Source organism: Diabrotica undecimpunctata, chromosome 4 (genome assembly GCF_040954645.1).
Source record: "Diabrotica undecimpunctata isolate CICGRU chromosome 4, icDiaUnde3, whole genome shotgun sequence".
NCBI classification, from domain to species: domain Eukaryota; kingdom Metazoa; phylum Arthropoda; class Insecta; order Coleoptera; family Chrysomelidae; genus Diabrotica; species Diabrotica undecimpunctata.
In genome coordinates, this window is record NC_092806.1 from 16,479,266 (window position 1) to 16,551,354 (window position 72,089).

The 72,089-nt window shown below is 32.4% G+C and overlaps 5 protein-coding genes across 5 annotated transcripts; 2 read left to right on the forward strand and 3 right to left on the reverse strand.

The window, feature by feature from the left end:
- Positions 1 to 1,274: 1,274 nt before the first annotated feature.
- LOC140438148 (uncharacterized) lies at positions 1,275 to 7,594 on the reverse strand. The gene is made up of 2 exons (XM_072527855.1): positions 7,472 to 7,594; positions 1,275 to 1,559 (listed from the first exon to the last, which is right to left on the reverse strand). The coding sequence occupies exons 1-2, from the start codon at positions 7,484 to 7,486 to the stop codon at positions 1,332 to 1,334; spliced, it is 243 nt and encodes an 80-aa protein (XP_072383956.1). The 5' UTR covers positions 7,487 to 7,594; the 3' UTR covers positions 1,275 to 1,331.
- Positions 7,595 to 13,034: 5,440 nt separating this feature from the next.
- On the forward strand, positions 13,035 to 21,288 carry LOC140438149 (uncharacterized). The gene is made up of 5 exons (XM_072527856.1): positions 13,035 to 13,334; positions 16,282 to 16,547; positions 17,140 to 17,309; positions 18,459 to 19,052; positions 20,733 to 21,288. Exons 1-5 carry the CDS (start codon positions 13,113 to 13,115, stop codon positions 21,131 to 21,133), a joined length of 1,653 nt encoding a protein of 550 aa, XP_072383957.1. The 5' UTR covers positions 13,035 to 13,112; the 3' UTR covers positions 21,134 to 21,288.
- A 3,130-nt stretch (positions 21,289 to 24,418) lies between these two features.
- Positions 24,419 to 32,085, reverse strand: Rpn6 (regulatory particle non-ATPase 6). The gene is made up of 2 exons (XM_072529021.1): positions 30,900 to 32,085; positions 24,419 to 25,145 (listed from the first exon to the last, which is right to left on the reverse strand). Exons 1-2 carry the CDS (start codon positions 32,017 to 32,019, stop codon positions 25,024 to 25,026), a joined length of 1,242 nt encoding a protein of 413 aa, XP_072385122.1. The 5' UTR covers positions 32,020 to 32,085; the 3' UTR covers positions 24,419 to 25,023.
- A 4,732-nt stretch (positions 32,086 to 36,817) lies between these two features.
- On the reverse strand, positions 36,818 to 58,464 carry Nmdar1 (glutamate ionotropic receptor NMDA type subunit 1). The gene is made up of 15 exons (XM_072529022.1): positions 58,238 to 58,464; positions 54,109 to 54,231; positions 52,697 to 52,825; positions 52,155 to 52,349; positions 50,701 to 50,801; positions 48,764 to 48,937; positions 48,448 to 48,709; positions 44,151 to 44,367; positions 39,833 to 40,125; positions 39,243 to 39,477; positions 38,999 to 39,147; positions 38,787 to 38,944; positions 37,711 to 37,883; positions 37,371 to 37,624; positions 36,818 to 37,246 (listed from the first exon to the last, which is right to left on the reverse strand). Exons 1-15 carry the CDS (start codon positions 58,391 to 58,393, stop codon positions 36,998 to 37,000), a joined length of 2,868 nt encoding a protein of 955 aa, XP_072385123.1. The 5' UTR covers positions 58,394 to 58,464; the 3' UTR covers positions 36,818 to 36,997.
- Positions 58,465 to 63,645: 5,181 nt separating this feature from the next.
- On the forward strand, positions 63,646 to 71,425 carry LOC140439236 (uncharacterized). Its single transcript, XM_072529023.1, has 5 exons — positions 63,646 to 63,690; positions 67,166 to 67,402; positions 67,518 to 67,921; positions 70,434 to 70,715; positions 70,789 to 71,425. The coding sequence occupies exons 1-5, from the start codon at positions 63,676 to 63,678 to the stop codon at positions 71,135 to 71,137; spliced, it is 1,287 nt and encodes a 428-aa protein (XP_072385124.1). The 5' UTR covers positions 63,646 to 63,675; the 3' UTR covers positions 71,138 to 71,425.
- Positions 71,426 to 72,089: the final 664 nt, after the last annotated feature.

Below are 72,089 nucleotides of genomic sequence, written 5' to 3' on the forward strand. Positions count from 1 at the left end.
ACAATTTGCAACAATTAGGGTGGGAGATAAATGGGCAGAACAATAGAATTTTTTTTGGTAGATTGCATGTTTACAATCTACTCTATACACAGAGTAATAAGGAACTCGACCCTCGATCGGATCATAGGATGGTATTATATTATCATCGCCACATAAAATAAATGCATTATTTTAAATGCGAGCGTTCACTGTCAGTGCTATGCTCTAGGCGAGGATACCATGCCATGATCTCCGTAAGCGTGCGTTCATAACGAGGCGCCGACCCTCGCTCGGGCCATGGGATGGTATCATTTAATCGATTTTCGGTAAAATAAATGCATTACTTTAAATGCGAGCGTTCGCCGTCAGTGCTACGCTCTAGGCGAGGAGACGGTGCAATGGTCTCCGTTATGAACGCACCCTAAGGGTGCGTTCGTAACGACACTATTGACAGTGAACGCTCGTATTTAAAATAATGCATTTATTTTACGTGGCGATGATAATTTAATACCATCCTATGGTCCGATCGAGGGTCGGCGCCTCGTTATGAACGCACAATAATGAACGCACACTAATGAACGCACCCTAAGTATTATTGCGGTAGGTCTTCTGGCCATAAACTTTTTTCAATCTTCGTTCGGCAAGTGGTTGGGTGAATAAATTATTTATCAGTTCGTTGTTGTGATCAGTGGTGCCATTTTAATATTTTATTGAGTGATTCTTTATTATGTCCTTAAGTAATGGGATGTCCAGATCATTATGAAGTGTTTGGTTAGATACTTATCATACGGAGTATTTTGGAATAAATTGTTTGAAGTATCTTCGCATTTGAAGGTTTACTATAGTCCCATAGTTCTATTCGATATGCCCAAACTGGTATAAGTATGGCTTTGTATAGAAGCAAGTTATTTTCAAGAGATAACTGAGACCTTTTGTAAAATAGCCAGCCATATGAATTTGCTTGCGTTGCGGGCTTACCAGATTTCGGAATCATAGTAACTTGAGCAAATTTCCATTGTATTAGAAGGTATCGAAGACGTAGTATGCTGTTGTATATTATTGTTAATAATAACACCACCGCTTTTCTTGGCAGCTTCTCAATTTCCTTGATTTCTTCCGTCATGACGTTCTCCTTGGTGATCAGGATCCTTTTTAACATCTTTCTGAAAAAAGCGGTTAGAGACGCCAAAATAAACAGCGGATTAAATATATTTATTAAATCATCACAAATTGACTGATCATCAGGAGAATAAAAGCAGTATTTATTCAGTTAAAATAAAACAAAACTGTAGTTTTGTTGATCTTTATTACACTATAGAATAAATAATACAGAAATCGTAATACATATCATTTTACACTACTACGTAAGATGCAGTATAGGGCGAGTATGCGGTATATCCAGCGCTATATACAGATGGAGCGACGTAACTGCTGTAGGCAACGGGATACGAGTAGGCGGCAAATGGAGCAGCCACTACTGGAGCTGTGTATGCAGCTGCTACAAGACTTGGTTTTGGATCTGCTTTCGGTTCTGGTACTGGAGAAGCAAAAGCAACGGCCAAACAAATGGCGAAGAATCTCTAAAAAAATAATAAAAAAGTAAGAAAAAAGAAGTACTGTGACTCGTTTGGAAATAATATATCAATATGTTTGGATGGGTTGGAGTCAATAAAAAGGGGCTATTAGGTATTAGGTATTGTAACTATTTTTTATACTCAAGCTTTCAATTGTGTTTACAATTATTTTCAGAAAATACAAAATATCTTATAAAGTAGAACTAATAATTGCAAAAAAAGTATTAACTCACCAAATAAAATTAGTTTAGTTAATAAAATTATGCTGCTACACATATTTAAAAAACACTATTTTAAAAAATTAATTTATCTAATAAATGTTTCTCTTTCTTTTTTAAACATAATTTTGAAAAACTTATTTAAACGAAAAAACAATTGAATTTTGATGAATTATAAATAAATTAGAAAAGCGACCAATAAAATTACAAATTTAATAAACCTCAATGTCATAAATGCCAACTTACAGTTTTTATTTTTGACAATTATATTGCCAAAATTAAAATTTTGTTAAATATGATTTTTTATTTAATAATAAAAAACAAGATTTATTTATTACTAACAGATACCTGAAAAAAGTATACGGAAAATTAAATTAAAAATGTCATATTTTACTGGACTGAATTATAGAGAAATAATATAATTATAAATTTTGCTTAGATTTTCAATTTCTGATCTTTTGTTTAAATTATTGTGACTCCTGCTAATATAAACCATTTCTAAAAAAGTCCTTTTGAATTTATTACCTTCATTACACAAAATTTTAATGTTATCAAATGTTTTGTGTGTTATTGTTAATTACAGATAATGTATTCCTGACGTGTTGTTATCTCATTTATATGGTATATTCTTATGATAACTTCTTCTTTCAGTATCGATAACCGGATTCATTTGCATTCTATTTAGCTTTATTTCTTTGTCGGGATTTAGTTAATCCTGTATGATAGTTCCCAAATGAGTGAATTTATTAAAAAAATTACTTTTATTTTTGTTTATTTTCAAAGCTGAACTAAAAATATATATATATATATATATATATATATATATATATATATATATATATATATATATATATATATATATACCTATTGATAACTATGAAAATCGTTTAAATTTATATTTAATAAACTGTCTAGTCGTTCAAGGTCTTTTGCTCTAATTACCTTTAACAAAAATTTTCCGCTTTATTCCAAAATCTATTTTTTATTTTTGTATTCATTAGCTACGTCTCCCTCGGCATACCCGCAAATAGAAAATTACCTTCTTTTTAACCCTGATTGTATTACTACAAAGTTAAAGACGGGCTTTCTATTTTTGGAAATATAATTTTGTGAAACCGATACCTAGTCTGAGTTATTTCCGAAACCAGAAGATAAAGGGCAATGTTCCTTAAATAATAATTTTCCCAATTAGCGAATTTATTTTTATACGAGTAGACAACAAACGCATATATACGCATATATATATATATATATATATATATATATATATATATATATATATATATATATATATATATATATATATATATATATATTGATATGATTGGTGTTTATAGAAATTAATTTATAAGTTACACATTAGATAATATTAGATATTAAATTTGCATATAATTATTGTAAAAAGTTGTATTTTAATGTTGTAAATATATTTAAGTGAGCCATGTGCATAGGCAAACAACTATACAGTAAGTGACAGACAGAAATTAATAATTTTTACGAATATAAGTGGGGTTATAGTTGTTTAAAATGTGTAGTTTATTAAATTAAAATGTTAAGTTACTAATTTAAGTGTATATTCTGATCTGAAAAGCCTAAATGTCAACAAAATTATCAATAGAAAATTAACGAATTCTCCAGAATGCAGAATTTGACCTTTGTTTACGGTGGAACATTCTGGATTAATGGTTATGTCTGTGGATCGAACATATACTGTTTCCAGAAAATTCAGACATGTATTTAATAGAACAAATGGAACATGATTTCTTACCAGATGATTCTGGAACATCCAAAAAGATATAAATACCCGGTGATTTGGATTCAAGAAGTAAGTCAGGCAGTTTAGTAAGAAAGTCCATTCAGTTAGTCAATCAGTTATGAGTTACAGTTACTATGATGGCCAGTTTTAGTATGAAAATTAGTTAGAGGCAGTCAATCAGTTACAATTGTTCAATATAGTGAGTTAAATCAAGATTAAGAAACAGTATAAAGAAAATATCATTGAAGATTAAAAATTATGTTATGTATAAATGATGATAATGGAAGAAGTATTAATTGAATATTAAAATTAAATAATATTTTGATTGAATATTGATATATTGAAAAGAAGAATAAAAATAAATGCTGTTTGCTGGTTTGCTTGGTGGTTTATAAATGCTGTGAAGAAAATATCTTAAATTGGTGGAAGCTAATAATTGGAAAAAGTAATTTCACAAAAACAAGGATAACCGAAGCTGAGAAGAAGACATTTGAGTGGTGATTATAATCTATATAGTGGAAAACAGTTCATTTAGGCATTCAGTGACAGAAAGGTACAAAATTTTGTTAATATAATTTAGTTAGTGTCATAACAATTTCAATTTAAAGATAGTTTATTTTAAATTTACATTGGCTAGGTTAGATATATATGTGTGTTTCATAATAGATATAATAAAGATAATTTAAAAAAGTACTTACAAACTAATTCTTTGAGAACCGCGATAAAAACCCTATATTATTAAAAAATACTCATTGCTCATCATTCAAACAAACAATACATCATAACAATGTATATATATATATATATATATATATATATATATATATATATATATATATATATTAAAGGAAGAATTAGAAGAAACATAAATAAAACAAATTAACCCAGGTTGAAAACATAGTCGAAAGAATTAAAAAACAGAAGAAAAGAAACAACAGTAATTACGGGTCTACCAATAGTCGCAACAGATGAAACAATCTTAAAAATAACGTAAAAGATTTTATACAAAAGCACCTAAAACAAAAATAGAATCTGCAATGAAGCTATGAAGCTAAGAAACAACGTATATTCTGTCTTTTACAAATGAAGGATTATGGCCAAAAAAACAACTTAATGAAAGAGAAAAGCAAACTTAGATTTCTTACTAGAGAAAAGATCATCAACGATGACCTGACCGAAAAGAAAAGGCACATGAGGAAGAAATTTGTAAATAAAGACTAGAAATTAAGAACTGAAGGTAAAAACGTGTAGATAGGGTACAAAAAACTAACTATGGATGGCATAAAATAAAAATGGGTCGGAAATGTTGCTTTCAAACGAGAATATCCTAGAAACATGGACCAAAAAAACGGCAAATAACAGTGGAAAAAGAAAAGAAACCCCCATTATGCGGACGGACCCTAGTGATGAACAAGAAAATGAATTTGAACATAGATAGCGAAACAAAAAGTAAGAATACGTACCTAAATATTTCGAAATGGAATGTACGAGGAGTATTCGAGGAGGGACCATTAATTAACCTGATAAAAGAACTTAAGAAATATAAAGTACACATCATAGCAATACAAGAAACACATTTGACTGGAAACAACATTAAAAAATTAGTCCATACACGTTTTATACGAATGTGTAATAACGAATGGAGGCTTATTATCGCCTCCACTTATACAAGTGGAGGCGATAATAAGAATTTTAAAGTGGGTTTTCTGGTATATGAAGACGTGGGGCAGGTAAAACGATTTGTAACAAAATCTGATAGAATGTCTGCAATTAGAATTAAAGGAAAAGAGAACATGATATCGCTGATAAGTATACATGCTCCAACGGAAGAAAAAAGAGGAGAAGTGAAAGATGAATGTTATGAAGAATTAAAGTCATTGCCTAAAGAAATGCCCAGACAAGATATTAAAATTATTATATGTACAATGCACAGATTAGAAGAGAAGATATATACAAAAACATTACAGGGAGTAAAAGTAAATATATGAATACAAATGATAATGGCCACAGATTGATTTCATTCGCAATTGAAAACAGGATGAAAATAATGAGTACGCATTATAAGAACAAAAAGATTTAGAAAAAAAACCACTGGTTCGATGGCGAATGTAGAACAGATTTAAAAAAAAAAGATTCAAATTTAAGATTAAAAAATTTGCGATCGCAAAAACAAAACAACCTAGAAAGGTATGCCGAACAACGAAAAAAAGTAAAGAAAATCCTACGGGCTCAGAAAAGAAAGCATGTGGGTGATAAAGTAAAGCGTATTGAAGAAAATCCGTAAGACGAAATAAAAAATTTCTACAAAGGGGTAAAATATATTAAAACTGGGTACCAGGTGAGAACCTTGAATGTAAAAGAGAAGCAAGAAAACCTGATGTGGACGAAGACACTATGGAATATATTTCGAAGAGCTGCTAAATGGCGGAGCGACCCGAAAAAAATTATAATGTTCCTAAACCATAAAATAGTAGTAGAAAAAATACCAAAGCAAGCAAGAGAAGACATTGAAGAAATAGTAAAAGATATGAAAAACAATAAAAAGTTCAGGGGAGAGCTGCATTGTGGCAGAGAACTTAATATATGGACGAGAGGTTTTACGAAACCAACTCTGTGAGCTAATAGTAGAAGTGAGGGATGCCGAAGAAATGCCCCATCAATGGAACAAATCCATTATAAATAAATAAAAGCTCCGGCTTCGGCACACAATGTAGCTTTTCCTTAATAATTTTAAAGTGTTTGTTTGTCCTTTTGTAGTGTAGTGTAATGTACAATTATATGTTTATGACATTTTGTTCTTGTCAGATAGGCCGCAATTGACGAAATGCCCCTGAAGATGATCTAGGGATCGAAAGTACTTGGGCAAGATTAAATTAAACTGTGCTCGATATATGCTTTTTATCTGATCAAAGATCAAAAATCCATTATAATTTCTATACATGAAAATGAGATAGAACTGGTGTAAACTATAGAGGAATATCCTTGTTAGAAGTAAAATACAAAGTGCTCGCCATACTAATTTAAAAACGATTAGAAATATATATGAAGAAGGATGTAGGAGACTACCAAGGAGGATTTTGCAGGGGAAGATCAACAACCGATTAAATTTTTATGCTAAAACAAATCCTCAATTGCATTGATTCCAAAGCCGCCTACGATACAATAGGCAGAAATAAATTAATAGAGGCGTTAGGAATTCCAAATGACAGAAAAAATAGTAAGATTGGTAAAAATGACAATTATAAAAACCATTTGTGCAGTGAAATGCAATGGTACAGTCTCAGAAGAATTCTGTATCAGTAGAAAATAGTAAAAGCCACTTGGAATACAAACTGGAACAGTGGAGACCAGCTCTTTAGAAAAAAGTCTAAAACTTAGTAGGGCAAAAATTGTATTTGGAATTTTCATTTAGAAATGGTAACTACAATTTAAATTATATCTTTGGATGGTGAAATAATTGTGAAAAGTAATTGTTTTAAGTAACTAGGATCGGTATAACAGAGTAATGAAGAATTAGATACCGATGCATGCAGTAGAATTGGGGGGATGGATAAAGTGGAAGGAAACGAGTTGTATTGTGTGATAGAAAAATTCCAATGAAGATTAAACGAAAATTGTAAACAGAAATAAGACATATGATGTATGGAACTGAATGTTGGGCAGTTCCATAGTTCCAATTAAAAAATGTACTAAACGCGACTAAATCTTGTAGATTTTTATTGATGGGGGAAGTAGTTCCGTTTTAATTTTGAAACAGGCAATGTTCAGTCTCGTCTTATTTCGTCTGGTTTAAGTGATGGCATATAACTAAAAACGCACAGTTTTCACTTCGTAAATGATTTAAGAAATCAAAAAATAAAAATGAAGGAAAAATCAACAGAATAGATACATAAATATGAAAACCAAACCAATTATAGGTAAGACCATATTATTAACATACATACCAATTTGGCGAACATATTTGAGTTATTTGATTTACTGGATTAGCTTCAACTAAACTTTGACTGATAACGCATAAAATTTTCTAAATTTATTTATATAAAACTTTAGTAAGGTCATAGACGCAGACCTGCAGTGGGGTGTCTTCAAATTGGTGTCAAACCGTTTGGAAACATTTTATAGTAGTCCAAATATACTTCAATGGAAAGACAACAAGTAATGTGAAGGTAAATTACGACGATTTAAAAATTGATATGCATCTAAGTGCGGTCATACACGTGTTTGTGTACATATTTAATGCGAATAATTGCACAGGCTTCAAGAACGTTATCTTACTAAAATATTAAATATAAAATACTCAGCATAAAACTATCAAATGTATATATATATATATATATATATATATATATATATATATATATATATATATATATATATATATATATATGAGGAGCTTAGTATTAAAGACGGACAACTCCATTTTTTTTTTCAAAATTGAGTTATAAGGTACATTCTTATTATAGGATTTTTTCCGAGGAATTCAAATCTAAATTGCTTTAGTTTCAAAAGCGGCTAGAAAATGCAAAATATTGCATTTTAAAACGAGCATCAGTTTCAGAAACGGACAGCTCCAACTTGATTTTGTAGCAGAATCGGACTACTCCGTTACAGCCAATCGAATGGTAGTATTTCCATCACGTTGTCATGCGCACTAGAATAAACCTACTGTGAGTGGCCATTACGTTTTAACTTTGCAATAGTTAACGACGTTATTTTAACCGTTTTCGTGTTTTTTTAACAATATTTTGGAAATAGTCGACAAAAATAATTGGAATCGGGAACATGATGATTAAAAGGTAAGTTAGCATGTCGTCTGTGTATACTAATTTACGTCTTGTCATGATTTATGTTATCTACGAACACCGTTTTTGGTTTTTAAATTACAAATGTATAAATTTTAACTTTTATCCCTGCGAAGATTAAACACGTGTTTTTTTTGCTTCAGGTATTCTGCGAAATCACTACCAATTTATTTGACTTGTAAGCATAGAAGTAGTAATATAAAAGGTTGCCAATTGCTAACTATGAGAGATGTTTCGCGATTCCACTCAGCTTTTTACAACTCCAAGGAGAAAACAAAGCAAGATAGTTTTCTTCTCAAGTATTGCAAGGAATCTGCCCCAGCAAGAATGCGAAATAAGAAACGTGGACCTTCCAAAGCATTCATATACCATTATTTCGTGTTAAATGAGGCCCACGTTCAAAAAGAGAAATGTCTTATTACAGATTTTAGGGATCAAACAGCATCGAATAATAGGTATATTCCAGCGTTTTAAGAAGGATGGTTCTCTGGTGCCCCAAAAAACTCGTGGTGGCAATAGGAAAGAGGTAGCGTTTGTAGAAAAACAAGCATCTGTTATTAATTTTATTAAAAAATTTAAGGAAATTGAGTCTCATTATAGTAAAGGTAAAAGCAAGAGAATTGACCTTAGTTCTGATTTGAACATCAGCAAAATGTAGGCTATGTATGATCAAAGCACAGACGAAAATTGTTTAAAGGTAAAAGAATTTTCCTTTAGACACATTTTTAACACACGTTTCAATGTCAGTTTTTCGTCATCTCTTACAGATGTTTGCTCAACTTACCTTGAGTTTGAAGAGAGAGTAAAACAAGCTACACAAAAAAAGGACACTGATATGATTAATTTATGGGAAACCGAAAAGAAGCTTCATAAAATGCAGGCTCGAGCATTTTTTGACCATTTACGAAAGCAAAGAAATGGACTCTTGACAATCTCTTTCGATATGCAAAAAAATTTGCCACTTCCAAAAGTACCTGATCAAATGGCATACTATAGTCGACAGCTGTACTGCTATAATCTTGCTGTAATTTCTGGTAATTCTTCAACATTACTGAATCCAGACTCTGTCTCAATTTATACATGGTGTGAAAACGACATGCAAAAATCGTCCAACCAAGTTGCCTCTGCTGTTTTTAACGAGCTATGTGAAAAAACTAGAAATGGAGATCTTGCAGAAATTAATGTGGTTCGTTTGGTTGCTTATGGTTGTGCGGGCCAAAATAAAAACATGAATGTACTAGCAATGGGCGCGTTTTGGTTAAATAACTAATAATGCTCCTAATAATGTGGAATATTCAGAACTTGTATTCCCGTTAACTGGTCACTCTTTTCTTCCAGCGGGCAGAGTTTTTGGTATGCTGAAGAAAGAATTTAAAAAACTGACAACGATAATTGAAGTGTCAGAGTACTTGGAGGTGGTTTCCAAATATGGAAAAGTAAAAAAACTGGGTGAGAATTGGACTGCGCTAAATTGAAAAGATGAAGCTAAAAAACTCTTAAAAACCGCACAGGGTGTTCACTTTGCCGTTTCCATGTGCAAACGTTTCCGTTTTGTTGGCAATACAGCTAAAACTAACGTGTTGATTACAGGAGAGCTGGCATACAATTCTGACACTGGCAAGCTGTTGTCGATCACAAAAAAAAAGGAAAAGTTATTTCTCAAATTAATTCAGCTCCAATTACTCTGGGTTGTTCAGTAAATCCGAAAAAAATAGCTGACGTAAAGACTCTTCAAATCAAATCAAATGAAGCAACTGCTGAAATTAATGAAATAATCTTACTTAAATTATTACTTAAAAGTAATTTAATTTTTTAAATAAAGATTTATGATGGAGCGTATTTTTTTGTTCACTAACACCTGCTTTAAAACATGTTAATTACTGTAATAGAAATAATACCCAGTAGAAGTTTTCCGATGTATTGTTCCAAATTTGAAGGTAGTCTAATTTATTATTATGTAGTTTCAAAATCGGACAACTCCAATTTTAAAATGGTCGACATTGGGTTCAAAAACGGACAGCTCCTTTCCTTCTTCGAAGAAAAGTAGAAGGAAAACGAGGACCAGGAAGACGAAGAAGGCACAACACCATTCAAGAAATGAAAAGACTAAATATCGACGTGATGGGAACAGGGAGATGAGATGGCCAGGCTCGGTACAGTACTGTGTGGATGAGCATATAGTGTATTATACGGGAAACGATAAACCACATCACTAGAATAGCGTAGCGGTGATTCTGAGCAAAAAGGTGGCTGGGGCTGTGATCAGCATGCTACCTCTCTGATGAGTCATTCTGATGAAGCTGTAAAGCAGACCCGTTAATACGAACATCATTCAAATTTACGTTCCAAGATTAGAAAAGCCAGAAGCGGTTATCGAGGAGTTTTACGCATTTGTACAAAAATCACGAAAATAAATCAAGAAGAACGAACTTACCATCATCATGGGTGATTTCAATGCCAAAGTTGGCAAAAGCAGAATAGAAGAACAACACGGCTTAGGCGAGAAAAACGAAAGGAGAGACCGACTTATCCAATTTTGTCGGGAAGAAGATTTTACCATTGCTAACACCTGGTTTAGAATTCCCCCGAGACGACTTTATACGTGAAAGTCACCTGCAGATACAGCCAACAATATTATCAGAAACCAGATAGACTTTATTCTCATTAACAAAAGATTCAAGAACAGCTTGACTTTGGCGAAGACCTTCCCAGGAGCAGACGTTTCATCGAACCACAACCCATTAGTGGGCCAGATAGAACTCAAACTAAAGAAACTTATTAAAGTAAACCTAAACAAAACCTGGATTATGACACTCTAAAAGACCCCGTAGTTCGTCAGAACGTAAGAGATGTAATGAGAGAGAAACTAGACACCGCTAAACAACAAGAACAGAGTGTAGAACAAAAATGGAGTTATATCAAAGACGGCATGCTAAATGCGGAAAAAGAATATCTGGGAAAAAAACAAGAGTAAAAAATAAAGAATGGATGACTGATGACATTCTACAGATGATGGACCAAAGAAGATTAATGAAAAACAGGGACGTGAGAAAATACCAAAAAATCAACCAAACAATTAATAAAGAAATACGAAGAGCCAAGGAGACATGGATGCAAGAAAAATGTAAACTAATCGAAGAGCTCCAAGTGAAACACCATCATATAAATATCCGCCGAAAGATTCGAGAAGCCATTGGTCAATACAATAGGAGCCTCGTAAACAAAGACGGAAACCTGGTGACTACAGTTAAGGAGAAGTTGGTGACCTGGAAAATGTACATCGAAGAACTTTTCTGGGACTACCGAGGTACCTTCCAAAAATAAATTGCATGACAGGGCTGTCAATACGAGACAGTGAGGTGAATGCAGCTTTAAAACAGTCTAAGAATGGTAAGGCTACAGGTCCGGACGAAATACCCGTTAAACTTATTAAGTTGATGACTGAAGTAAGCACGAAGGAGATAACTGAATTATTTAACGCCATATACGATTCAGGTAATATCCCAGAGGTATGGCTATTGTCAACATTTGTAACAATACCAAAAAAACGATCTGCGAAAACGTGCGAAGATTTATAAACTATCAGCCTTATGAGTCATGCACTTAAGAATTTTCTTAAAATCATACATGCCAGAATTTACAAGAAAGGCGAAGAAAATGTCGGTGAAATGCAATTTGGATTCCGCAATTCCATGGGTACACGTGAAGCACTTTTCTACAAAGAGTAGGATTGGATGAGAAGGACATTCGGATCATTATGAATTTATACTGGAACCAGTGTGCTCAAGTCAAGGTCGAAGACCAGCTGACCGACCAAGTGAAGATCATGCGAAGAGTAAGGCAAGGCTGTTTGCTCTCGCCGACCCTTTTCAATATATACTCTGAGCAAATTTTTACTGAAGCCCTCACAAACCTAGAGATGGGAATCCGAGGAAACGGTGAATACATCAATAATATCCGCTACGCCGATGACACTTCCAGTGTTACTATATGGAGTTAAAGCCTGGACACTGACGCAAACTACTGAAAAGCGGATTGAAGGAAAACTACTGAAAAATATCGTTTGAGGACCATGTCACAAACGTTGGGGTCCTACAGCGCATGACAAAAGAAAAAACAGTGCTTAATTTAGTGAAACAACGTAAGCTTGAGTACCTCGACCACGTGATGCGAAATGTAAAAAATATCGAATTCTTCAACTCGTTATGCAGGGTAAAATATTCGGCAGGAGAGGACCAGGACGCCGCCGTATCTCGTGGTTGAAAAACCTCCGACTATGGTTTGGGATGACGTCCGCGGAGATGTTTCGCGGTGCAGTCAACAAAACCATGATAGCCTTGATGATCGCCAACATCCAGACCGGATAAGGCACTGAAGAAGAAGAAGTAAAATAAAATAATATAAAATAATGTATAATAAAATAAAATAGAATAAAAGGGCATAAAATGGCAAAAATAAAATAAAATAGAGTAAAATGACATAACATTGAATAAAATAGAATAAAATACCTTTATTTATTTTGCGTCTTTTTGGGTATCAAAATTGACATTTTCAATACTTATGTATAATTTTTAGATGGTCAGTGCCATTTTCGTCTCTGACGACTGGAGTATAGTAACTCATTGACCGTACTATTTATCTAAAAACTTAAAACTTTTTCATTTCTAATTAATGATACGCATTAACGATTTCTCGTTCGGGTACTTTTAAAAGTAAACAATATGTTAACCTATAAAATATTTAGCGATTTGTTTGATATAACTAGGTACATAAGTTTTAACCAATGGGTGAATCAGAATCCCAGCCAGATATCCTTGTTGATATAAATTATATGGATTTGGGATTTATTAGTAGCATTTACAGAAACCACGAACAATTATGTTACGCTAGTTATTGTGCCGCGAACGGCTTTAAAATACTCCATTTGAGATTAAGATGCAACATTAATTTTTTGTCACCGTGTGAATTATGGAAAGAGAATGGAACATTTTTTGTGGTTGTTGAGGTATGGTTCTTTAATAATTTAACTACTTTTCAACTTAATAATATTACTCATTCGGGTCATACCTACTAAAACCCTACACACGTCCATCCAAAACCACACAACTGCCATGACTGACAACGTTGGGCCCGACGATCGGGCCGACCGATCTGGTTGTACAACCTAGACATCCCGACAGCCGGACAGCAGACTTCTCCATTACCCAGCCGTCAAGTCGGGACGTGAGAACTTCTTTTATCGGTAAACAAGCCTACACACACATCAATCATCACGACAGTTGGGTGGTTTAATCGGGACATGGGTAGGGGGTTTCATTTAGCAGTAATGTGTTGATTAAGGCGCATATTATTCATATGCGCTTTAGTTTTGAATTGTATAAATCGTGTAATTTTTTATGATTCTTAGTCATCCTTATTTCTGTGTTCTTTCTCTGTGTTTGTTTTTACTTTTAACGCTATAATCTCCCTTCTCCCTTCCTTTTTCGCAAACACTTCATATTTTTATGCTGTTTTATTGCTCCTTTCACTTGCTGGTATAATGTTTGCATAACCCTTCTAATCGTCTTGGTGGGAAAGAATATACTTAGATGGAATATTACAAAGGATATTCAATCTATAATGCGTTTAAAAACTAACTTTGGTTAACATTGCATTTTTATCTTAGACAACAATTATCACATATTGTATGTTTGGTTGCCTAAGCAATAATAATTCAAATTAAATTTGTTAAAAACTGGTTACAATATGGAACTTCCTGTTGACTAGTTGACTCAATTGTCATGGAGAGGTGGTGACAACCCCTAACAATATTACCAGATCCAATACAGAATGATACGTGATAATACCATCACCCTTCTGGGTGCTATAATATTATCTTGTTAGCTGATGGCAGCTAACAAGCTAAGCTTTTTTCTACCCTCAACAAATCTCAAAACATAATTTTCTGTAGATTTTAGTATCTCAAAACGTTTATCAAATTTTTCAGTGTAATTATTTTAAAATTGACTGAAACATAACACACAAAAACTTAAATTTAGCCTAGCGCCTACCATCACATACATAAGAAAACCAATCAATTCCTTATAAGGTTCCTTGGGATTTCCTACCAAATTTTTATCTTTACCAATTGTCAAAATAGTTTAGTTTGTATTGGAATATCTGATATTTTGCAATTACTCATATTAAATCTGTGCAAGATTTTCTTTATTAATTTCTGTTTTGAAATATAAACTTTATTATTTCTGATTTTACTTATGTGTAAAGTTAAAAATACTAATTTTTCATTTTAAATTTTTTCTTTTAGGCATTTTGGAGCTTTTTTTAAAATATACAATAATTTACTTAAATTACAAATAATTTTTATTTTTTTCATATCTTCCAAGCCCTTCTGGTTGATACATACATATCTAGCTTTTACACAAAGATTATATTCTACGTACAATGAAATTAGTACTCTAATTACAGCCATTCTTGCTACTGGTGCATACACATTTTCAGTAATGTTACACTGTTGGAAGCCTCGAGCTACCAATCTACTAACTTTCCTGAATGTTATTCAGGGAAAGGGAAATAAATCTTCTACTCACAATCTGTAATAGGTTTTTATTGAAAAATGATTGGGCTACTGGTTCTCAATAAACTAAGAATATCAGTATAGAACTAACATCTTTTTAAAAGACTCATTAATATTCAGTTTAGTGAGATGCTATTGTACCCAGGTGTAAAATTCCATAAACACGGGATCTACCTGTTTTATGAAATGACCCTTGTTTATGTAATTTCAAACCTGGGACAAAAGCACCCAGCTGAGCTGACTATGAATGAGTCTCTAGTAATATGTTAGTCCTATACCTACAAGTTGTATCTATGCTATGTAAAATGCTAATATTATTATCAAGATTTAGCCATACGACTCACACTTCTTATAAATGGAAAATTCACTCATCCCAGATACCTACGATATCAAAAGGATTGAGCTCTGGTGGGGCTCTTTCCGTGTTATCGAGCCCTAGGTGACTCAGTATGATGGAGTAACTCCCAAAAATTTTCGTACACATCTGGACGTTGAGAACATTACAGCTTTCTGCATGGTCTTTTAGAGATGTTCATTAAGACCTAGCTTTTTTATGTTTTCTAGGAGGTTCTTCGGAATGACTCCAGTAGTAGAAAGAATAATAGGTATCGTCTGGGTACTTTTCATTGTCCATTGTCTCCTTATTTGTATTTCCAGATCTTTGTACTTGGCGATATTTTCGTTGTATTTAACGTGCAGATTATTGTTGTTAGGTAGGTGTTTGTGTGCTACTGTTTGGTCTGTGAGCACAGTGCGGTCCCAATATAGCTTGAGGTTGTCATTTTCAACCATACTATCTGGGACGTATTGATACTATGGGAGATGGTTTGTTTGTGGAAATCCCACTTTAAAAGCTATGCCTTGATGAAGTATCTTCCCTACTGAGTCATGCCGTTCTTTATATTCAGTTGCTGCAAATGCATGGCAGCCCCCGGTAAGATGTTGGATAATTTCTTGGGCTTGACATCCATATCGGCATTTGCCATTTTATTATTATTATTAATTATTTTTATTATGTGTTGGAGCATAACTCCTGCATTGCAGCTACTTTTTAAACAAAAATCATAGACAAACACAAGTATGAAATAAAACAACTTCACATTACATTGAAAATGCTCGTCGTTACCCTTTTTGTTCTACATTGAAAGTGATAAAAGTTTAAAATTAATGTAAAAGGGGGTTTTAGACCTTTTTTAAGGTAACATATTGCTTTTTGTAGCATTGGTGTGATCACATACATAATTTTTTCAAGTTCATTTTCTAGGTTTTCTAGTTAGTGATTTGATAATATCGATTTGCAATAGTAAGAGGCTACTACGATGTTTTGTAAGTTTTTTTACTGTGTACTTATATAATAATTTTTATCTTTCTTTTTTAGTTTGACACATTTTATGAAATAGGAATTTTCGCTCCGTATATAAGTAATATTAACAACATACACGACGCCATTTATTCGGGATTATGTTATGCAAAAAAGATAAATATTGCTAAATTAATAAAACCAATTGTTTTCAAAACCATACATGAAAGTTTGCACTACTTAATTATGACATATATTACGTCACATGATTTGGAAATTGATCGAGATGAAAGATTTTATATTAGTAAACTGCAGAGAGAAGCTGCACTGAAGTTTTATATTAGGTAAGTATCAATAATCTACGTAGGTATATTAAACACAAAACATATTTTGACATTTTATTTGAGGCAAAATTTGACAGAAAACCAGTTGAACTAACTAACAAGGGTACTATTTCCTTGTCTAAGATAACATCTAAGAACACAAAAATTACAAAAAAAGCTGCTCAAGCACTTCAAAAAACAAGATCCTCCAACGAACATTATAACATTTCAATCTATAAATGCATTGAAAACTAACTTTGGTTACATCTTAGACAACACATAGTATCACATATTGTATGTTTGGTTGCCTAGGCAACAATAATTCAAAAAATTTGTTTGTTTCTTATCGTATTCTACACATAATTATAAATGAATCCCGTTTGTACTGTAATTTTGTATTACCATCTGTAGTATAAATAGGAAATTACAGATTATCTTTCTCATTTCATAAGATTTGATGCGTTTCCTGAAAACTGGTAGATGTGTTTATTTTGTAATTATGATTTGTTACTCTCAAATTTTAGTTTCCACAAAATCCTTTAGGTTAAAATAGTTTTACCTAGGTACTTCCTGAAGGTATTATACCATTTCCATCTTGTCATATATTTTGCAGAGTTCCTAAAGAAGTCGAAATGAGACCATTAAGAAGAGAAAATTGGTACCGCATTCTTCTAAGTTGGCCCTATGATCATAAACCACCCCCAGACTATATCACGACAATGATAAAGGTAAATGGTGGCTACGGAATTTTTTCCAAAGTTACTGGTGATCTTTTATCGTGGGGTAAGTATACATAAATATAGACAAAAGTTTAGAGTTCAGTCGCAAAGAGAAATTGCTATGCGATTGTCGCTTTTAAGCCCCTCAATTATTTCGCTCATAACATTAAATACCGCGTTCGTAGTAGAACAAGCACTTCTGAATCCATATTGTGAGTTGTTAAAGTAATTATTTGACTCAAAATAGGAATAAAATTTTTGTTTGATAAGCTTTTCAATCACTTTCCCAAAAGTAGAAACAATGTTTATGGGTCTGTAATTTCAGTTTTTGAGGAATCACTTTTTTTGTAGATAGGTAGTACTTTTGAGTACTTTAGTACTTCTGGAAATACTGAAGTTGATAAAATTAACTTTAATAAGATGGGTGAAAGGTGTTAAAACTATTTGGTAAGTTTCTTTTAAAATTATGCTATTAATTTCGTGAACGTCTCTACTATTAGAATTACTAAGAGACTTTATTATTTGACAGACCTCTTCTTCCACAACGGGACGAAAAAAAAGGACTTGCTCGGAAAAGAATAATTTCTATAATTGAAGAGGACAACGGCTTTATTGGTCAGAAGAGATGTAATTTTATTCTCTGCAATTGTATTAAAAAATTGATTTATTTCGTCTGGGGGTAGATCAAGTTGTACCAAACTGGATCTTGTGGTGTTTCTTGCGAAATTTACTATTTTCCAGCAGTCTCTAGGTTTATTATTGAAATTAGTAACAAAATTACAGTAAGCTGACTTTTTAGCAATTTGTAATTGCCGATTGTATTCAAATTTTTGTTGTTTATATACTTTGAACAAATCGGGATCCTTAGTGGCATCTGTAATGTGTGTATAAGAGAAAGATTAGATCTGTAAGACCTTAATTCATTATTAAACCATTGCACGGGTGTTTTTTCAGAAGTTTGTCGTACTTTTTTAGTCTGTAAGTAAATAAGACTCAAAAAATCAGGATCACTATTAATATCATAGAGAGTCCATTTTTGTACTAACTAGCGCACGTTTAAGCTTCTGAAAAGATTTTTCAATGTAACTATTATCTTTTATTGTGATAACTTTACTGTGACAAAAGTTTTTTACTTACCTTTTTGACTTTTTTTGCATATTTTAATGTATGTTCGTCATAATTTTATTTTTGGTTTAAAATAGTTTACTTTTAGGTTTAAAAACGATGATGGGGACAATAGAATTCGTTCAAACGTTACCACGAGCAAGAAGAAAAAAGTACGCAACGACTATAATCAAGATGCTAGCGGTGGAACTAGCAAAGGAAAATCAACACCCTGTGGCCACCATAAAAATAGAAAATGCCGCAGCATATTCTTTTTTTGAACATTTAGGTTTTAGAAACGTTGGAGTTTCTCATGATATTTATCTAAAATCAAAAACTGCCACAGATAAAAAAGAAACTTCACGAACGATAAGTGAATACTTACGAGGAAAAACGGCACGATTTTGTGGCCCAGGTCCGTCGCAATGCTGTCCAAAGAGTTTCGCACCTAAAAAAGAATTTCCACGATCGTTAGCTGAATACTTACGATTAAAAACTGCACGAGTTTGTGACCCAAGTTCGTCTCAATGCTGTCCCTCAAGCTCTGCAATTAATAACTTACCTCTTCCATTTAAACGAAGTTCGCAAAGAAACAGCATATCGGAGATATATAAAATGAAAAACTTTAATCTCAATCTTCTAGCGGATACTTTGGAAGGTGGAAGTAGTAAACCTGAGCCGCCACGAAATGAAGATCCACTAGGTAGGTATAATTTTGTTCCACATTTTAAATTGGTTTTAAAAAATATTTTAAATTAAATCTATAAGTATGCCAGTGATTTATTCGGTAAAGTTCTAGATGTCATTAACAACAATATTAAAATTTTGTTTAACCGTTCATTCACTTATTAATATTTTAGTTTACATATACAGGGTGAGTTTTTAGTGCGACATTGGTAGATAATTCCATTATGGTATAGAATATCAAAAAATTAGAAAAAATGTAGGCGATGATATTCTCCATACTTGGAAAATATGTGGAATTCTGCAGGATGATTAATAACCACGTGGTATAGCAAATATACAATGTTTTAAACGGGACACCCTATATATTTTTTAAAATTTATATTCTCATAATTCTTGTTTTTAGGTTTTGCATTATTATACAGAGTATTTAACAAGTTATGACCATTTTTATTTCGAAATCCCAAGCAAACAATAAAATGTAGTTTTTAAATTAAGTTTAATTGAAATTATTGACAAAAATTCGTATACAGAGTGAACTATAAAACAAAATTACGATTTTCTCAATTTTTTTAATGGATCACCCTATATTTTATATTTTAGAAATATTGTATTTATGATACTCTTTCATTTTTATATAGCATTCCCTATATTTAAACTCATTACTTTCCGAGATATTTTTAGTTTTCTTAAAATTTCGGAAATACATTAAATGTTTGTAAGTAGAAACAAGTATTGAATATTGGGTGATAATAGACCAAAATTATTTTTATTTAATAAGTAACTAACATAAACATTCGTGTGAATGGTGCCATATATCTGGATTTTCTAAATAACCATTTGCTAATACTACTGCAAAATGTACCGCTTAATATTCGACAACGAATGTAGTTTTTACACAACGGTGCTCCAGTCCACCACACTGCTCCTATTCACAATCATCTAAATAATAACTTTCCTGAGAGGTGAATAGGCAGAGGAGGACCAACTGTTTGGCCACCGCGATCACCGGAATTCTTCAAAATTGATTTTTTCATGTGGATTTATATAAAAGACCTTGTATACCAGAAGCCTCCAACAACACCAGATGATATGAAAAGTAGAATAAGAGAAGCTTTTAATAAAATTGACTTACAAATGTTAAGAAATTGAATAATTGCTCGGTCATTTGAATATCGGTTACAAACTTGTATAGACGTTGAAGATGGACATTTTAAACATTTACTTTAGACTTATTTCCTTAATATCAGATTAATTGTTGCATTCATTGCATATTATTATGGTATATATTTTTTGTTAGTTAACTTATTAAATAAAAATAAATTTGTTATATTATCACTCAATACTCAATACACCCCCGTTGTTAATTTAAAATATAAATTTTTACTCTTTCAGTTGTAAGTATTGAAATATTTACTTTGTTTACATCCAATAATTATTCTAATAAATTTACAGTTTTTTTTTTTTGAAGAAGTCACAAAATCGTGACGAAATATTGAGACATAAAACAAATAGTTTTATTTCCTATAGACCAATTGCTGGTACTGTAAAACTATATATATATATATATATATATATATATATATATATATATATATATATATATATATATATATATATATATATATGTATATATATATATATATATATATATATATACATTATATACTCATTTATTTATCATTTCCATAAAATATAGAAACACTACGTGGAATGACTACGTCACCGACCTCATCATCAAGCACCGGAACGAGTGAGGATCCGTCGACAATTGACAGTGAGCTCGAAATAGAAGAAAATGACGAATTTCTTTCCACAGAGGAACAAGAAGAAAATACACGAAAAATGAGCGTCTCAAATACTTTAATTTCGAACGAATATCGATCAGTTTCTAACGTAAATATTGCGGGTTCGAACGAGCAGCTACCTTCAACTTCAAATGAGCATTCATTGATTTCGAATGAAGATTCGAATGAGCACCCTTCAGTTTCTAGAGATCTAGAGATGGCAAATGAGCAAAATCGGCCTTCAACTATTAGCCGTCCAATTACACCAACTTCAGTTCTGGATTCGTCAGGGACCATATCGGATAATTCATAGACATCAAGAATAAATGGCAGAGATTACAAATTTAGCAAGAGTCGTTGTTGAAGTTCGAAATAAAATAATAAAAAACCAATAAGACTGTAATCAGTATTACTTTTTGTATATATTTTCATTACTAATTAAAAAAATGTATTTTTATAAAATATTAATCTTTATCTTTTTATTTAAGGAAGTTTGACCTTTTTTACGCTTTTTATGATCCCCCTTGTGAATAAGGATTTCTCATTGAAATCAACGGGGGGACTTTGATGCCGTCCCGTTTTCTGTGGAGTAAGCTTACAACTTTTTTTGTTATTTCTTATACCTTATCGTGGTTAGTATGATAACGTTTTAACTGAAGTGTCGGTGTACGTTTTCGTTAACATTGATTGTGTACACATTTTAAGCATGTAGAAGAAAAATCAAAGAACTGCATCTATAAAATACCCTGTGAATGCAACAATTTTTATGTTGGACAAAACGCAAGACCACTAAGTGTCAGGATAAACAAGCATGAAACATGCATTAAGAATAGATCAATAAATGCAAACATGCCTGGGACAGATAGGATGATAATCATGAAAGAAACATACATAAAAAAGAGAAAATTCAAAGAAGCCGCTCTCATCCTAGTTAATGAAGAAAATTCAGTAAACCCATCAGTAAAATTTAGCAGACCCTGGTTGTCAATCATCATTATCATTGGTGCTACAACCCTATAAAAGAGCCTCGACCTTCCTCAGTCTATTGCGCCAGTCAGTTATATCCATTGCCAACTGTTGCCAGTTTGCTGCGCCTATTTGTCTACCACCCTCATCTACACCATCCCTCCAGCTGAGTTTTGGCCTACCCCTACTTCTGCTTCCCACAGGTTGTGACATAAGGATTCTTCTAGGAGGGTTGTTCTGCTGTGATCTTGTCAGATGTCCTGCCCATCTTAGTCTTAGTATTTTTATAAAGGATACTATGTGTTTACCACCAAACATGGTTGTCAATACTAAATGAAAAAATCAGTAACAAGAATATGCCAACATTAGCGGATTAATAGAAAGTTGGAGGCATATATGTACGATTATACATAATAAATAATACAACACACAATTCATACACATAATACATAAACATATAATAGCAAGGCGCCTTGGCTAAGAAAAGTAATGACCTAGACATGATACTACAGAAAGAGAAAGTGAGTATTCTTTGTGTCACTGAGCATTGGTTGGAGTCTAGCAACATGCAGGTTATTTTACTTCACCGTTTTAAATTAATTTCATATTTTTCATGAACCAGTAAAGAATGAGATGTCTTTTATGTAAAGAATTATGTCTTAAGAGAGTTAACTGCGGATGTTAATGAGTGGTGTGTAGAGGGTGTTGAGATATCTGCTGGAAAGATACGAAATCAAAATAAACGCAGTTGTATATATTTCTTTTGCATATATATATATATATATATATATATATATATATATATATATATATATATATATATATATATATATATATATATATATATACCTCTAAAATCTAAATAAACAGTTTATTACACAACTGGAATCGTTTACATTCAATTTTTAAAAGAATAAAAATCAACTCCTAATTTGTGGTGATGTCAACATAAACTTTCTAGTACGATCCCCTTCCCATATCAGTTGGCCCACCTATGGAATTTGTAATTAAGTAGATTACCATAAACAAATCATACTCTGCATGTTTTTATAAGTTCCCATATTAATTAATATGGCATTTTTATTAATATTTATTAAAATATTACCCTTTGGTTTTTTATTTATTTTCAACAGTAAAAAAAATTCACTAAACCCTGGCTATGCATTCACTTATGTCAACATACGTTGATTTTTTTCACGTTACGTTAAATCCAGAGGTAGCTATAGAAAAATGACATCAAAACAATAATATTGTCAGTTAATGTACAATGTAATGATTGTACATTGGGCATCGAGCAAAAAGACAAAAGAGGGAATCTGATCGTTATGACAAGGAGACCAAAAAAGTGGCCTCTGATGGCGGACATATCCGGAAATGCGAATGCGCCAAATTTAAATTTCGTGACACTTCACAATAATCATACAGTGATGTAGGGGTTCTAATTTATCTATTTATTTGTTATATTACATACTATTAATATTACATAATATTAATACATAATACACTTCAAATACTTTTTTAACACTAGAACACAATAAAGTTGTAATTAAATAATAACAATAATAGTCTAAAATGTGAAATAATTGTTAAAAAACTTCAATAGAAAATACAAATAATCTTTCATGTACAGTTGGGACAAACAATAACATCAGCAATAACATAACCCAACTAAATTTTATTTCTTAAACAAGGAAAGAGTCTCTCTTTCCTTGTTTAATGTGGCCTCTCAAGATGGCACTTCTTGTCTAACAATATTTTTGCCCCCACTGCCTTTACATTCCCTCTTTTGTCTTTTTGCTCGATGACATTGGGTCAAGGTAAAGTTATCGATGAGAAAATTTGTTCAATCGATATTCGATTTTTTAATTCTGGAAAATCCAATTCGGAAATCGCGAATTTGCAATTGTCACGCTATAATAGAAGAAATACAGTCAGAAGATACAAAACTACAGGTTCGGTCGTCACACAATCTAAAAATGTACGAAAAAGTAAAATAACCGAAGCAGATCGAAGGGCATTAAGACGCATTATAATGAAAAATCGATGAGTTAAGCGTTTTATGGAGTGACGTTGTTAGAACACACGTTTCTAGATCAACATGTCACCGAGAGGCTCACAAATTAGGATTTGGTATTTACAAAGTAAGTTTTATAGTTGAAAAAATTAGTACAAATGGTTTTTAATAAATTTCTTATTTTAGACTAAGGAAAAGCCACTTTTAACATTACAACAAAAGAAAAATATACTAAGTTGGTCAAAAGAGTGTAAAGATTGGACTCAGTCTCAATGGGATTGAGATATATCCCTATATAACAAACCATTCTGTTTGAATTTTTGCACACTTATTTACACATATTATGCTATTATCAAGGCGTTATAATATGTTACAGACATTATTGCAAAAATTATTAACAATTAATAAACAGTGGAAAAAAATAGTTTTTGGTTTGCATTTTCGGCCTTTGTTTAAAAAAAATAGAGCCGACCTGACAGTACCTCGAATACATACTTTTCATTGACTATGTCCGACATATGACTTAACATGATCAAATACCTGTAATATTTTTTCTACCTATATCTTTTTCTAGACTGGTGCACTTGTATTTAATTGGAAAGGAGAAAAATAAAAGGCTTGTATTACTTTTAAAAGGAATTTCTTAAGAGAAAAATAAACATTATCTTACGAGTTATTGTAACTATTTGTATTATTAGGGAAAAATTGTATGAAAACAAGCCAATGACACTGATAGTAATAGAGATCACAATGTCTTGGCAGGTTAAAAAATGAATAAATAAACCATACAAAGATATTTATTATAGAAATTTTGTATTAATATTTTCCCAATAAAGACCAAAACTCAATGCCTAAAGTCTCTAAAGTTCAGTCTATTTTTTGAGGCTTTTATTTCATTGCTTGTAAAAAATATTATAAAGAAAATAGTTCTATGAATTAGTTACATATGGATTATGAATCTCTTATGACTTTAGGCATGATATTTTCCTAGATTTAGATAAGCTTTAAGTATCTTAAAAAATATCTATACTGTATTAACAAAAAAACTCCATCACATCCAAAACCCTCAAGCTCCGAAAAATATGAGTTATAAGAATCCTTAAAAAGACAAGAATTAACAAAAGCAAATTAAATAGGTTATATAAACACAGTGTCTACAAAAAATCTAGTTCTGAAAAATTTACAGTCATTTTATTTTCATAACATTCTCAGCTACATTATACCTATGACAATTTCTTTGCTTTTTGATAAAGAGTATCTACTACTTTGCTCATACTCTGGATCGTTTCTAGGGCCATTTCGTAAGTTTTGTCTACTGCACTTTCTTCGAATACTATGAGGACACCTAAAAAAACAAACATATTAAATAGGTACTGTTTAAAATAATCATATTCAATCTGGAAAAGCCAAAAAGATAATGGCTTATAGTAAGATTTCTTTACTCAAATAGCAAGAGTTTTCAACCAAAGGAATACTTATAAATATATAAGTATATAATAGTATGAAATCAAAATATAAATAGTTTTATGTGTGTGGAGAGCAAAAATGAAAATTTCATTAGTCTACAGTATAACTGGTATATAATCCAACAAAAAGAAAACATATTAAACCAAAACCACCACCTCAATAACTGCACTCATGTTTCATTCCCCTTCAAAGACTTTAAATTACATATTTTTGTTGTCTAAATTCACAATTGAACACAATTGCTTATAAAGAGGAAGAAAAAGAAATTCACAATTGAAGGAACAGTCCATTGACAAAGGTTTCGGAGTCATGAGTATTTCTTCCTACCAATTCCTCTTTTTCCGTCGATCTTTCCGTTGAGTATCAACTGCATTATCCTGTATCTGCTTCCTCTCATTATATGCCCCAGATATTCGAGTTTTCTCTTTTTTATCATCTTTATTAAGTCGCCTTCACCTTGACCTACTCTGTTCAAGACTTCCTTGTGTGAAATGTGTCGAACCCATGATATTCTGAGCATTCTACGATATAACCACATCTCGAAGGCTTCTAATTTGTTCATCATGTTAACCTTCATAATCCAGGTTTCACATCCATACAGTAATACAGGATACACATAACATTTTAGGAACTTAATTCTCAGCCGTAAGTTCAGCTGAGAATTGCTCAGAATAGATCTAAGTTTCATAAATGCTCTTCTTGCAATTTCTATAAGAGTTTTAATTTCTTCATCCGGATTTAGTGTCTCGTTTATCCAATAGCCTAGGTATTTAAAATGGTTAACTTTTATTATCGTTTCATTATTGAGAATTAGTTATATAGCGCCGAAGTCTTGTTTACTAACCACAAGTAACTTTGTCTTTGTTGTATTTATGCTTAGTCCGTTATTAGAGCATTCTCTAATAACGGACTAAGCATAATAACGGATAAGCATAATAAGATAATAAGCATAATAACGGATCTCTGCATATCTGATGTTAATAGTTTCTCCCCCGATTCAAACTCCACATTGCCCTTCCAAGGCTTCGTTAAAAATTATTTCTGAGTAAATATTAAACAAAGTTGGGGACAACACACAACCCTATCTAACACCTCTTTGAATACAAATTTTGTCTATGTCTTTGTCGTCTACCAGAATAGTAGCTTCTTGATTCCAATATAGATGTTGTAAAAGTCTCAGATCTTTATCATCTATTCCAATCATTTCTAGATATTCGAACAGCCTACATGTTTAACCCTATCAAACGCCTTCCCAAAATCTATAAAACAGATGTAAATTGGTTTCTGTACTTCCCATGAGCGTTGAAGTAGTATTAGCATTGAGAACAAAGCTTCCCTTGTTCCCAGTCCTTCTCTGAAACCGAATTGTGTATTTCACATTGTGTCTTCATATTTCTGCTAGATTATATTAAGAATTATCCTAAGAAGTAGCTTGAGAGAGTGACTCATGAGACTAATTAGTCTAAAGTCTTTACATGATGATGTATTAAGTTTTTTTTGGAGTGAGATAAATGTAGAGTCCAACCATATTCGTGGCAGTGTTCCAGTTTCGTATATGTGGTTATAAATGTTAGTTCTGAGACGTTGTCGTCTTCTAGAAGTTTGAGCCAGTCTGATGGAATTTGGTCAGGGTCTGGAGATTTCTCATTTTTGCTTTGTTTGATGGCTTTCCCTACTTCTGCTTTGAAAATACTAGGACCAGTATTCGTATACTTTGTGGTGTAAAGTGGTGGCCTCGTATCCAGGAAGAGCTCTTTTATGTAGTTAGTCCATTCTTCCTTTTTTTTTGTTTAACTCGAGAATAATTTTACCTTTGGAGTTTCTCATAAAGTGAGGAGTTCTTTTTCTCTGAGTGTAGGTAATTTCTTTAAGTTTTTTGTGTATATTAAACTCATGTTTTCTTTGTAGTTCTTCCATCTCACGACATCTCTGTTCCATCCAGGCCTCTTTTGCTTGCTTAACCTCGTATCTTATTTGTTGATATATTTCTCTATATCGAGTCTCATCATGGTAGGTAACCCAAACACAACTCCAGATATATTACTATGTTTTAAAAATATTATAAATAATATCAAAATGTACTTGTAACTCCAGATCTGGGCAGTGATCATCTGGCTCTTCAATTTGATTTTAATCTAAATTTTGATCCTAATCATATTAATGAAGTTATGCTGCCTAACATAGCAAAATGTAATGTACAAAATGTGAATGTTGGAATAAAGTAATTTTTAAATGTAAGACATGACATTTGTCCAAATTACATTAAAAATTTCAACACTATAAATAATTTAGACAACAAATTTCAGATGATGGTCACTCATATAATATGGACAACGAAAAATGTAAGAATGTAATGTAAGAAACTTTAGAATTTATTGAGGACAATAATTCTGATAGAGATACCTTAGATAAGGTGGATAATTGGTATAAAATTTTTATAAGAACAATCGTAATCTGAATGCCCTTTGGATCATCATAGAAGATGAATGTGACTTTATAAAAAAAAAAAAAACACACACACACACACCTCTTGGCAAAGATTCCATCAATCATAAAATCCTTAGGCAACTAGATCCTATTATTCATAAGAAAATAAGGAGCATATATGACTATTGTATGACGAATTTTCTTCCCTGATGAATGGAAGACAGGTATTGTAATAATTATTTCTAAACCTAATACTAACCAGAAACTACTTCAAAATTACTGTACAACCCCACCCTTCTCCCAGTAATCGGAAAAATTATCTAAGAAAGATTATAATATGCAGAATTAAACCCACAAATTCCAGCACACCAGTTTGAATTTAAGGAAAAATCATCAACAATCCATCCTCTTTCTATAGTAATATCTTCAAGGACAAGACTGCCAGAGTTTTCTTAGATATTAAGAAGGTTTTGACTCTGTTTGGCATAAAGGATTATTATACAAACTTCACAGGATCAACTGCTCCCCTTCGATGCTATCAGGTGTATAGTCAAAATGAATGGAACACATTTCCAACCATTTTCTATGCTACAAGGAGTTCCACAGGGTTCACTGCTGCCTCCTCTATTGCATAACCTCTACAGCAGTAATATATATGTGAAAATAAAGTAACCAATAGTAATTTGTTATAATTTGTGGATGACAAGGCAGCAATATTTTTTTAAAAATCCTCTAGATCCTTTAGAAATCCTCTACAACATATCACGACAATAAACAATTTTTTTTAGCGTCTCCTTTTATAGTTGTAACCTAAAAGTCTTACAATATTGTGATTAAAACTATTTTTGGAAGCATGGCCTTCTTATCTAGGGCTATAGACTGAAAGCATTGATCGATGCAATGGATGATACAGAGGTGTGAAAAAATAAAAACAAAAGAAACACTATGAAGGCCAGATCACACGACCGACCACTCACTATATGGAGTAGCAAACGCAGTCCCATGTGTGTTCTTAATAAAATAAACTAAAATAAAATAAAATTAAAATAATCGCTCAGTGTGTAAACAATGAGAAAGCTATGCTTCGCCTCCTCGTCAATCCTGGAGTGCCACATCCTGTTTTTTTTTTTAATTATTGTATTATATTTCGTCTTAAAAAATAATAAATTAATATACCTATACCAATTGTGTAAATTGGCTGAAAGAGTTTAGTTGATGCCCTTTTGGTACAGTACGTATATTGCTCTCCACCAACCTTTCTCCTCTTTCATTGTGCTCACCAAGTCCATGTTCTCCAATCAAAACTTGCATTTCCTTTTGCCTACGTAGGCATTGAAATTAACCATTATAATAAATATTTCATGTTTTTTAACACTTTTTAATACCTGTTCAATAAGACCATAAAATTCTTTGATGATCCCTGTTTTCGCTGAGCTGTAGGTGTATAGAATTGTACTATATTCATGTTAACTTTTGGAGTATGAAGTTGTAACATCATAACTTTTTCTGATAGAAGTATAAAGCCAATGATTGATCTATTAGCTAGTAAGTATGAATGTCAGAATGTCACAAATTTTAATAGTTAAAGAGTGTATATGGATGTGACTGATAATAGGTTTATAACTCTACCTGTCTAGGCATAAAAATAAGGGTTATGGACACTGCTAAAGAAATTGGCAAAAGCATTTATCAATTGACTGCAGCTCACTAAAAACAGAATCATTCAACTTCATGCAACTTGAAATATCAAAATTTTTTCTCTTACAATTAACCAAATTCAAAAAAGATTCTATATTGAAGTCAGTGATTCCTCAGTATTTTCTATAAATGACATGAACCAGTCTCTACTTTTTTGTTTATATAAAGATTGCAACCTCAAAACTCATCATAATTGCTAAAGCAGCCTGTTCTTTTTCACTATACATGACAAGTTTTCTTCTCAATACTTCAGGTTATATTATATTCATAGATACTTCAGGTCTCAAACTCATATAAGGAAAATCTTATTTTTAGTGGTGATCAAAGGAACATGCTAGTTTTATATTCATACAAAATATTGAAAAAGATTGCATTCAAATTTAAAAATAATTGATCAAAGTTTATTGATAAAAATATGTTGTTTAATATTGATGATATGGTTTCCAGAGCTCTGAGATTGTTGGGTTTTATTAACAGATCTACTAAAGATTTTAATAACATTCAAGTGATCCATCTTCTATATTGTTAGACTTATCTTAGTAATAACTCTTGAGTTTGAAATCCATACTATGCATGCTATATCCACAAAATCAAATAAGTACAATATACCTAACATATAAATCACACATTCCTCATATAGATAAATATAATTACTATGACCTCAATTTACTCCACAATAAATTCCAACTCTCCTTATTTAAAACGACGATAGATCATGGTGATCTGAAAAATCTTCTTAAGATATTATATTCAATTGTCAACTGCCCATTTCTTTTCAGTAGGATTAATATAGTGGTTCCAATTAGAGGTTCTAGATCACTTAATGTGTTTTATCCATATTTCTCTCACACATAATGTAGGTCATAATAATTCATATATATCTGTAAAGTGCCTCATTTGGCTAATGGCTTACCAGAATTAGATTTATTTACCAGTTATTATCATTTTACAAAGGCTTTAAGAGGCCAAATTTTATTAGTAGGGTAATATCTATGGTTTGTATTTTGTTCTAATATATCTTATTTATTGTTCGCTGCATTTCAAGTGATTTTTTTTGTTCTGCTTTTATCTTAAGTAATTTTGGTTAAAATCATGCTGTATGTATCAATGCAATAATTAAGGTGTTTTGTTCTAATGTTTTTATGGCATGTTATGTATATTTACATATAAAGTTTTGCAGAATGATGGTAAATACCCTTATATAGATAAATAAATATATAATGACACCAAGTTATAGTAAATATGCAACAAAACTATGATAAAAGAGTGAGAATAAGAAGGTAGACCAATCATTAAAAATATTAGGAGAGGCATACCTATGTTGAACAAAGTTTTAGGATGATAAACCTGGATACAATTTTATAAAAAAATAATGACAATAGAATGAACTGATTTGACAGAGATAGTAGCTGGACATATCAGACAATGTCACATTAGTGAAAGTTTATATTTTAGTTAGACATTTTAATATATAATAAATTATTGATAATACTACAAAGTAACTAACCTTCTCCTTGGTCCAAAATTCCATGAAACTTGGCATCTAAAATCATCTGGGATAATTTCTTCTCCACTTGTAGTACTGGGAGCTTTATGGTTTTTGCTACATACTCCACTTGTACCCTAGAATATGGTTCGATAATCCTGCAAAGATTCTGCTCCAACATATTGTCATACAAAGTTCCTAAATGTGCTCTAACAATAACATCATCTTCTAATTCATGTTTAAACTGTTTTACAGCTTGTTGGAAATCTGCTAGGGATCGCTTGTGTGCAGCCTGTGCAACTGATTTCATAGCCTCTATATCTTGACCAGCATATTTAAAGGCCAATTTACCACTAACAATTTGTTGGACATCTTCTGGACTGTTGATCATAATTTTTGACAAAAGCATGTATTTAAGCGCTGTGAGGGCTTTTGGGGATTCAACACTATCAAAACCTTCAAAAGCTTCATAAAAGTAAGAATAAGCTGTTTTGAAATCCTTCTCATCTGCAGCATGTAATACTCCTGATTGTAAATCTAAAGCTGCCTGCATCTTTGGAGGGCAATAGATAGCATTAGCTGTGGTTCGTGCTGAAGTTAGTGCAGCTCTAGCCTTCGGTAAATTACTTAAAGCATGATATGTTTTGCTTTCAAGTAGTTGTACTTCCACTAACAAATTTTTATCATCCAACTTTTTTAACTCTTTCAGTAAGGTTGATTCCAGTTGTAACGCTTCGCTGTACATTCCAGTGTCAAAATAAAGGGCAATCAGCCTAGCTTCAAGGGACTGACGTAGAAAAGTTCTTCTCTCTTCCTTTGCCCATTCTATACATTCTTTGCAGAGTTGTACTTCAATACCAATGCCAGCTTCTAAATCCAGAAAATAATCAACGAGAGACCTTACCAATTTAGCAGCTTTTGCTTTGCTTATTAAACTCAAAAAAGGCCTGGTGGCCTTTATAAGTTCTGCGAGTTCCTTTGCCTTGCCCTCCTTTTTATATTTCTCACCAAGATTAAGGATGTCTTGTTCTTTATTGACAATATTTTGTTCGTCATCTTCTTCATCCCTGGATAATTTTAAAAGCTTCTCGTGTTGAGAAGAAACAGACTGAGCTCTTTCAAATAACATTGCTCCGGCCATATTTTTTCACTACTCACTACTGAACTTCCATTAATTTGTCTGTCATTATATGCTTTTCAAGTTAATATGATTGGATCTGATGACTTATGTCAGTTGTCAACAAAATTGTACCAGTCACAGTAGTCAACCAACGCAAACGAATACGAGATAGTAACAAATGACAGACAACAACTTATGACATTTATCTAACGAACAACCTTATAGACAAACAAAACGCAATGTCATCATCCCGCGTATGACGAGTCTGTTGTTTTTGGACACCAAACAATACAAAAAATAGAAAAAAATACATTATTTACTACTAAAAATGGCAACTGCGGTGCTGCCGGTTTCATAGTATTTAAAGTATTTCTTACGATAGAAAAACTAAATATTTAAAATTGAAATATTAAATAATATGCAGTTTAAATTATTGGCTCTGAGTAATGTAAAAATGAATACGATATAGTATTGTAGAGTTCTTAATCTGAAAAACTTTATTCCTACTCAAATCAAAAAATGTTACTTACACACATTAGAAATATTCATAAATCGTGTTTAATTTTGTTTTCCATGAAAAAATCTGGTGCATATTGTGAAAAGTAATAGGTATCACATTATCAAGTTTTCTTGCTTTTTTATCCTATCATTACTTTAATTAAATTACCAAAGATGAGTGGCGGAATATTTACATTAATGTAAACAAAATTTATTAAACATGAAAACAAACATATATAAAATAGATACTAAGAGGATACTTCCAAAGAAAGAACAGAAAAATACGAAAATACACTGGCAAGATTTGAAACTAAAGATTAGAGGAAATTAGCACTAAAAAGAAAGATCTAAGTAAAATCAAAAAGAAGCAAATTGAGATATCACTTAACAAATGTGAAACTAGAGAAAGTGAACAAAAAGATAAGGAAAGTTCTAAAACCAATAATTAAAAATTATTGAAAAGGTCTTAGAAAAGAATACAGGACCTAAAGTTTTCAATAAAAAACTAAATGCGTGTAAAAAAATTATCAGCTTTGTAGATGGGTAGGTAGATACTATGTGAACTGATCCAGGCAATACATCCATCATATCGATCACCACCACTTTTTCTACGACGAACTTCCTCTCTGAGACCTGAGACCACATTTATCAAGTAATCCGACACATTACCCTTAGTGGAGCACTCATTACTTCTGTAGATTTTCAGATATTGAAAGTATTTCCGATATCAAACCGCTGGACCATAGGCACCAGACGCCCATTTCTAAGCAGCTGCCCTACCGCGCAGCTCCCTCGACACCTGCATCACTACATCCACCATACTTCTATTCTTTTTAAAACATTACCGCCTAAGTCATAGATAGACAGCTTCTGACTCTTCAATTTTGAAATAGCCCTAGCCTTGACATAATAGAAAGAGTTTAGACTGCAGTGGCATGGGATTTGGTTGTGATAAATACGTTATTTGTGAAGACTGAAGACCAATATGTTACCTATAGTAGCGGGGAAGGGAAAGCCAGATAGATTTTGTGTAGAAGAAGCCAGCTAAAAAAGATTACCAAGTATAACGTGATAAAAAGTGAGAGTGTAGCTATTCAACACCGACCGTTTTTAGATTATATGGAGATATAGGTTAGACGAAAAGAAAAGCAAGTAGGACATCAGAGAGTAAAGTAGTGGAAGTTAAAGAATAAAGAGTTGAGTGCTAAAAGAGTTTGAGGAAAAAGATGATGTTCATCCCATCAGTTTTGACTGATGGGAAGCCAACAGCCAAGTGTGGTACGAGTGGGAGAGGAAGTACTAGGAACAACATCTGGTAAAGGACTTCCTAGGGACAAAGAAACGATGTAGTGCAACGGAAGGTTGGGGAGAAGAAAGAGGTTAGAAAGAGGAATGAGAATTCTAAAAGGGAGGAAGATATACACAAAAGATAACAAAGAGGAAAGCAAAACGTGCTGTAGTTACTTCTAAGGAAAGTATTTCTCCAGATATTTGAAGATTTAAAATTGGAATTGGGCCCAAAATAGCGCCGGTTATTCGTGAAAATTCTACGTTTTATCTCGATAATTTTATTTTTAGTGTTGGTAAGTGCATTCATGTATATACAAATTCGTTTACCGATTAGACAGAATCACCTTCTATAGGTAACGAGTGGCCGTAGGATTCGTCTTTTTGTTGATGTTTATTATTAGGTCCGTTTTTGTTGCTGTTTCTTATATAACAGAGAAAAAAAGAAACATATGAAGATTAGGTAGATTGGTGACTATTGCGATGAAGATTATAGAATATACTGGATGAGGAGGAAGAAATATATTAGAGAGGCATATAACCAAGAATGGAGAACTTGAGATGTTAGGAAATAATAATAATAATGTTAAATGCATTTGAAACCATATTTCATATAATTATTCTATTAAAATATTCTAAAATGGAGAGCACTTTGCCTACCTAATTAGTTTAGAGAAAATGTGAAAATGAAAACATTGTAGAGCTCAATTATTCTGTAAATGTGCGTCAACTGTAACTATATTTAGGTAATATGAATGAAAATACAATGAACCGAAATATCTCACAATGCATAGGAATAATAAATCAACCGAAAAACAAGTGTTAACAATTTCTTTTTTAATTGTTCTAAAGGTAAATTATAACTTTTATAATTTAGAATTATTCAATAAAAATCAGTGGTGGGTGAAAAACCTTTTTCATACAAACGTGCGATTCGAACGTTGTACTTGCTGTCCAGACAAAGATCAAAGTTAAAAAGGTTATTTCGGACGAAATATTGGAGATAAACCTTCATTAATAACTACGAAGAGCTATATTTTATTACAATTAAACGCTCAGCTTAAATCAGCAAATCCACTTTTGGATTATTCGGCAAAATGCAAATAAAATTTATGTAAAATATGATAATCTATATAGAATACCATTCCTTTAAAAAGCAGCAAATATTAATGAACTATAAGTATATGAATAGGAACACAAAACACGCTATAAAAACAATCATTTTTAAAAATAAATTGGCTGTAATATAAAATAAATTGTTGCTTTTATGAAACGCGGTATTGTTACTGATGCTTCGATAGAAACTTATTTTGCTAGCCTGCAGACGTATATCGATGTGTGAAGACAAGAGTTGTTGCCATGGAACACCCTGATGCAATGATGAACTATTTATCGACGAAATTGAAAAACGACCATCTTTGTGGCATTCATCATCAGATGATTACAAACAACATTATCTTCTTAATTCTTCATGTAGTGTATATGCGCATGATGATTTTTGCATTATTTATTGGGCGAACAATTATATATTTGACCAGATCACACAGATCCATAATTTTATCAATACACACTTCCTTATTGCGCGGTAAGATGGTCACTGATGGTCAAAAGTTCCATTATGTGCAAAAACCGTGTTTTTACATAATCTGCAAAAATACAGGCTGCAAAATAATTTAATACAGGGCATATTTGAAATATTATTTAATGACCAAACTTTGCAAAATATTTTTAAAAGCTACAAAATCATTGAAAATTATTGTAATAACTCAAAAAAAGAATGAAAACGTTATTTTTCGACTCTTAGGCCGCTTTTATGTACATAAGGATATTTGTATATAACGTGAATTTAGATCTTACCAGAAAACCACTCATACCATCGCATATTTGGGCTTTCAACATTTTATGACAGAAAGAATGGATCAATTTCATTTTCTATGCAGGTTTTTAAACCTGCTGCCGTCTTACGTCCATCTCTCAAAATACTCCAAAAATGTTTTTTATGCCACCTTCATGGAAATATCTGAATACTAAAACAGTTCATCACTGATGGAAAATCTACATTTTTGTAATAAGTAATATATATCTATTGAGAACCGTTTACTGAGATCATCTATTAACTTTCACCTACGATGCCTCTGGTATATGTCTCCATGAAAAATTAGCTTTAAAGATTTTACTTAGATGTGGTATTGTTATATCCTGTCCCTGCTGCAGAAGGACTGGATATATTCCATCGATTCCGGGGGACTTATATAGTTAAAATTTTATTTATAGCCTACATAACCACCTGAGGCCTCGTAATTTCGGTAGCCAGCTTTCATTAAGCGTTTCTGTATAATTGTGGTCTTCTTTTTTTTTAAAACTGACCTGACTCGCTGTAGCATCCCTCGCCAAGACTTTATGGATGCTGCATGCGGGAGTCTCTTCGACTTCCTCGCAGAACCTTCTTTTGGAGCCCCTTTGTCTTTACGGATTTCTTTATAGCATATAAGATTATCGCAGGGTAGTGTGCTATCTGTAGGATCTGTGGACAGTGTTATGCTTCAGTCGCTCCTTATTACCCAAGGTAACAATTTTATTCAGGCTGAGTCGATCTGGAGCCTGTAGATATTTTTAAAATATTTAGATTTTTTCGTCGGATCTGGTCTTCGATCCTTTGCCTTCTATATGATAGTTAGACACCCTACTGCCTGAGATATCTGGCCCTAAGATATTCCAAAGATATTTCTACAAAAATACAATGCATGAATTACTACAATCAATCCTAAACATATCCCGAGTGGACTAAAGTTAAAAATAGTTTTCTTGTATGCTTTTTTTCAAGGCATTTTATTTGTGGCCACGCAACCATGTCGCCTAATGATAGAACCATCCTGAGACAAAAATCTTATTTGAAGATCTTAAATTTTCATAATATTTTTCTTATAAATACCTATAGGGTAACAGGGTAAAAAAAAAACAAAACTTTGTGATGGTTTCCGAAAAATATTTATTAACAATAAAATGAATATTTAACAAAAAATTATTTTTAATAACATGTTTAAAAGAATATATAATATTCTAACATTTATATAATCATATTAATTTAAATTTATTTATATGAGTGGCTCTTAAGGATTAATTTTAATTACTTTATTTTATTTAAGTTGATTATTCGTTTTTAACATGTAGGTAACGTTTATTTATTTTAAATTGATAAACATTTAGATTTACTCTAAACTATTAAGTGAGATACATCTTGTGTGTAGGATGGTAAATAGCGTGGAACAGGCTGAACTCCCCCAACATCGTCCATTCTTCTTTGTCTGACATCAGAATCTCCAGGCCACGTCCGTTCAGAACCATACAAGTGACCTAATCGTTGAAATTTATCAAATACGTGAGAAATTGTTACAGCTTCATTAACTCCGTTAGATTTTATTCTTCTCTGGGCAGTAGAAGAAGCACGAAGCGTTTTCCGTTTCTAAAATTAAATTTTTTTAAATACTACTGTGACAGCACATTTGTATAATTATTTTAAGAAACCTTGGTACATATTTTTATCAAGCCTGCTAATGACCAAAATATTTTCAATACTTTGAACTTACTTCAACTGCTCCTCTCCATTTGTCAGCAGCATGTCTTGCCAATTCCATACGTTTTTGTTTCTTAATTTGATGTTTTTTGTATGCCATTTCTATAACAATCAATCCGATGCCTCCAACTATGCCAGCTCCTACTAAAATAAAAACTCCAGCCATATTTTTCAGACCTAGCGTATTCGGAGTTTTTTCAAACTGTTCACATTGTTGAAAATTGCCTTGGAGTATCCATTTATTATCCAGACTTTCCATAAATCCACCTAAAAATGGAAATAAACTTTAATATTACTAGATCATTTAGTGGTTTTACTTTTGTGCTCATAGAAGCTTTTCAAATTATGCTTACTCTCATGGAAGTCTAGTATAGCTAAAGTTACATCGTCTGACCAAGGAGAACCTTTTTGTAATCCGATTCCATATCCTGAGCGACCAAAAAGTTCACCAGCAGTAACTAACTCACAATCTTGTGCAGCTTCAAATTCCAAACGAGAACTGTCCCATATAAACGCCATAAGTTTCCTAAAAATGTTAACAAAACCATATATCAGATCAAAGAATAATACTACATATATAAAAGCTACTACAATATGTGTAAGAACTAAATATTGTAAAATTAATTTATCCAATTTGTTGAATTTATTATCCGACCAATTATTCTAATAAAAAAAGCTGTATAATGAGTTCCTGGATAGCTTAGGAGAGATATGTTATAACAGAGACTTCAGTTACAAACATACTAATTCTCAAGAGATAATTAACCTGGCATTCGTCTACAAAATTTAGAGCAGCAGGATAAAAGATTTGATCATTCCGGTATTGAAACATAGCGTATAAAACAGTTATTTAAAGGAAATAAAAAAATGAATAACAAAAATGGGAAACTCAAAAGAATAAAGACACTCGACATACCTCCTTATATCATGAACATTTCAGAATAACCAACTCCTGAAGAGGACACTGGGAGAGCAACTCACGACAGAAAATGCACCAAATGACCTGTATCGATTCTTCTTCTTAACATGCCATACACCAAAGTGCGTAGGCGACTATCTCATTACTAGAATTCTGTTCTTGGCGGCGTGACACAGCTCGCCTGTATTGTGTATTCCTGTCCATTCTTTAATATTCCTTAACCAGGATAATTGTTTGAGGCCGGCTCCTCTCCTACCTTCGATCTTCCCTTGTAGGATTAACTGTGGTATTTCTGTATCGATTAGAAATGTCAAAAACGATCAGAAATCAAAAGCCAGGCTTGAACTGCCCCGTAATACAAGAGCAATGCTAGATAGAATATGAACGATGTACTGACAGCTTACATAGATGTAGAAAAGCTTTTACTTCTTAGTATGATTGTTTTTTTAACTAAATAAATAAATAAAAATTGTGTTTTTTTTGTACAATAAAAATTGTAGATTATCCTACCCCTCTTTGACATCCTGTATTGCAATTTCGGCAGTATCGTAGTTGTTAGCTTCCATAGTCCTGTACATATTAGACAATTCAACTTGTCTTCTAAAATACATATCTACAGATGATCCCTTAACTGTAGCACAAGTCAGATTCTCCATTGTGTTTCTCAACTAAAACAAAACATTTTTAGTTTATTTGTACCTTTTTACGTTTAGAAACTTTACCCTAGCATCGTTAATACCAGTAAGTTTAGTTTTCGGTCTTTCTAACACAAGGAAAGCGGCCAAGTTGGCTGTGTATGAGGCGACAATGATCATCGCAAATCCTGCCCATACCATTCCCAGAACTCTAGCTGAAAAGCTTCTTGGGGTTCCTAAAATATATTATACAGATCTGTTAAATTCTATTGATAAATAGCACTAATATGTTTATTAAATTTTCCTAAAATTCTATTTGGGTCACATTTACCTTCTCCTATACCACTGTTAAGAAGTACTCCCCACGCGAACCAGATGGCACTGGAGAGATTTAAAGCATCTTCTTCGGTTCCATCAGTATTTGCTAATTTAAATCTGCCAAAAGGAGAAAATCTATCCAGTAGATAAAGAACCAAAGCTACCACGTGTACTGAAACCATCACCAGTATCCATAAAGTGTTACTGAACGGTTGCAAGAAAGATACAAGTGTAGACGATCTTGATGGCTAAAATATTAATGGGTATGAAATATCAAAATATATCGTTTTATCATATAAGTAGACCGGCATACCTCACAAAAGGTAAAAGTGAGAAAATTAATAAAGTTAGCATTCCGTAATGACATTTTACAAGTCGATACATGTTGAGTTATGTTTAATATACGACCATAAGGTAAAATACTTTTACCTTATTAATAACAGAGTGAAACAACGAGGAATGAAAGATAAAAAATTGATAACCAATAAATGAGAGAATGGACAAACTTATTTAAAAATAAAAAAAAAGCATTAACTTACAACAGAGTATATTCCATGGAGGTCATTGTAATTAGGCAACTAACGTAGTCAAATTTAAACTTACCTTCTTTTCTAAAATTGTTATTCCTTGATACTTAAACGGTTTACTGAATTCAATAAACTCGGCTCTTTCCGGATTGATTGTTAAGGGTGCTACGATCATAGCTGCTCGATCTGCTACCAGTTCTCCTATTAAGCCAGTCCACTCTTTCTTACCACTGCCTGACACGTTACGAATCAGATAGTTCCCAAACTGACCATCTGGCGATAGAGCTAAACTGTATGTGAAGTTGATCTTTTTGGACAATTCTTTTAGTAGATCTATGCAATAGCCTCTGCAGCAGTAGACACTTGAAACTGAAAAATATATATTTCGTATAGTAACTTTTATAATTACATATAGATTCTACAGAAACGGATTTTTTAAAACTTACAAATCCTTATCCGTACCATTTTTATGTCTTGAAAATATGAACTCCAGTAATACTAAACAGAATTAAAATAATGATAGTACCTACAGATGTCATAGCTAAAATTTTATCTTTCCGTTTTTATATTATATTAAGATATTGTACTTTCCTATACAAATATAAATATAATAAGGAGTTCAATAAGGTATTAATGTCTCCCCAAGCCTATCCACTGTAGTCCTAGAAGACATCTTTCACCAACTAGATGGGATAATAAAGGAATTAACATCAATCAATCAATCAATGAAATGAAACGCTGTAACAGTTAAATCAAAAGAAAGATTAGAAACAGGACCAAAACGACAGATCTTACGGAAGAAGTGACCAAAACTAGTTTGAGCCAGGCACGTGGATAGACAATCAATCTCACAACAAATGGGCTGTTAGAAGTGAAGACCAAGACAAAGGAAAACGTTAATTGTCAAAAAATTTACGTTTTTCAATTCTCTAATTGTTTTTATGTCAACGTCAACTTTTTTGACAATTAACCAGAGGCGAACGTTAGAATATTTATTAATTAAATGCGAAACTACAATTATGTTAATATACCTATTTAATCATACAAATTTTGGTTGGATTTAAGATAATTTTGACGAATAAATTAAATAAATAGGGAGTTTTGTAACTACCTAACGTAACGTATCTCCCCATACGTAAAGAACTAACGTATCGAAGAAGATGAACGTTAAATTGAGAGTTTTTGTTCTGCACGTAACGTAACGATGGTGTTGCCATCACCGAATTAGTGATTAACTAACAAATTGTCAGTGCCAGTCTTGTCCTTGCCATTTAACCCTATTTTTGATATTCAAAATAAATAACAAATATTTTTTTGAACAATTTTTAATTTTTGAGATGGACGAAGACATAGAAGATGCCCTTCTTCTCCACATCTTGCACGACTATACGGCCGCTTTAATTTTGATACCATTAAAAATATTTTTCGCTTTTGAATTAAATTCCACCTTTCTGGATGGTCGTAAGGGTGCTTGCCTACGACTTCCTTTAACAAGAACAAATCATCTTCATTGCTGAAGTGAAGTCGTTTTCTACTGCTTTCCATTATTTATAAAAATCAAAACAAATATACGTAACCACAAATGTAAAAATACACGTACCACGTGTGCTTATGAAATGTGGATGTTGAAATTTTGGTAATCGAGTAAGATTCCCTTGCGCATTCGGTTACCTTCGGCTCGATAGGGATGCGTATGAACGTAACGTACCAGCCCGTTACGTTAGGTAATACGTATCTAGATACGTTAGTTCAACCATTAATGCGCATGCTTATATGTCAAAAAGATACGTTACGTATACGTATTTGCTTGCACAAAAACTCTCTAATACTAAAATTCTAGTTTGGCATTAGTTGTCAAAAAATTGACGTTTTTCAATTCTCTAATTGTATTTACGTCAACGTCAACTTTTCTGACAATTAACCAGAGGCGAACGTTAGAATATTTATTAATTAAATGTGAAACTACAATTAATTCATTCGTTCAGCATCGAATAATACGACCATAATGACGATGGCATCGCGTTCTTCGACTTTTCAGAAAAATACGCCAGAAGTATTTTTTCACTCACGCCATTGATATTCTTAATGCTTTTCCACTTTTTAAAATACTGGTATTCTTTCTCATACATCATCCTAGATTTTTGTGGCAACAATAACCTTTCTGCTTCCAACGCTGCATTTTCTACATCTGATTTTCACCTTGTGGTTTTCCTTTTCTTGTGTCAAATTTTTTCCGTCCATTTCGTATTTATTCACTTTGTACACAAAACGCAACAATATTCTCCGCAAAAACCAAAAAGAAACATTTGTTTGACTTGTTGACAGAGTAATTCATATCCCTAGCAACGGAGCAACACAATTGCGATTTTTGTGCTAAAAATTAGAATTTTCTTTGAAATTCTATTTTTCACCTGAACTTGAAGTCTTACTATAGAAAAAAATGTTGTATTGCACACGACGATAAAATCGCATTATCTTCTCGAGCATAATTAGCGTGTCGACTGACGTCTAGACGCTAAAAAACGCTCTCGAAGATAAAGTACAATTTTATCGTCTTGTACAATAAATAACTATTAATATACCTATTTAATCATACTAATTTTGGTTGGATTTAAGATGATTTTGACGAATAAATTAAATAAATACTAAAATTCTAGTTTGGCATTTAATTAATAAAAAAATTCTAACGTCCGCCTTTGGCCATTTGTCAAAAAAGTTGACGTTTGTAAATTCTCTAGTTGTTTTTAGTTTGCAAAAGCGTTTATGTTTAGCTCAATATTAAGTTTCTGTTTCTGCTTAGTTTAGGCAATTCAAGTTTAGTCAAGTTATTTTTAGTTAGTTTTTCTTAGTTAATATATAGTTTAATTATTGTTTAATGAGACGTTAAAATTTTTACAAAGGCAGAATGGTACTGTAGCCGACAAAGTAGCAGCTGTTAATAATTGGTGAATGTGCAATAATTTCCATGCAGCGGAACGTGTTTTTAATGAGAGGTACACCGATCGCCCTACATCGAGAGCTTATTTGAGGAAGCTTCTTTCGAAGTTTAAAAAAACAGGTATTGTTCAAGATGTAAAACGATCTGGTTGACCAACAATTAGTGATGACAAAAAAATTGACATAATTTCAGAAATGGTAGTAAACAGTACTTCTTCTACAGCCCAAGTTGCATCTATCTATGGAATCAGTCAAAAGACAGTAAACCAATTTTTGTCTGAAAACAAATTTCATCCATACAAATTAAAAATTGTGCACCAACTTTCAGATGCCCCGATTTAGCCCGATTATATAAAAACAATTTGTTTTAGTGACGAAAGTACTTTTTCTCTCAATGGAAATGTTAACACACACAATGTGAGGTATTGGAGTGGCACAAATCCTCACGTCTTTCGTGAAACACACTCAATTTCGAAAAAAAATAAATGTTTGGGCAGATATTTTGGGAAACCACATAGTTGAGCCTGTTTTTCTCAATACTAACTTAACAGGTGAAGTTTATCTGGAGATGTTACAAAATGCAATTGAACAGTTAATACTTGAGATTCTGAAGGACAATCCAGATGAATTCGGCAACTTGGAAATAACGTTTCAACAAGATGGTACTCCTGCACACCATTATGGTGCAGTAAGACGTTACCTACATGAGGAATATCGTGGTAGTTGGATTGGATGACGAGGTACGATAGAATGGCCAGCTCGGTCACTGAACCTCACACCATTAGATTTTTTTCTGTGGGCATACTTGAAATCTAAAGTTTACGCTACAGCACCCGATAATATTGACATTTTGAAACAACGAATTGTTGAAGAATGTAGGGCAATTTTCCCCTACACATTTGAACGAGTATGGCAAGAGTTTAGAAATAGGATGCATTACTGTCAGGAAGTAGATGGAGCACATTTTGAAAACTTACTATAAGAACTAGTTGTTTAATATTTATTAATTAAATGAAAAGCTACAATTTTAGTATTTATTTAATTTATTCATGAAAATGAGCTTAAACTCAAACAAAATTATTATGACTAAATAGGTATTTTCAATACCTTTCAAACGAGGTACCACTTGCCATAAGGTCCAATTTAAAATTATCCGTCACAGTGGCGCTGTAACGTCATCTGTCACTATTATGACTAGTTGAGAAGCCTACATCTGTTTATTACCTCCCTCCAAATTTCACTATTATAAGTATAGCCGTTCAAAAGATACGAGGGAGGAACGGCCTTTTGACTAGCACTGTATAATTTAAAAAATTTTTTCGATTATACAGGGTCAGTCTCAACAACGAAATGAACCAAAGTTGTACAGACAATCTTTACACCAGAAAGTATACTTTATAACGACAATTCATTAGACCTTACTATTGATTCATCAAAGTTAAACAATTTCTACTTACTTTCTTCTATTGTTGAATTAAAATGCGGACATTCGATCTCATCAGGATTGCAAGTTTCTTGCAGTTCAGTCAGTTTCCGTACATATACAAATGGTTTTTCTTCTATAGTTAGCACTTTCAGGTGAGTGGGAATTTCAATACCTTCCGGTTTCTCTGTTTGTCTACCAGGCCATATGATGCTATTCTCGTCGACTTTTAAATTCATTTTATTTAATTCCTACAATTGATTTATGTTAATAAAAATATAAAAGTAACTGATACCATGGGAACATAAAATTTTCTTTAAATAAGAGCCAAGTGTGACAAAGTATTTTTGATTCAGTAAAATTTGACTTATTGACAACAAATTTGAGTAAATTTGTTATATGAATTTGGACTATGCAGTATTAAAGGTTTATTATCCAGTTATCTCTATCTCTAAATCATTTCTCAAACATTGGGTACGTTCACCAGCTTCCAACAGCTGATTTTAAGCGAAAAGCGGCTTAGTGGTAATAACAAGCAGACAAAAACCTTCTGAACGCATTGACTCAGAATTTCATTTCAGGAATGACGCTTTGACGAATCTAACATCAAGATTTACATAAATACTTCTATAAATAAATATTCTCATTCAGTATCAAACTGTGCCTACTTCCATTATTCCATTATAATTGCATTTTTTAGATTGCATTCGCAATTTTTAACTGAAACTAAAAAAAAAATCAAAACACATTATTGCGTATCACGCATGCCCAAGCAACCGGTAAGTTGATCTAGCGGAAATAAAGTACAGTAAATTTAACAGCAGCTAACTTCCAGGGGCTTGTCATCGAGGCAACTGCGGCCGAATGCTACCTCTGAGTCAGCTGTGCAGCTGACGTACGCAATAAAACGTACCCAATATAAACGAGATAGAGAAAGAGAAAGACAGAAAGTGAGAGAGAGAGAGAGAGAGAGAGAGAGAGATAGAGATTCGACAACAGAGCAGGTATTACACAAGGTCAATCTAGGGAGTAATCTTGTAAAATATCTATAGTATAAATGTTCTTGAGCATGCAGCTGGCCATTCCGATCGCAGGTTACGCCTATAATCTGTTGTTTGTGGCCTTCGCTAGAATGAACAATGCATTTAAAGGGAGAGTAAACATATCATACAGTCATATCAGTTGAGCAGATTTCAATGTGTGTGAATAAAAACAAAACTGTAGCTGAATCCACAAAAATCAGAAAAAACTTTTAGCTGAATCTCAGGACAGCTGAACACTTCAAACAAGTTGACAAGAGAGCAGGTCCGGTATTGGCCGCTTTGTATAAACTAGTGATGAATCTTGTTGATCCAAGGCAAAAGACGCTAATCGCGTTGTAAAAAGATGTGGAAGTGTTTGCTGGAGTACGGTCAATATTTCTAATGGACGAAAGTGAACAGAATGAGACACTGAAGGTAAGAAAGAGATGGATAAATGGCAAGTAATCTCAACGCATTGATCGGCGGCGAATACAGGGGTACACGTAAACTCATCACCAATTACCATAAATACCCTCGTACATAGTACAAACTCATCACCGCCATAAAAGCAGGGTTTTCAAAATAGACCCTAAGAGATTGGTAAACTGATCACTGGCCTACCTGCACCCCGGATCAGGTATAGACCATAAAATCCCAGCAAATGGCTAGTTTTTGGTAATTTCACAGAATAATCCAAATCCAGATATCTTAAATGCAACTGCAATTTATTGGTTTTTATTTGGGAATTCCACAAAATTCTATTGATAGCTACCTAAAATCATGCGAAAAGAAAAATTTCTCTTCATTTGCCATTGTTTCTTCAACATGGATAGTGAACTGCTAATTGATTATGTCCTGAGCCAACGCGGACAAAAAATAATGGTTATCAATAATTTCAAATTTCAATTGCGAAAGACTCTAAAATAATCGAATTGCCTTTTGTGGACTTGTGTGATGAAAGGGTGTAAGGCTAAATGTCATACAACTGGTGAGTAGAAATTTTATACCGTTTTTGTTTAGTTGTTGCGCACTATTTTTCGCGAATTATCCTGATCAAACAGAAAAAAATCAGCGTAATTAAGTCCTTTAAGTTAACTGTATAAGATGTTTCTTGTAGGCAAGGCATAATATTACTTTGTTGCTGTAGATTACCTTTTCTGATATTACATTTTGAGATTGCTAATTAAATTGTTAAAGTCACATTATTATATATATATATATATATATATATATATATATATATATATATATATATATATATATATATATATATATATGTATATATATATGTATATATATATGTATATATATATGTATATATATATATATATATATATATATATATATATATATATATATATAAGTATATATATATACAGGGTATCCAATTAAGTCGGCACCATATGTGAAACCTTTTTATTTTTAGTTTTATTAATTTTGTTATATAAAATAATTATGTTACATAAAAAGTTTTGAATGATCTAAAACCTAGAATACAATGATCAGATATTAAATTTTTTTAGTTGTATACGCGGTTTGTCAAAAAAATGAATTGTGGATATTTTCAAGTCTTAATAAAATTCATGTTATTTAACGAACCGCGTAAATGACTGAAGAATACTAATATCTGATTCTGATTATTGAAGTTCTAGATCATTCAGAACTGGAGAATACATTTTTTTTTCATAAAACTAAAAATAAAAAAATTTCCATATGGTACCGACTTAATTGGACTCCTTTACTCTTTTTAGTCTACCAAGCTTTCGCAAATCTTTATTTGCATCATCAGGGTGCTACGATAAACAAAATTAGTACAAATTACAGAATAAAAATTATTTTGTATCTTACACTAATTGAGGTTAGTTGTCATGATGTTTATAAAATGATATGAACAACTCATCTGACTCCTACAAATAATGGCGAAAACTAACCAAAAATGTAAAAAAATTGCTTTTAAAAGCACTCTAATTGTGGGATCTTTGTACAAGTCATTGAAAGATAAAGTACAGGAAACTGTACTTAAGCATTTTGATGCATTCTGTCACAATAAATGCATTGCTGTTTACATCAAATTTAAAAATTTCCGCCAATGATGCCATAAAATGCTTTGCACGTGTAAAAAATTAAGTTTCCTTCGACTTCAATGCAATAATAGCACACTCAAGTTTTTAGCTTTTCCTATTTTTTAGACATTTTATATTTACTTCCTGTCCAAAATCGTCTATTATTTTCAGGGTAGTTAAATAACGCCAAAACAGTAAGAGTTAGACCGAATGTATGCTTAACAAATCATTTCGAGAATTCAATGAGAAATATAAAAATGCAATGAAAATCAAATAACGAAGATGGGACTACTTCCGATATAAACAAAAATAGCACATGTTGACAAATATTTTCATTTTAAAGTTCACTATCGAAATACTATGTAACTAAATTCTTAGATTTCAAAACAATTTAGATTGGCAGATACGTCTAATAGGCCACACCGTGAGACATATTAATATCTCAGTTAAATTTTAAAGCAACTCACTTAAAATAATTTCTGAATTTATTAAATTATCACATAAACGAGAAGTATAACAGGTAAGAGGCAATCTTTCGCATTAGAAACCAGGCAAAAATCCCGGTGATGAGTTTACATATCTGCGGTGATGAGTTTACCAATCTCCAAAGGATGCCGGTGATCAGTTTACTATATCTCCGAGGGTCTAATAATTTTATGGGGGGCTATATAGTGATGAGTTCGTACACGTCCAATACAGGGAGGTGAACTACCATCTGACTTCGGTGTTCGTGGGGTCATGGCTGTTTCCATTCCTATCTGAAACGAATTTACTACGAGAAGAATGATATGTGTACATAGTCACGGAGGGTGAGAAGACACTGTGGAGTAGTCTATTGCTAAACGAGAGTGGAATCAGACTCAGACAGAAGACAAAAATGCCTAGTGGGTGTAAGAAAGAAGATACGTGTGAAGAGACTGGTTAAATTGATGCTTTTTGGTGAGAAATACTGCAATATTCTTAAATTCTATGATTGCGAGAGTGAAAAATGAAAAGATACTACATAAGTATTAAAAAAAAGTGTCGAGAATATTGAAAATATTAAATTCAAACTCTACAATAAAATTTATAAACATTAAATTTTGCTGCAGTATTATTTCTTCTACCTGGATAAGAAGTGATGCAGCATTATTATTTAAGACAAATTGTAGACTTATTAAGGATTTAACATCAATCCTGGGTTTAACCACCTCTGGTTTATGGGATTTAAGACTAGAGTAATGCAAAAACAATAAACTAGAATTACCTTATTGAAAAAATATTTTCCAACCACCACTTTCTTCTTCTTTCTCTGTATATTCACAATATTATATTCAGCGTTAATTCGATCACCTTGATCATCAAAAGCAACTTTGCCGGTTTCACCATTTATTAGTACTTGTTTCCGAATGAAATTAAATAGATCTCGCCCTGTATCCCAAATAGATCCCGAATTGTCGCAATCTTCAGGAGCTTCGGTGATTTCTTTCGTTTGATTCATATCTCTCAAAGCTGAAGCTAAAACGTATCTAAAAAAATGTTCATATTAAAACAAAGAATAGGAATAAATTGTAATTACTTGCATGCTGTCTCTTATATGAGCTTTCTCGTTGGTGGCGTTGACAAGTTTTAACCCTAATATTCCTTCAGGAATATTATCAGCTTCCAAAGCTTGTTCTGTTACAATCCAAGCAAATCCCGCGTCTGTCATGTTGAATGCTGAGGCATCTCTGAATATAACTTTCGCGTCGTTTTTGCTAAAAAAAATTTAAAATGGAAGATTTAATTGATTGTATATGCCATTCAATTATTTTTTGCTTGATTTTAATATCTTTAATATTAATATTATTGTGCACTACGTCATTTATACATCGTTTGTTTTTTTTTTTTTCAAACTGTACATATTTTGAATTATCATTACTGATTATATTATATCTAGAGGTGACGAAAACTGCGCAAAGAACATAAAGAATGGTGCGACATGGAAGTCACTAATCGACCGATTTCACACCGATTTGTATCACTCTTGCTAGGGATATAATTTATAACCGACTTCATTTGCAGCAGAATACAAAAAATGCGTACGAAAGCTGTGCTCTTCACCTTTAAAACATATTTTAATATGTCGGTAGGACGCTCTGATGGAGTGCACAAAATCGAATGAACATGAGAATCTGAAGGTAGACAACCATACCTACAAATATGCCTCCACTTTTCCCTACCTAGGCTCAATAATAAATGACAACAACAACATCAGTCAAGAAATACAATCACTGATTCTCAGCGGTAATAAGTGCTTTTATGCATACAAAGACTTAATAAAAAGTAAGTTAATGAATCGTGAGTCTAAGCTGAGAATCTACAAAACAGTAATTAGACCAGTGGTCACATATGGATGTGAAACGTGGACCCTCTCAACCACTGATAATAATCAACTGAGAATATTTGAGCGCAAAATACTAAGGAAGGTGTTTGGACCATCCCAATGCAGCGATGGTTCGTGGAGAATTAAAATGAACCACGAGCTGGATGAACTAATGCAGAGCGCAGATATTGTCAGATTTGGAAAGTCACAAAGACTAAACTGGCTTGGTCACCTAGAAAGAATGTCAGATAATCGAGCTGCAAAAGTAGTCCAGAGATGGAAGCTCCAAGGAAACAGAACAAGAGGAAGGCCCCGTAAAAGATGGATAGACGACGTAGAGAGGGATCTTAAAACCATGAACATCAGGCAATGGCGAAAGAAAGTATCCGACAGGGCAGAATGGAAGAACATTGTTAAGCAGGCCAAGACTCACAAAGGGTTGTAGCGCCATTAGAAGAAGAAGAAGAAGGACGCTCTGATCAAAAAATATCGAATTTTGTCCGTCGTATTGATGCAAATTTTATTTAAAATTTCGCCCGCGTAACTGGCATTCAAAATCACCGGTCGCTTCAAGCGTTGTATAATTTTTAGACGTCAAATCTCTGACAACTGGACTGATCAAAAAATGTGAGCTGTAAGTAAATATTCAGTATTTTGGGGATTTTGCAGGACTCTGATTTTTATACTTTTTGAAAATTCTTAAACCTATAAAAGCTACACATTTTAAATCTTTCGTGGTTTTGTCAAATTACAGAAATTATTTCCGGCAAATTTGAGGTCATACAAATGTTTGTGGTTTGTTCGTATTTTTAGAAAGAAAACAAAGCTGGATTAAGTGTGTCATATATTTTGTCGATTGATATACTTTAATATGTATTTTCAAGATAAAAAAAGCATAGATTTTAGAAAATATCAAAAAACCAAGTATGTAATAGTAACATCTTAACAAAAAAGATACCGTTGTATATATTTTTAGGGTAGAAATTACTCTAGAACTATAAAAATCATGCATGTTCTTTTATCTGGGTCGGTTTTCTCTGTATATATAAGATTATCATCGGTGATCATACATAGTCTGATTTTATTTATGTCATACAGTGAATCCTCATCCAAAAAACGAAATATTGTTATCTCGTGAATGTTATCTTGACTTACCTGGCATACATCAAATATACTCTGGATTGAGCATTCTTTAACTCCAATAATTGATCTCGAAAACTATCCAATCCTGATTCAAATTCAATTACGGACTCCACCTTAAACCCAGAAATGAATTAGAGGATATAGATCTTCAATAATTTGAATAAGTAGATTGCAAACTAAAAAGTTTTGGTGTTCATGTATAACTCGGATTATGTAGTGTAAAAGAATAGATTTTTAGAGAAAAATAACTTATGGGCAATGCTCTCCTGTACTCTGTGATGCATTCTAGATCACATTCAGAATGAGTGAAGAACGCAAATATATCGGTGAAATCGACAATCTTTTGTCTATTCCATATCATATCCCATACATGTCCGCAGATCTTGCTGATCATCGAAGAACGGTGAAGTTGGGTTAATGAAGAAACTCTAAAGTGACAGCTACAGGATGGGGCTTGGCATTATTTTACTGGAAAATAGGGTTTTCTAGTTCTCAATAGGGCAACGTAACGGATTCCAAGACAATATGAATGTAACTCTGAATGTTTACGTTTCCAAAAATAATAGAGGGGACCTACTTTCGTATGTTATGGCACCTCAAATCATAAATCCTCTGGTAAGCAAAAATAACGTTACGTGGTACGTTCCAAAAGCCAAAATTAAGTTCTCACCTTTCTCTTCGTCTTCGGTGATCCCATCTTCGTCCATCGTTAACCAATAGAATAAAAATTCATTACTAAATAGGTTTCCGTTCTATTCCTAATCCTACTCGTCTCATTTATGACACCACTTCAGTTTTGCTTCCTTATGCTTTCGACTCTCTTACTGAAGTCTTCATCAGGAATTCCTGGGACTGAGTCTCATTAGTTCCCATATAACTTCACTAGTACAGTGTTTTCTGTGTACATAGTATGGATAAAAAGTGTACTCGTCGTCCCTTGCTACTTTACATTAATCACACCCTTACAAAACGCGAAATTTGGTCTAGGATTCTGTTTTGAATATTTGTACCATTCGCTGTAAGATATCTGTATTATCTAAGGCTTAAAACTTTAAGATATTCTCAATATTAAAGTATTCCCAAGACTTCTCTATTTCTTAGTAGCTGTTGGATACACTATCTCAAGTTTTTCTTTATAACATCTTCGCAATCAATAAACAGTAATAAACATGATAAATTCTAAGATTCTAAGATACAATGAGATGGAGAATGATATGATATAATTTGAATAAATATTCAAATTAGAAGATGCAAACACAGAGTCAAACATCAAGGTACAAGAAACTTAAAAGTATCAGTGATTTCTACCAGGATTATGAAGAACATTGTTGAAAAAGTAAACTTTCTAATGATTAAAAATAGTTCACATATGTTCTAAACTGATATATTATGTAACGGATAACTGTAACTTGTATTTCTAACATTCTAAACCCAATGTAAAAAATGTGTATGAGTAAATTCCTTACCTGGACTTTGATATCCACATCATCTTCTAAACTTTGAGAAGTAGTCTGGAAGCGTCCCAACAAAGCCCTTCCATCTGTATCAGAACTATGAATAAATATTACCTTTTTGTATTTGAAATGCTTTAACATTTCTACCCATACATCAGCTTGATGGGAGTACGGAGGAACGGTTCTCAAAAATGACACGTGTATATTCTAAAAATAAAAGATTAATTTATTTTTTTAATTCGCGAAACAATAGGCGAAAACAGCTTAAAATGGGGAAAACTAAAAATTTTACGAGGAAAGAGATATTATAAATTTTTAAATAATTTTCGTAGAAATTAGCGAAATTAGTATCGAGCTCGTACAGCTCGTGACGTAGAGCTGTAGAGCTTCTACATAGTCACTCTAAGGAGTACTGATAGGAAGAAATACACATAAGCGAATGGTGCAAACACTACACTGAAATCAAATCTTAACTGTCTCTTCTGTAGAAAAGAATTCATAATAATAACTAAAAAGCTCGAATTCTACATACATGAACTATTTCTTTAACTTACCTTATCAGAAAACGCTGAATCTCGAGACGATATGCCAATAACGGGTATATGGTAGAACCCACTTGTATATGACACCGCAGCTGGGGATAGATCGCCTATTAATGGATGGGAAACAACGACGGCATATACCTATATAATAAAATAGAATATAAATGATGATAAAAATAATTTTTTCATCGATAATTACGGCCTATTTTAGAAAAATATTTTCAATTATTTCGAAGCCTTATTATTAGGTTATTAAAAATAGTTATATTTCAAAAGTTGTCGAGATAAAATACAATTGTGAAGAGGTAATATATAAAATGTTGTACAATCAGAGAAGAAGCAAGACATGCTCTAAGATTACGAAGGATTAAAAAGCTGTAACTAGCTGGATGGACTAGTCATTTAAAGGCATTGCGCAATTGTTCAGCCGAAAGTATTGACGAGAATAGCATACCAGAATCTACTTCTGATGACACCTTGGACTTTTCTGAGGATGGAGGAAAAATGATCTAATTTCTTATAATGGAAAAGTATGGGAGTTGTATAATCCCTCTTTAAATGTTGTTCTAAACAAAATATTCAAAGAGAATCAGATCAAAGGACAATAGTTTATTCTAAAAAAAATAATAAATACACAGTTTATTAGCACCTGATGGCTAATTATTAAGGAAACCATGCTACGTTCTATAATATCTTGCACTAAAGCTAAAGCACATCGACAATGAGTGAAGCTGGACTTTTACGGTAGAAGAGTAAATTGACATTGAAGAACTAAACTCAAACTGACAAATTTGCATTAGCTTCCTATATTTCATATATCGTATTATAAACAATAGCAAGCAATGTTAAAAACTTACATTGAATATTAGTTTCAATAAACAGCTATATCCGAAAAAAACCAGATTCAAATTTAAAAAGTTTTTGTGAATATGAATATTTATTGCGGGGTATAGTAAAGCTTCTGCATTGTTTTTGAGGTATTGGTTCTTGTGTGGAAGAAGCGAAAAGTTAGGAAATGAAGGTTCCTACCAGCAGAACTCTGCATATCGGAAAAGAGATAATGAAATCTGAATGTCACCTGCTACCCAGAGTTGAGACGACCTTAGCTTCCATTCAATCGTTCAATTCCTTTTATTACCAAGTTTTACAGATCTCAAAAGTGTTAAATAAACTCATTTTAAGGAATTTTTTAATGTACAAAAATGCTTGTTTTTTTTAAATAATGCTTACTTTGAGAATATGAAATAGTTACTGGAATATAAAAAATCATTTTTTTTAGACATCAAAACTTTTACGAAACTTACCTTATTAGTTAAAATTATAGTTGCAGTGGTACAAAGTATTATATTGTTTGCACCAGTTATTATAACTATCTTTACAAAAACTAATAGTAAAACTATTTTAAAAGCCATTCGATACTTTACCTTTCTAGATATCAAATATTTGCAGACATTCAGGGCAGTGCGGATAGGGTTTGGATCCATTAATATAGCTGTGTGGTAGTAGGTTACGCCTTTTGGTACATACTGCGAATCAAAGTTTAAATGCTGAAATGTAAAAGACAAAATCAACATTTGTAGCATTTAAATTAATAATTAATCTCCATTTATACACAACGGAAGAAACATAAAAGTTCAAGGGAGAGAAAATTAAGATAAGAAAAGCTTGTTGATGTTCTATCAGAAACAACGCGTGAAATCAATTTCTATAATGGCGTTGTATTACTTTTTTTTGTCTATAGTAAAATGCTGAGGCGAGAGTCACAGAACTAGCGCCACGAGGAGAAGGCGTCGCAGGTAACGTCATATAATAGCGGTTCTTGACATCGATTCACTCCTCTCGATCAATTCGTCTCTGGTCATCATATATTTACTTTAAGTAGCTTTAAATTAAAAACTGCATGAAAAATAAATAACAAACTGTAGACATTCAATGAGAAGTAAAAATTTGAAAGAATATCTGTCACTAAAAGATTCGATTCGTAACGATTGTCAAAATTGTCAAGTCATAAATGTCATCCGATTAATAACAACATTTACACCCTGTTTCCGAAATGATAATCATCGCAAAAATTATGTAATCGACGGTTGACAATAGATTAAAGGCATTTTTGCAAAATGCGGAAACTTCAATCAAAATAGATTCAACAACGGTCGATCACCTGATTTAACAAGCGATTAATCGTTAGTTAACAGTTGATCATAAGTGTTTTGAGTTTCTGAAACGCCGATTAACTAGTTTCGCATGTCAAACGTTTAACGAAGAAATAATTTAAAATATTTTTTTAACTTGCAAAATATGGACATCTCTGACATTTCCGATGTTTCATTGTCGAGCGAGGAGGAAAATGTCGTCCCCATAGATAATCGCAAAACCAGAATGAATCCTATGAAACACTACAATGATACTGAATTTAAAAAACGATACAGACTGTCCAAAGAAGTTGTGACATAATTAGTAGAACTAATAGGTAATATAGAATCAACAACCAAACGCAACAAATCTATTAGATGCCAGCAACAGCAGAGGAGCGCATACGTGCTAAATCTGGTTTTTATGCATTGGCTAATTTTCCAAATGTAATTGGTGCTGTTGACACACATCAAAATTCAGTCAATCGGAGGGCCAACAGCAGAAACAGGCAAGGTTACTTTTTTTAAATATGCAAGCTATATGTGATGCACAGCTAAGAACTCAAGATATCATTTGTAGATGGCCTGGTTCTGTGCATGACACATCTATTTTTAATTACAGGCATTTACGTGCTGATTTTGAAAGTGGTGTGTATGGGAACGACTTTCCCTTAGGAGATGGATACCTGTTTAATATCTGTTTAAATTTTTATAATAATTCTTGTTTTAAATTTCATATAAATACAATTATTATGTTTAAACATATTATTTAATTTATATAATAATTAAATTAACTATCAAATGATATTTATTTATATTTTATTATTAAATTTGGTCTGAACTTGACAGGTTTGTCATAAGTAATCAACGTATGCTTTGTTAATACGTTAACAGATGGCGTTAGGAGCAAACATAATAATTTATTGAATTTGTTTAAAATATAAAAAATAAATAAATAATAAAATTATATTTAATTTTAAATATATTATTTAAATTTTAAAAATACAGAAAACGATACGAAGCTCCGCACTAGTCCGCCTACTATTCCACTTTTTTTTTAAATAAAATTTGTATCAACTCGACGGTAAAAAATCGATATCTTTTGATCAGAGTGTCCTATCGACAAAATTCAAAATGCGCTTTAAAGGTGAAGAGTGCTGCTTCCGTGCGCATTATTTGCATTTTGCCGTAAATAGCAAACATCTTTAAAAGAAGAAAAATTTGAAGAACCGTGTCTTGCTTAAAATTAGTCCTAGGGCCTTTTGCTGTACATCATTTTAAAGGTAATTATTTTTTCTTTCTTGGTAACCTAAGCTATCCTAAAATTGCGCACAAAAAAGTTATAAAAAAACGTTGTTGAAAAATAGGAAATATGATCCAAAAATGGTGTGAGTGACAAACTTCGGGAAATCGTTTCTCGGATAATATGAATCCTAAAGGCCTCTATCAAACGTCGTTAAAAAAAAAGGATAGAAGTTTTTTTTTAACACAATGTCTATAAGTACCTCTATCTTGTGGAAAACATTTATGGCGGTAAAAAAAAAATTGCGTGTTTTCATGTTTTTTGCTTCGTTTTTTTTAATATTTTAAAAAAAAATTATTTTTGAATTAAAAGGTGACATTTAGATAGAGAATTTTATTTTGAACAACTTTTCTGTAGATGTGTATGTACGAAAAGAGAATAGAATTCACCCTAATGCACCCTAGTGTATAGAGACTAATTCACCCCTTTCTCAAAAACGCACCCCTTTAAATGGTAGCACTGCGCGATTTTTTAATTTTTGGGAACCATTAACCATATAAAACAATAAAAACCCCTTTAATGTTGTAGTTTCTATCTAAATTACATAATCAATAGCATAAAATAATAGTAGGATATGAAAGACTAGTTCCTTGGATATGTCTCTAACAGCTAAATTTTTCAAAAGAAGATTTTATATTCCAAATAGCCACTCTCAGGTCTTTGTCTACATTCAGTCAAGACCTATATTTTGTTTTTAATCCGGTTTCACAAAGGTATGATGTTAAAAATGGCAACAATATACGAAATATTCTTATTGTGAATGAAGAAAAGACACCATCCACTTCCGACCGAAATTAAGAGAAATTTATTACAAAATTCTCTTTTAATTTCATTGGTTGCAGTAAAGTATTGGTTGTCATTAATTTCTTCTTCTGCAGCTAAGAGACCTACGAGAGTAGTTCGAAATGTATCCCTAACTCATTCACTTACGAACAAACTGCAGTTGTTACAGTTGAGAATCATTTAGCAGACGACATAAAGATAAAAAGAAGTGTGCGACAGGGATATTTTATGTCCCCGTTATTATTCAATATATATTTAAAACGCAATAGAAACCTAGCGCTAACTGATATGGGTGAGGTTACTTATAAATGCATAATGACTTACCAATATAAGATATGTTGATGACACTCATTTTTGCAGACAGTCTGGAAACTATATAATACTAGATACGGAAAATAATCTAAACACCGGTCATAATAGACAAAATTATGCACACAGGTGATATAATTAAAGCTCATTTAAAAACAAAGATAAACGAGTTACAGTATAGACAGAGAAAAATGGAATGGGAACGAAAAATAACTCCAAGGAAAGAAAAAGAATGATCCAAACAAATGTAGATAAGGTTATAGTCCAACGGATATTAAAAGATAGGCAGTTGAAAATGTATCTAATTTGTAGGTTCCTAGGAAGCATAATATTAGAAGACTGAAACGTTTAAAAGCAATATAAATGAAATTTCTCAGAAAGACTACAAGGAAAACAATGTGAGACAGACAGACAAATTATGACATTAAAAGAATAACTCAACAAGAAGATATTATAACCAAAATAGAAATAAAACAACTTGAATGGTTTAAACATATTGTAGGAATGTATGAAACTCAAGTACTGAAAGACTGGTAGAAGCTAAAATAATGGACAAAATAAGCAGAAACAAAAAGAAAAAGAGAGGAAAAGAGAAAAGAAGAACTAGGACAAAGTAAAAGTTTAAAATAAATTAAATATTTAGCGGAAGATCTTAAAGCATAGAGAAATGGGATTATAATCTCAAATAGATAAGTTCGACACTAACAACGAGTAAACAATATGCCAAAAAGAAAAAGAGTTTAACTGATTCTACCATATATTAATACTGTAACAAAGAGGACTGGTCTCTAAAAATGATCTAAAAAATGATCTCTTTTAGAGCAGTATTCAACCAAACGTGACAGTAACCAATCTACTGTAATAAAAATTTTGTGTGTTTTTGGAATCTCCCAATATATTAAAAAAAATATTGGAAAAAATTTGTAAAACAGATTTAAATTTAGAAAAAAATTAGGCATAAAATAAAAGCAAGTTGTGTAAATTGAAGAATAACTATGATATATAATAAATAATGAAAATATTTACCGCAATAGTCTCCTGGAAATATTTTTCACTTTCATTACTGCTAAGAACTCCTCCGATATTAAAAACCGTTGGATTTGGCCAATCTCTTGGATTTGCTTTCAAAAAAGTTAAAAAGCAACAACAAATCAAACCGTAAATTACAACTTTAAGCAACATTTTAAACGGTAATTAATAAACTGTTTTCGGAAAATATCGGAGATGAGGCCGTCCGCCCTGTTGTCAAGCCCACTGCTGAGATGATATCGATTTTGTACGCAAGGCCTTAAAGCGACGAGAGGATCAGGATGGAGCACGATTTAAAAAAAAATAAAAATATGTGGTTGCGATAATCCATGCTAAATTTAATAGGTTTTATTATGCTGTTAGTTTAATTCAGCATTATAAAAAATGAATTCATATTTCATTCCAGCCTTTCAGTAATTTGACGTAAGATCTTAAGAATTTAGAATCTTTTTTCAGTCATATACGCGGTTTGTCAAAAAATATGAATTTTTTCAAAACAATATCCAAAATTCATATTTTTGACAAACCAAGTGTATGACTGAAAAAAATTAATATTTGATGATTACATTTTAGGTTTTAGAATATGTAGAGATTTTTATAAAGAATATCTGTTTTTCATAAGTCTAAAAATAAAAAAAAATGCGAAACGTTTTTATTTTTAATTTTATGAAAAAAGTTATTCTTTATAAAAAATTCTAATGGATCTAAAACTTCAACAGCAATCATCAAATAATATTAAATTTTGTCAGTTATATACACGGTTTGTCAAAAAATACGAACACAAAAATTCACTATTCTAACAACATCGTAAAGAAATATTTTTCGTTTACATTAAATGTAAAACTATTACATTTAATGCGTTAAACTGAAGGACCAACACCTGAATAAAATCGCCAAAAGAGTTGTAAGTGCTGAACTAATAGTACATAAACGTAGGGCGTCAAAATTTCATTCCAAACAAAAAAAAGTGATTCGTTCATTCGTTCATTCATGGACGAATCATCAGTTTCAGTCTACAAGCGAAGCAGGAACATCTTCAGAAGATGCCAACCCCTAGTGTTGGCGAAACGTTGAGAACTAATATCAGAAGACAACGGCCTAACAGCCCGAACAAACAGTTCAACAAGTTAGACGATGGCCGTGAAAGTCTAACGCATTTTATCATGAATTTTTTGTGTCAATAAAAACTTTACTTTTAATAATGTCTTTTGTTTATAGTCATAGTCATAGTCATAGTCATACTTTATTGATCCTTTAAGACATTCAAAATAAATGTATAGGATACGTCACTACAGAATTTAGTATAAAAAACAATAATGTGGATAATACAATATTCACAGTGTAAAAAAAATTGACAAATCATAAAATATATAAAATAACATTTTTACAAGTAAAATATGAAGCTACTGCAATTTGTCCTCAAGATATTCATTTATAGAATAATATGCTTTTCTTAAGAGTAAATCTTTAACATTTTTTTTTTAAATTTAGAGATAAGTGGTATTTCTTTCACAGTTTTTGGCAAATGATTGTATAAGGTCAGTCCCATATATCTGAAGCAATTTTGAAATTTGGATGTTCTGTGTTTAGGAACTCGTCAAGATTCAGCACTTCTTGTATTGTAATAGTGATTGTCTGAATTTACTGGAAATGTATTGATTTCCTCTTTGACATAAAGTAAACATTTATAGATATATAGGCAGTAGAAAGTTAAAATTTGATGTTTAATAAAAATTGGTTTACAAGACTGTTGATAATCCAAATTAAAAATTATACGGATAATTTTTTTTTTTGGTTAATGAACACTTTGTTACTATCTACTGAGTTCCCCCACAAATTTACATTATATAGCAAATGTGGCTGTAAGCAAGGCTATAATAAACGTTCATTAATGCCGAGATGGGTAGTGTGTTTTTAATTCTAGATATAGCATAAAAAGCTTTATTCAATTTCATGTTCACTGAATTCACTTGCTCTGACCATTTGAGATTACAATCAATGAATACACCCAAAAACTTTGTAGAGTGAGTGGAAGATAACATATTGTTTCTATCTATATGGTTAAGGTATAGTCATATTTAGATGAGTTGTATGAATGAAAATAAATAATTTGCGTCTTGTCAATGTTTAATATTAGTCTGTTGGTATTACACCAGCGTATAAAGCAGTCAACAACAGTCTTCATTGTCATTTTTAATTCCTCGAGTGTACGTGCAGAGACTATTAACGAGGTATCATCAGCAAACATTGATATTATAAGTGCCCTTATGTGATCTGGTAGGTCATTAATAAAAATTAGGAATGATAATGGTCTCAGCATGGATCCCTGTGGTACTCCTTTATTTGTCGTGTATGGTTCTGAGCTTGATTCTTTCATATTAACAACACTCTTCCTGTCACTAAAGAAATTTATTATCCATTCTAGAAATATCCTAGTATGCAGCCATGTGGCTAAGTGGAATCAGTTTTGTTTTAGACTTAAAAAAGTGCACCCTGAAAAGTTCTTTCAGGGTCTTTTCGCCATTCTGAGTGTAGTCGGCTGACTCCTTTTGAAGTGGGGGTATACTTAGAGAGAACTTATTGGAGACTTGACGTTTCTGCAGTTTGTTCAATCTCCATATCTAGGTCCAGTGTATTTTCTTATCACCCATATTTATCGTCCCTTTAATCCTGCCTAAATAATATTTTTGAACATTCCCTGTCAGATGCGGTGTCTGTTATATATAAGCTCTCCACAAATGCTCAATAAACCTCTTATTTGGCCCCGGTAAACCTAGAGCTCTTGTATCAAAATTACATGGAACCTTCTCATGGCAATTGTAAGTTATGTCGAAGCTGCCTTACTATACTGGAAGTTCGTCTGCAGGATCTCTTCCGATTTTTCAATAACTAGTCTCAATCATATTATTACAACAAACACCAATTGCGAATCTGAACCACCATTTACAGTCGAAGAAGTAAAATATGCCATCAAAAGCACCAAAGATGGTAAAGCAGTAGGCCCTGATAATTTTCACTCAGAATTCTTAAAACTTATGGACTATGATGGCATAAAATGGTTGACAAATATATTTAACAGTATATATGATACGGGCGTGGTTCCCCAAGAGTGGTTAGTGTCAACTTTTATAAATCTTCCAAAAAAAACCCAATGCGAGAAAGTGCGAAGACTATAGAATTATAAGCCTTATGAGCCATTTACTTAAAACATTTCTAAAGGTCATTCACAAAAGAATATATACAAAATGTGAGGAACAACTAACAAGAACACAATTCGGATTTCGTGATGCTCTGGGAACACGGGAGGCCCTTTTTGCTGTACAGGTGCTATTTCAGAGATGCAGGGATGTGAATTGTGACATATACGTATGCTTTATAGATTACCAAAAGGCATTTGACAGAGTAAAACATGACAAATTAATGACTCTAATGCAAGAAATTGGAATTGACAACAAAGATCTTAGAATTATCAGAAACATTTACTACAATCAAACGGCCAAAATCAAAATAGAAGACCAGTTAACTGATAAAATTGCAATAGAACGTGGAGTACGACAGGGCTGTATTTTGTCTCCATTGTTGTTGAACATTTATTCTGAATGGGTATTTAAGGAAGCTTTAGACGGTTGTGCGAAAGGAATACTAATAAACGGCGAATGGTTGAATAACATTAGATATGCAGATGACACTATAGTTTTTGCCGATAATCTGAATGACTTACAGATATTAACAAATCGCATAACAGAAGTCAGCAACAGATACGGACTAGCTCTTAACATAAAGAAAACCAAATTTATGACAATTAGTAAAAAACCAATACTAAACGCTCAACTTACAATCAACCAACAGAATATCGAAAGAGTCGAGCAATATACATATCTAGGCACCAATTTAAATAGCCAATGGGACCACTCAACAGAAATTAAACAGCGAATAATAAAAGCAAAAGCAGCATTCGTTAGAATGAGAACCATTTTCAACAGTCGAGACATATCATTAAAAACAAAATGCCGTCTATTGAACTGCTACATATTCACAGTTCTGCTCTACGGAATGGAAGCATGGACACTGACTGTTGCATCTATGAATCGGCTTGAAGCTTTCGAAATGTGGTGTTATAGGCGCATCTTACGTATATCCTGGGTTGACAGAGTTACTAATGTGGAGGTCCTGCGTAGAATGGGGAAAGGATGTGAAATTCTCATGACCGTCAAAACTAAAAAGTTGGAATATCTAGGACATGTAATGAGAAATCAAGAACGTTCCGGCCTTCTCCAGCTGATTCTCCAAGAGAAAGTAAATGGTAAGAGACGACCGGGAAGAAGACGCATTTCTTGGCTTCAAAATTTACGAAAGTGGTATAACACGACTACCACTGAACTGTTCCGCGCTGCAATAAATAAAGTAAAGATAGCCGTGATGATCGCCAACATCCGGAACGGATAGGCACTTTAAGAAGAAGAAGAGTCTCAATCATAAGGTCTTGATTTTGTTTCTTTAGGTGGGTCCTAAAATATGTGTTGATGCGATTGGTTATACAAAGGAAAGTGGAAGAAAAAAGAGGACCGGGGACGGACCTCCCAGTTGAAAAAATTTAAAGGAGTGGAGTGGAAAAACAATAATAGGACTCTTCAGAACTGTTGCACACAGAGTAAAATGGGTTGTGATGAGCACTAACGTCTCTAAAGGATGAAGCATATGAAGAAGAAGAAGGTGGGTCCTAATAATTACTTCCTCAGTTTCTTTTTCGGGTACTCGGTGAGGACTGAATTTTTGCTCATAGATTACATAATTTTTATAATCTAATCATGCTTTTACGTGGAACTTGAACCGTGCTGTTTTAAATTAGTCACAGTACTATCTACTTTGATAAAATATGTTTGCGATTTTTCAAACATTTTGAAATTTTCTTACTTATTTTAACCAAACTACTATCTTGTTCCTTTCAATGTTTTTTTTGTTGGTTTTTGTTTATTCTTAACAGACTCCGATTTATTTCCTACTTTTCTATCTTCTCCAAATTTTAGTTTGTCAAATGCGATCTGTACGGAACCATGAGGTTCATAGAACTCGTGCAAATATCCCAACTTTTTGTTACTTTTCAGGAAGTAACATATTACTAACGGGATCAATAAACCATTCAAATCAGATTAAATAATCCCTGACATTCAAAATTGGACACGCTCACCGCAAAACAATCACCACACAGAAACAAAGCTATTTTCAATTATTTACCTTTTAATTTTATTGGCATCACAAAAGCCAAACCTCATGTTTTCACTCAAGGATAAAAAAGATAATACGTTCTTGTACAATATTAAATTGAAAAACGTCTCTGTTTTCTCTTTACTCCAATTATCATTTCAATAAAACTATAAAAGATTAGAAATGGTCTTTTCACTTTTAGTAAATTCATGAACTTTAGTTAGAACAGTATGACGTATTTTATCGTAAGTACTTTTTCAGTTATATTTAAACTGTAACTTACAAAATTTGATACAGCCCGCTATTTTCGGCGATATTTAGAAACAATCCGTTTTTTACATACATTTTTCTTCAATTTTTTTTACATGCTGCATAGCAGTTTTCTAATTGTCAATAGCTACATAGTCAAATGCATTTTTTAGTACATTAATTGCAGAAGAAGTGGACTTTAATGAAAAGTTATTACCATTAGAAATATATTTTAATTGTGATCATAATAGTTCCATAGGTTTGAGTCTCTGCTGGGATGTTAAACGTTTCATTTTCCATAAAAAAATTTTATATCAAGGATTTAGTAGATTTACTATTTGGTTTTTTCGTATCAACCGGAAATAATACGAGGCGGTATCTAAGCCTTTCTCCACTGAATTCATTTTTACATTTTAGGTACTGAAAAAATTCAATTTTATAATCAGAATAATTGATTAGGCACATTATGTATAATATAATTAATCATAAAATTCTCCTTTGATCATTCCAAGGATATGGAAACTTTGGTCCACAACAATAGTTTTGACTGGGATTCTAAGGTCCCATCAGTAATAAAAAAAGAACACTTATAACAGTTATTTTTATTAAAAATAAGGTAAAATTACAATTGCATCATAAGTTGAATGTTAAAAACACTTTTTGCATAAAAGTACGTACATTGCATCCAACACATAAAGTTTTTGTACGGCTTCCCTCTTTCTTTTGGGAACAACTGAAACGTCTTCTTTTATTGTTAATTTGTTTTGGAACGTGATCTTCAATATTTGTCACAAGTGTTTGCATTGTTGTGATCATACCTAGACGACCAGTAACTCTTCTTTTAATTTTGGCTTCTAATCTCTCCAAACTTATCAACTGCTAAGCTACAGGTACTACATAATCAAGAATAGGAACTTTCTTCCTTGATTCTGAATTTCCAAAAATATTATCCATGAGGGTACTACAAATACCATTAAAAAGTTGTAAGAAACTTTACGCCCCCATTTAGTCGATTTTTTGTCTAAATCATAGGTGGCAATCTTTTGATCAGCCAATTCAACCCCTTCCATATGTTTATTGTAAAATACCATAGCTTCTGGGCAATTAAAAGTATATTTTTGCCCGATTTTAATTTTAATTCAATCTGTGATATAGATGGTGAGTGACACCACCTATATCTCTAAAAGTAGAACTTATTTACTACATAACACCTTTACCAGTGAATCAGATTCGGCTCTAGATAGTTTCTTATCAATAAAATGGGTAGTTTTCTTTTCTTTCTGCGCTTCATATATGTACCAATGCATGGAAACTCAAGATTATTTCAAGATATACTCTCACCAAGAGTCCCATCTAGTATAATTTCTTTACCGGCGTAAATTTTGAAGTTGTAACCAGTTATGAAACCGCATCATTGCTATAATTTGATACCTCTCTTGATTGGTTTGTTAGGTATGTATTGTTTGGGAGATGATCGACCTTTGAATTTTGCAATCGTCTCATCAATGAATTGATCCTTGCCAAGCAAAGACCCTGCTTTTTGAAATCGTGTTTTTAAACAGTTTCAACGTCTTCTAAATAGTAGTTCTTTGTAATAGCTTTATGCGTTTATTCGTACTATCAGTAATGTGTAAAAATAATCTTCTAGGAAATAATTTTAAAAACACATCTAACTCAGAACACTCAGAACACAAGTTTGATTCCAAAAGTGTCAATATTTGTTTCCTTGGGCAATTTTATTCTAGGTATAAAATTTTTCGTAGGTATTTTCTAAGTTACAACATTGATCTTTACATTGGGATTGAACTCAGTAGCTTCACCATTCCCGTTATTACCGTTTTCTCCATTCATCGATGGTGATATAATAGAAAAGTTCCCCTAAATATTATAAAAACTATCGAAAACATCTACCAAAACAATAAAATGGAGGTCAGAATAGATAGACAACTTACAGAATCTATAGAAATAGGTAGCGGAATAAGACAAGGGGATTCATTGAACCCCATGCTCTTCAATTTGATCATGGATGAAATCATCAAAATCGTTAACAAAGGAAGAGGATACATAATGGGAAACAAAGAAATAAAAATATTCTGCTACGCAAGATGAAGATAATCTGCAAAGACTGGTCCACAGATTTAACATAAGAGCAAAAGAATTAAAAATGACAATCTCATCTCAGAAAACTAAAACAATAGTAGTCAGCAAAGAACCAACCAGATGTAAAATAGAAATTGATGGCATCAGTATTGAACAAGTAATGGAAATAAAATAGCTGGAAGTTACACTGTCTAGCTATATAGACCTGAACAAAGAAGTGAGAGATCAAGTACAAAAAGCAAATAGACTGGCAGCGGGTGCCTTAATAACACTATATGGCGACACATTTCACTTAGATGAAGTCAAAAATTTATAAAGCCAGTGTAAGATCAATAATGACATATGCCTCAGAAACAAGAACCGACACAGCCACAACGCAAAGGCTACTGGAAACGGCAGAGATGAGAGTACTGAGAAGAATTGCAGGAAATACGCTAAGAGATCGAAAGAGAAGTGAAGACATTTAAAGAAAATGTAACGTACAGTGTATAAGTGAATGGGCACAAAATAGAAAAAAAAATGGAATAGCCACATAAACAGAATGGAGAAGACGCGTGTCATCAAAATAGCAAGAGATAAGTCACCAACCGCAGAAGTATCGGACGACCGCGCATAAGATGGAATGACAACCTTCCATAGAGGTATTAATCCGCCAATGAACAAGCAGAATTGCTTATAAAGAGGAAGAAGAGGAAGATTGATGGTGTTCATCATCGCTCCTTATATCTGATCCTTCAGTACTGCTGTTATATTCCTCTTCTTCATCGCTATTTTAAATTCCCCCAATTACGTCCATCTTTGCTCTTTTCAGGAATATAGTCAGACCCATCAGATGCTGTAAAGGGTTCTTCTTCTGTATCAGTGATATTATTTACAGCTTCTTTTAACCTTTTTTCACTAAGAAACCTGTTTCGTCTCATTTTTAAAAGAGTAAAAGGTATTAAGGATGAGTAATTCTAATACTGTATAAAATTACGGTAAGGAACAAACAGCCCCATTAGATTATTGTTTGGAAAAACACCTGAAATTTCAATTACTATGTATTATATTTTACTTACTACTACTACTATTATAAGTACCAGTAATACTACGAATTATAAGTATCAGTTTCTTGACATTTCATAAATAGTAGCACAGACCGCCATGAACGCACCACAATATATTGATGTAAGGTTAGGTAATGCCATTGTTTTCTGATACCAGTGTTCCCGATTGGCAATGACTGGTTCGGTTTACACAATTTGTATTACGTGATTATAATCTCCGATTTTAGAACATCTACGTTTCCATTTTTGCTTTGTTTGGTTTTTTGCGTCTACTCTTGTATAGTTGTGTTATAAAATTCTAAAGGAATACCTTTTATTGTTTTAGATTGGAGTCACATGGCTTTGTATGTGGATCGTCCAAGCCCAAAACTTAACGAGTATATTGGCTAAAACCAAGAGAAACTTGTCCAGAGATATTCAGTCTTATGGAGAGTCTAGTTTGGTTTTACCATATAGTGATAGTACGAAAACTTACTATGAACCAAAACATATCAACACTTACCAAGTAAGACCTCTGGCTCTTGTGGATCTCAGTCAACCAGTTAAGGTTATTGAGCCAAAAGTAAGTAATTGTTATTATCATTTAAAGTTTAAGGTTTATCAGATTATAGTGTCTATATTACAATAATAATTTTTACAATATACAAAGTAGCAGAAAGTAATAGATAAATGTTTAGGTTGCAGCTCAACAAGTTTTATACGAGTTCCAACAAACCCCCACAGATGCCGTATCTAACGTCCACGTGAAGCAACTTTTTCAGCCTGATCTGAAACCTCCACCGCCCAGTAACCCCCAGACGCTTATGGCTTCTGAAACTGTGGTACCAGTACAACAATATCCACAAAATAGCGGGCCTCAAAATTTTAATGTCAAGCAGCATCCCCTTTACAGCATTCAGCCTTCGTTTCTTGAGCCCAAGAAGTATGTCTACGGGAAGATCATAGTAGATTCTACTCATCCACAGCAAAGTAATTACCATCATCCCGGAAGTCCGAATGTGTTTTATTCGAATCAGCCGTTCTTGCCCCAAGGCGCACAACATGGGAAACCGATATTGAACTATGTTAACCATTTTCCAAGGTATGTACTAGATAATGAACGACTTTGGAATGTACGTTCCGCTCTAAGATGATCCCTTACAAGTAAATTGTATCCCCCTTTAAGGTAGGCAAAATGCCCTTACTCCCAGAATTTTATTTTTTTTACGTTATATGTGATTAAAAAATAAGACTCAGCGCTATTTTAGCCTACCACCCTTTCCTCCTACTACCAAAAACCTCAATTGTTGGTTTATATTTTTTTAGGTGGGATGCAATCAATTTGAAAAATTCAAAAAATTTACACGCATAGCTAAAACTTGTCTATTGTTTATAGACCCGTAGGTTGGGTGAACATAACCTAAAAATGCATTTTTTATAACTTTTTTTTGAGGTGGCTACAGTTACAATTTTTTTATTTTGTGTATTTGATCAAAAAGTATATCTCTGATTTTTTCAGATTTTTCCGCGCAAAGTCCGCGATCTTCAAAAATTCGAAAAACTGTTTTTTTTTCTAGGGGTTTTTGGGGATTTTTCCTTTTAATTTTGTGTATTTTATCAAAAATTATCTCTGTTTTTTTTTCAGATTTTTTCGTATGATGATCTTTAAAAATCCAAAAAAAAACTGTTTTTTTAGGGTGTTGGGGAATTTTCTCCATTTTATAGACTTCAAAATATATCAAAAATGTTAGATTATGTACACTCAACCTATGGGTCTATAAAAATAAAAAAATTGCGCTAAGTCTTATTTTTTAATTACATAAAAAGTAAAAATTTGACAAAACTGAATCAAGTTGTTTCGATCTCAAAAAATATGATTACCCCCGCCAAAACATTTAAGTTTTTAAGGGACTATCCGTTTTGAATATTGGCGACGATCATGACAATCTGTACTTTGCACACTGTTGCTCTGAAAATATTTGTGGTTGTCGTTGTTACAAAAACTCCAACTTATTCCGATTAAACATGAATAAACAGCTCCGAGACTCATCAATTCATGGTTGCTTTTGTTCTGGTGTGAGAAAACGCGGCACAAATTTGGAAAACAGCTTTCACGTGCCCAAATGTTCGTGTATATTAGTTAAGATAGTTCTAACCGCCCTTTGATAACTTTAGAGTATCGACATCTCTTGCAACTTTACTTTAAGGTTTTCCATAATACTTTTCATCGTTTTCCAGAGCGCTCAGCATCATTGATGTCGGTACGATTGGTTAATAATTGTAATCGATTAAGCAAAACCCCGATAAAACTTTTTGAACCACTGCTTAGTTTGAATGGTATTTTCCCATCACATAACAGTGATGAATCAAAACATTCAATTACCTTCAATCCATTGTTTAAAAAAACACAAAAATATCCTCATTTCAAACACTGTAACTCGGTAAATAATAAACTTCTTATTTTCTTTTTCTTTAGTATATTGGCCTCCACCTACAACATTCAAAAATGTATTAATAATAGCTATATCCTTATCACTACTACCGATTCTTCTTCTTAAAGTTCCTTTTCTTACGGGTGGTTGAATATCAGTCTAGCTCTAAGCTCAGTAGCTCTAATTAGCCGCAGTAAAACTGTTCTCTTCCTCAGCCAGGAAGGTGTCTTCTACCCTAATTATACCTTGCACTATCGTCCTACGCAGCTCATATCTTCTCTAGTTATGGGCTTCAATATTACAATTTTCTTGTTTTTATGGTTTTTAAACTCTCTGAACCCATTCTATTACCAATAGCCTTCTGTAACACCACATTTCGAACGATTTAATGTTCTTTGTGGTATTTCTGCTGCATCTAACCTTCCATTCTGTACAGCAAAGTTGAAAATAGGTACGTAAATTCTGCTACAAATTACACTTAAAATCATCTTCTTGGAGGCATTTTCCGTGAGTTTATTAATCTCAAGAGAATTGTAAAAAATGGCAAAAATTATGCAACGTTTATTAATTGAACAGATTTATAGAAACTTAGTTCATTCTTTATTTGCAACAAAATACAAAAATGTCACATGAAAGCTGCACTTTTCACCTTTAAAATGTATTTAGATTTTTGGTGATAGGACACTCTGATCAAAAGATATCGAATTTTTAACGTCGACTTGATTTCGGGCGCTCAACTAACATTTAAAATCGCTGGTCGCTTCAAGCGTTATTTCTGAGAGAACCGTTCATTCTACAGAAAAAGTGCTAATTAACATTTTTGTTTAAAATCATCTCAGCTACATTTTTTATTTGAAACATTTTTTTCTACAATGTACAGGTTCTTGGTAAATCGATTTTTTTGAGTTTTTACCCCTCTACGAGGGGGGTTTAACTTGAAAGCCCGGGGGTAAAAGTAGTAAACGTTTTTGCATCTTTCTGGGGTCCCAAAATTGATATTCTCGGTAAAATTTAGCTTGTTAGTAATATTTTTAGGGGTCAAATATGACGACTGGACTAAAAAGTAGTTTGCGCAAATAAATACGCCCTTCTTTAGTTTCTAAAAAACCGTTACAATACCTATTATGATGCTGTCCATTTTGAGATATTTTATATTTTACTTACTACATGTTATCGTTTAAGGCATAATAATATAATGCTAACAACGACGGAAATTCCACCGATAACCCAACACAATAAGTTTAGACCTCCTAGCAAAAACCAATATCAAACCATTGACATGCCCTCTCAAAATGTACAAGAAGAAAAACCGAAACGAAGACCGGTTGAAAAGCCAGTAGTAGAGAACGAAGATGATGATGAACGCGATGACAGGTCCAACTATCAAGATGAGGACGAACGCGAAGAATACGACACACCTTTTGGAAAATATTTTGAAGAAGAAGAAGAAATTTCAGAATATGGGTAAGAACTACTGCTAGCTCTCGTATGCAATTACAATACCACACAAATAAATATATTAAACTGTTATTTCTAGACATCACGAAAACCTTGAAGAAGACGATGATGAAGCTGAAGAAGACAACAAACGCGGTTCTTCCAAGCATGTTCCTAAAAGAGAAAAGCATCCTAAGAAGTATAAAAAAACAAAGAGCTACCACTCTAAATACACCATTCCAGAAGATAAATACTTTAGAAACGAAGGAAGTAAACAGCACAAATCGTACAAATATAAACACTCGAAGAAATCTAAATTTCCTAAATCCGAACTGGATGCTAGATTTTCGGAACCAATTCCTGTCACCCATAAAAAGAAAGTTCTAAAAGAAAAATGGTTCCTGTCTAAAAGCTTAGCTGACAAAGAGAGGTACGACCAGGAGTCTTAAAATACCTTTTTATAAAATCTAAAAAATACTAGAAAGCTGTAGCCGTATAAATGGGTTTACAAAAATAGTCAATGGTAAAAATACCCTACATATTTTAGATTATAAGGTTGTAACCATCGAAGCATAAATGATATTGTAATTTATCGAAATATTTATAGTTTGTAAGGAGTTTCTCCAATTAATACAAATATTTATGTTGTTAAACCGTAGGCTTTGTTGTTTTTCCCTTTATTTATTTTTATAGTATACATATAAATTTATAATGTAAATAAAAATAAAAACATCTTTAATTTATTTTAAATAAAATCTTAATCCATATAAGTACCAATCCAAACACTCAGTTTAATAATCGATTATTAAACCGCCAATCATATTCCTTCACCTTGTCGCACAAAATTTAAATGCAATCACAGCATTCGAACAGTTCCGTTCGTTCACAACATTTGCACAGCTACTTTTATCTCCTTCAAATGCGAAAATAGCTTTGCAGTTTTGCTGGACGGCTGCATACAATAATAAAGGAAATCTAACGGTTATCGACGTTGCCACGTTTTAACACATTCTATGATATTTTTCGTAAAAATTAGTGTTTATATTATATCTAAAATGTTTATTTTCTAGATATTTTATTCTGCAATTTCTTTATCATATATAAATATCATAAATTCAATTCAATTAAGTGCGAACAATTTAGCGTGTACTTTTAAGTGATAATTTAGAGAAGGTTGAGTTACTAAAAGAAAACATACCCATATCCCAGTCTATTCTGAACAAATAGTTCTAAATATTTATAAAAGAATGTAATTATATTTTTTATTATATTTATGTCAATCAAAAATATTCGTAGAAATACGTAGAATATAATTACAATTATAATACAATACTATTAAAATTATTTATGATCATTGGGAAAATATAAATATAACTCATTGCAAATTCCCACAATCCAGTT

Coding starts and splice junctions, on each gene's coding strand:
- LOC140438149 (XM_072527856.1), top strand. CDS start 13,113: ATGGGTGAATCAGAATCCCAGCCAGATATCCTTGTTGATATAAATTAT. Junction 16,548..17,139: donor GCACTGAAGTTTTATATTAG/GTAAGTATCAAT, acceptor TATATTTTGCAG/AGTTCCTAAAGAAGTCGAAA. Junction 17,310..18,458: donor TGGTGATCTTTTATCGTGGG/GTAAGTATACAT, acceptor GTTTACTTTTAG/GTTTAAAAACGATGATGGGG.
- Nmdar1 (XM_072529022.1), bottom strand. CDS start 58,393: ATGTTGCTTAAAGTTGTAATTTACGGTTTGATTTGTTGTTGCTTTTTA. Junction 48,938..50,700: donor GTATATTTGATGTATGCCAG/GTAAGTCAAGAT, acceptor AATTTTTTTTAG/CAAAAACGACGCGAAAGTTA. Junction 39,478..39,832: donor TAACAATTTTAGAAAAGAAG/GTAAGTTTAAAT, acceptor TTAATATTTTAG/CCATCAAGATCGTCTACACT.
- LOC140439236 (XM_072529023.1), top strand. Junction 67,403..67,517: donor TTAAGGTTATTGAGCCAAAA/GTAAGTAATTGT, acceptor ATAAATGTTTAG/GTTGCAGCTCAACAAGTTTT. Junction 70,716..70,788: donor GAAGAAATTTCAGAATATGG/GTAAGAACTACT, acceptor TGTTATTTCTAG/ACATCACGAAAACCTTGAAG.
- Rpn6 (XM_072529021.1), bottom strand. CDS start 32,019: ATGGCCGGAGCAATGTTATTTGAAAGAGCTCAGTCTGTTTCTTCTCAA. Junction 25,146..30,899: donor AATTTTGGACCAAGGAGAAG/GTTAGTTACTTT, acceptor TTGTTTTTTTAG/GTGTCCTCATAGTATTCGAA.